The sequence below is a fragment of the Watersipora subatra genome, chromosome 8 (genome assembly GCF_963576615.1).
Source record: "Watersipora subatra chromosome 8, tzWatSuba1.1, whole genome shotgun sequence".
NCBI lineage: Eukaryota > Metazoa > Bryozoa > Gymnolaemata > Cheilostomatida > Watersiporidae > Watersipora > Watersipora subatra.
The window spans coordinates 46188146-46260234 of record NC_088715.1 but is presented as its reverse complement, the minus strand read 5'-3'; the positions used below and the strand labels follow the sequence as shown (position 1 = coordinate 46260234).

At 35.7% G+C, this 72089-nt stretch overlaps 3 protein-coding genes and 1 long non-coding RNA gene across 5 annotated transcripts; 1 reads left to right on the top strand and 3 right to left on the bottom strand.

Annotated features, from left to right (window-relative positions):
- Positions 1 to 30034: 30034 nt before the first annotated feature.
- Positions 30035 to 62979, bottom strand: LOC137401877 (zinc finger protein 25-like). The gene is made up of 4 exons (XM_068088351.1): positions 62887 to 62979; positions 38296 to 38352; positions 37965 to 38021; positions 30035 to 31042 (listed from the first exon to the last, which is right to left on the bottom strand). Exons 1-4 carry the CDS (start codon positions 62960 to 62962, stop codon positions 30351 to 30353), a joined length of 882 nt encoding a protein of 293 aa, XP_067944452.1. The 5' UTR covers positions 62963 to 62979; the 3' UTR covers positions 30035 to 30350.
- On the bottom strand, positions 39167 to 41010 carry LOC137401868 (uncharacterized). The gene is made up of 2 exons (XM_068088342.1): positions 40389 to 41010; positions 39167 to 39669 (listed from the first exon to the last, which is right to left on the bottom strand). Exons 1-2 carry the CDS (start codon positions 41008 to 41010, stop codon positions 39167 to 39169), a joined length of 1125 nt encoding a protein of 374 aa, XP_067944443.1.
- Positions 54332 to 62184, top strand: LOC137401702 (uncharacterized). 2 transcript variants are annotated; one of them, XR_010979381.1, is made up of 4 exons: positions 54332 to 54691; positions 56793 to 56918; positions 58732 to 58873; positions 61524 to 62184. It is a non-coding gene; the product is annotated as an uncharacterized lncRNA (long non-coding RNA). The 2 variants fall into 2 exon arrangements; XR_010979382.1 differs by having other exon boundaries at positions 54332 to 54739.
- LOC137401867 (uncharacterized) lies at positions 54781 to 56643 on the bottom strand. The gene has a single exon (XM_068088341.1). It carries the CDS (start codon positions 56641 to 56643, stop codon positions 54781 to 54783), a length of 1863 nt encoding a protein of 620 aa, XP_067944442.1.
- Positions 62980 to 72089: the final 9110 nt, after the last annotated feature.

Below are 72089 nucleotides of genomic sequence, written 5' to 3'. Positions count from 1 at the left end.
CTAGGATGAGACAAATGAACTGTTGATATTCGTTTAACTTAAACAAGCATAGGTTTGGCAGCTAGGATTATTCACAAGTGACATTTAAATCTGATATGCTGAATGGCCCTTGCCTCAAGTTATTGCAACATAAAAGGAAATAAATTGATATTTAATGCTGCGGTGAACATATCAACAAATTGAGTAATGACTCTTCAAGGCGTTTTAGCGACTTCGGCAAATTAAACAAGTTGACTCTGCCGGTAAACGCACCATTGATTTTTTAAATCAATGGTGATTAGGCATTGATCATCTAGGCGCTTCCTATTGACTTGTCAGTAGCTGCCATATCAATGGAACTATGTGACCTTCAACCTTCAGAGATATCTTGACTTCAAAGTTTCAGACCAAAGCTGCAACAACGGCATTGTATTTTCACAGGACTCAACTAACACCGTGGATGCGGAAATGTCTGCACTTCGCAAACTGAACCTTTTCTAATCCCAACAGTTCTTTGTTCTCATGAAATACCACATTTACTAATCAAAAAGATTAGCATTTGACCCAAAAAAACAAACTATACAAACTCTTTGAGTATTTAAACCCAACCAAGTTCTAGTCAATATAATTTCAGGGTCGGTTTGTGCTTTTGGGTTTACTACCGTGGTGTACATACATGTATAGTTACTCATTTTGAATGTAATTTAATGTATGTCTATAATTTATTATAATTTATATTCCTATGAAAACTAGAATGACTATTGTTCATTGCCTGTGTTCATAACCTGTATTTATTTGGAAATATACAAGTACTGTAAATATCGTAGCAAAAACCTTTCCCCGCTTGAATGATTACCTTATAAAATTTACTCTGCTAGTGAGAAGGTTTGGTCAAGCCAGCTGAAAACTATTGGACTTGCACAGCTTCTAAAAAAATCAAAAAGAAAATCTATAAAGCGCACTTCAATGTCCATTGTTCTTATTTTATTTTAGCTGCTGGAGATTATGGAAAACTCATTTTGCAAACAGGAAATAACAAGACTTAATCAGTTCCAAAAGGAGGTGTCACCATAGTTCGGACATTGAATATTATTTTAGTAGCTGTAAATTTGATCAAAAAATGAGCAAAGCAATAATGAAAAATCTTTATAATATTAACAGCCTGATTTTTAAAATACCATAATAAAATTGGGCTAGACATTATGCGATGATGAAGGTGCTCATGATGAAGGTTCAGTGTGAAGGTATATCTACCAATTATATACTCTTACGATAACTGTGGCTTAAAACATTTCTTAAATGAAAGATTATTGATAACATAAATAAAAACAATCCAATGATGATACTAATAATATAATGAGAAGCAATAGAATTGTTATTTTCTTAATGATCATTAATTTGAAGACCAATGCAAGAACTAAAATGTGAATAGTTACTAAAAAATAAATAATAGTATACAAGTTATTCATTCAAGGAGTAATAAAAAGTTTTATGAGCATATGATCAACAGCATCACAAACCATATCACAAAATTATCGGCATAATGGATGGTAATCTAAATAATGATACAAATATTAAAGTATATTTATGAACAAGGGAAAATGATAATGGAAAGATCATTTACATGATTAATGATAAATATATGAAGATCAAACTAATATAATATAAATAGTGATAAAGTAAAATTAATATTTAATTATTTATTAAAATAACGAGCACTATTACAATAAGTTATTACTGACAAAGGAAACATATGATCTTGATATAGTGCACTGGATCTGATGGGTAGATATGAATATATATGAATAGACATGTATAGATGTGTATATATACAAATATAAATATATATGTATATGTAAAAATTAATTAACCGGTTAACCCTTATGGGTGGTAATTTCTGCTCTAACTTGGGTTTCCTACTACAGACCTGGGAGTTTGAGCACTCGCCTCAAGATCTTAGCTGTTCCCAATAGCGCACTTTTCTGCAAATCACCTGAGTTGATTGCTGTCGGTATCTGAGCAAGCCACATTTTATGCGCCGGTGTTATTGCGCTCAGTGCCCAAATGACTACTGGAATTACAGTTGTTGTTACATCCCAGCATTTTTCAATCTGTTTTCCAAAAGAGAGAAATTTCTCTACCTTTTTTTTCTTTGCTGGCTATATTGTAGTCATTGGGTACTGCTATATCTATTATAGCAACCATTTTGTTCTCCTTTGCCACCACCACTATATCCGGTTGATTTGCTAGCGCATGCTTGACAGTCCGGATGTAGAAGTCCCAGAGGATCTTAGCATGGTCATTTTCATTGACCGTACCAGGAGCCTCCCACCAGTGGTGTTGTTTATTAATGCCATACTCATCACATAGACTTATATACACAACATATGCGACATGATTATGCTGCTCAGTGAATGCGTTTTCTGTTAGCTGCTTGCATCCACTGATGATGTGTTGGATGGTCTCAGGTGCAACTTTGCGCAACTGATATATACCAATTATATATTTATATATATATAAATATATATATATAAACATATATATATATACTTATATATATAAATAACTCTATATATAAATATATATATGTGTATGTATATATATACATATATATATACATTTATATATATACATGTACTGTATATATACATTTATATATATATATATATACATGTATATATACATATATATGTAGCTTGAAAATGTTGTTCATTGTTTTGCTTATCAATAGCCTATATATAAAATGTATATATTAGTGTGAAGTAAATGCATATATTCTAATAATATGTACCTGTATAATAAATAAATAAATAAATGTCAGTCAATAATAATGCAGTAAGTAAAACAAAAGGTTAAATATTAAACACACAACATACCTTAATGCATATTGTTTCATCTGGCACAAACAAAAAAACTTTTTAAAACTAAGCTTATCACTGCAATTTTTAGATATTTGCATTTACAAAAGAAATTTATTGGTGGCTATTAGATGTTGAGGATGCACTATTTCTTTAGCTAATAAGGAAACAAAAAAGAGACATCTTGCCTTTAATTCACGTTTTTTTTTTCATTTTTGCCAGAGTGTCTACCAGCAGTTACTATCTCGCTATGTCAGTAGAAAAATGTTGCTATGTACTGTAACTTTACAATGCATGATTTTCCTTGGGCTAGTGGGTAATTGCCAAACTATTGGAAATTGACACTAGTATACAGTTAGACTTTGTAACTATAGATAAGCATAGGTACATATTATTTTGACGAAAGAAACAGTAACAGTAGCAACAGCCAACAAGTTTGACAAGAAAACCGATCAGCTATGCACATTTGTCACTGACATAGACTTTAATGCCTAAATTGATGATCATAAATAGAAAGTGAGATAAAAAGATAAAAGGAACAATCTAAGATGACAATAAAAGTGAGTATATAATATTGCAGACTATCTACTGTAAAAATATCACAGCCAGGTTATGAAATAGACTGAAAATGGCTGGTTGCAGCTACATGTATACGAGAAAAAGTTTTTGTGGACCAGTAACGTGACTTATTCCATTGTTAACAGCAGCTCTATCTAATAAACTGACTAAAGTGAGGCCTGTTATAAATTTTAGTATTCAGCTCAATAGATACTTAAGGAGACATTCTCATTTAGATACTTTAGTGCACTTTAGTCATGATAATATTTTTGCCACAAAATTCTCTACCATTATTGAATAACACTTACTATGGGTGCAGTAAACTGTTTGTTTATTAACATGTAAGTGAGTGGTTACGTGTTGCATAGAGCTATGCGAAAAAAGCGGTAGCATGGGATACTTTAATGCTCAGCAATATGAGAATACTGTTAATGAAGACAGGTATTACATCATGACTCTGTGCAGGGTAGTCATACGTAAAGATATAAATTACTTGTAAAGTTTGACTTGATGCTAGAGGTATATACAATATGGTTAGTGTAAAAATTGATGGTAACATTTTGAATGATGCATCATGGCTGTGGAAGGCTGATGGCAGTGTGCACATCAATGTAGCTAGGGGGAGGTTGATGACAGTGTGCACATCAATGTAGTTAAGCTTAAAGATGTTGTGAAACAACTGACTTTTGCCATAACATTTGAAAGAAGCAAATCATATATTATGAAAGGCTCATGAATTGCTACTAAAAACTTTATGAAATGTCTATGACATTTCTAAAGGTTTTGAGAAAAGGCGGTTAGTGGCGATTTCTCAGTTACTAGAGAAATATGGCATCACTGGGCATATATCTCTAGTCAACTTCATACATAATCAGGCCTTTGCTTGATCTAAACTGGACAACTTGAGACATGCCTAAATATATCAGTTTGTACATCCATAGCCATCGAGAACTAAATAAATAAAGCACCAACATCATTTGTTGAACTTGAAAAAATGTAGCATCTTACAAAGTGCAGATTCTGAAGTAAGATAACAAAGGATTTTATCAAAACAGCTAAAAAAAGATGCGAGGCTTGCAAGCATATATATCCATTGTTGGCAACCTACAAAACACTTTTTTTCAAGTAGATAAGGCATAGGATAAGATGGCCACAGTTATAACACACATTTGTCTGATAGCTTACTTGACCAATAAAAATTGTGACCTTAGTGTATCTGCTAAAAATACATTTGCTATAAGGTAGTAAAGAAGCGATACAACAACAAAGTCGGTTATAACCTACCTAGCAAAAGTCTTAAGTTGATGTGGACACTGGTAATGCTACTATTAGAAAATGAGTCACGTTTTATGCTCATCCAAAATTTGAGATGTGCAGCATGTTTTAGGATGTACAGATATAAATATAAATATTTAGCACAATCATAGAACTATAAAACACATGACAACATGATCTAGTAAAGTATGTTACAATGTTACAGTAGAAAGCATGCAACATGTAATGAAGAGGGGCAGATAAGCTATGCTCTCTTCTGTGAACGTTAGTGCTTATATAGCAGAGAGCCCCTCCTCTCTTTCCACTTGGTTAGACCTAGATGTCTTGGTTTGTCTTGACTTGGCTCAGGTTGGATTGGCTTAGCTAGGCTATGTTCATCTCGGCTTGTCTTGGCTCTGACTAGCTTAATTCTCTTCATCTCGTTATTAAGCATGAATGAGCACAGCCCGGCTCGGCTTAGCTCTGTCCAGCTCCTAGTGGATCACATTCTACAAGACACTCCCCTCCTTTGATGACCACGATCTCCAATCTATACTTTCGGAGTGAGCTTATGGAAGCCTCCTGGCAGACCTCCTTCTCTCCTGTCGAGATTCTGTTCAGGTCTTCATCATCAACATTGGAGGCACTTGCCCTGGGGCAGCTCATGCCAGCCTCGACAGTTGGCTTCTCCCATTCCTGATCTCTCTTGTAAGCTAAGCTTGTAAGCTAAAACTAATTGTGACCAAAGCCAGTTGATTCTGGAGAGAAGTATTACACACACTGTCCATGATTTGAACATACTGACGTCGTTCGGAATAAATTAATGCTTTAAAAAGAAAGCTTTGGTAGCGGCAAAGAGAGTTATTTTACTGCTTTCTCTTTCGACCTCTGAACCGTTTTCTGGCGGTCCCATTGAGTAGCAACTGCTGTTCCTGTACTGTTCTGGCCTCCTAGTAGTCCGGGCCAGCCTCGGGTTGTGCCAGACAGGTTCTGATAAGATCTTTGGCGCCGAAGCCGGTCCGGTTTCCTCCGGGTTTGCTTCCAGTTCTCCCGAAACTTCTCCAAGTGTGAACGGATCAGTTATTACCGAGGTTGGTCTTTGATTATCCCTTTCCTCTGGTTCGGCCAAGTTTCTTACTGGAGTTGCCTCCTGCCCTTGAATTTTTTGTTGCCTCCTGCCCCTGATTTTTTTGCTCCCTCCATCAGCAGTTTTTCCTAGCTGGGGTGCGGCATTACTAGTAAGGGTTGGTATCTGACTTCCTTCGGGTTTTTTCCAGCCTGCTTCGTCATGCTCTCTTCGTGTTAGGCCCCCCCCTTTTAGCTCCGGGGTGGCTGGGGCTTGCCCCAGCTTTTTTGGACCAGCGTGGTAAGGCTTCAGTCTATCTTCACTCTAAATTGAGGATTGGTCCTGCCTCTCTACCAAACAGGTGTGGTTGCCTCAGGCCTTTAGGACCTGGTACGATCTCATAAACCTTGCCTGTAGCTTGGGGTTTTCCTTTGTTTCCGGCAATTATTCGCAAGCCATACCCGGTCGCCTAGGGTGTACAGTGACGGCTCCTCTCGATCTTCTTGGCTCACCTCTATGTGGTACTGTCATAGTGTTTCATGCACGGTTTGCAACTTTTGCTGCATTCTGAGGGCATATTCGTGGGTAAGGAAGAACTCGGTCGGTAGAGGGTAACTCCAGCTGGTTCGGTAACCTCAGCTCCCGTTCCAACATGGAGAATGGGGGGTTCCGAATGGGGGGTGCCTCGGTATGCTCTCATTAGCTGGGAAAGTAACAGGTCTAACTAGTCTTGTCCTTGGGCTAGCAGTAACGCCCTCAAGAAATGCCAAAGTCCACGGTTGTTACGCTCCACGATTCCGTTGGCCTGTGGGTGGTAAGGAGTAATGTGCGTCTTCTCCACGTTCACGAGTTGGCACAGTTCGGCCATTAGTTGGCTCCCAAACATGGCCCCCTGGTTTGTGTGGATCTGCTCTGGTAGCTCCAGGTAACAGAACACTCGCTTGTCCAGAGTCTTTCACTCACTTGCCTGACACACCTCACAACTCCTTACGAGCCGTCTGATGATTGATGTCAGTCCAGACCAGTACCAGGTCAACTGGAGAAGGCATGTTGTTTTTCTACCACAGAATGGGCCAGGGTGTGTGTCTGCCACGCCGTGGTTTCCTGCATGGTCTGCCGACAAATAGTACACCTCCAAATGCGGCCCTGCGGAGCCATGTGTGCCTTACGCAAGCCATCCTGCCAGATGCGCAAAGACCCCAAAATGTGGCTCAACATGTACAGCTGCATGCTAACAACTTGCAGGTGCTTTGCCGGCACCTCCTCTTCTGTAGCAATTGCACGGTACATGGTGGCCACTGATCCTTCTCCTGTCGCCTGTAGCTCTGCCAGCTTGCCTTTTGGTCCTTGCTCCCAGGGTTGGGCTGGTTGCCCCTCAGAGGTGCCACCGGAACTCAGGTTCAATCCAACCACAGTTGGCGCGGGAGTCCTATGTGAGCGGCTGGCTGGTGACCTGAGGTACGCAATATCCCAGGGTAAATCCCACCCTGTCGAACAACCCTAGACAACTGGTCCGTACCCATGCGGCAAATGGCCCCGTTCCCAAACAAGCTCCTGCCGTGAAGGGCCTTCGTCTCTCTGCTCAATGGTCACGCATTGTCAGCAGTCCACGCATGTTTGCCTACTCAGCCCCTCTGCATTCCCATGGTGGGTTATGGACCTGTGCTCTAGGGTATATCAGAACTCTGCCAGGCTTTCGAGCCGCCAGGCCAGCTGGTTCGAAGGTTCAATTCTCTTACACAACCACCAGAGAGATGCGGGATCAGTCATTAAATGTAACTCTTGCCCATAAAAATAGGGCAGAAAGTGCTTTACTGTTTTGACTACCGCGAGCAATTTTCATCAAGTGAAGCATTAATTGCGCTCCGAGGGAATGAGGGTTTTGCTGTAATAGACAATGACTTCGTTCATCTTCAGGGCTTTACCTTTGCCATCAATCGATGCAAGGAATACGCTATCCTGGAAAACTCTGGAATGTATTGTTGGTAGTAGCTAAATGTCTCAAAGAATCATTGGAGTTCTTTAATTCCACGTGGGTTTGCCCATTCTGCGACTGCCTGGACTTTATCTGGGTCCGAGAAAACTCTGTCCTTGCTCACTATATGACCCAGGTAGTGTATCTAGAGCTGCAATAACTCACATTTGGATGGCTTCAACTTCAACCCAGCCCTGTGGAGTCTCTAGAAACCCTCATCCAGTCGGTGCAGGTGTGTGTTGAAATCCGAGGCTATGACAATGACGTCATCGAGGTATAACAACAACGTTCTCTAGTGGAGGCCGTGTAAGACGCGTTTCATGATCCTTTAGAAGGTGTTTGAGACGAAAGTCAGCCTTTACTGCTCCACGAGTTGCTCACTGCTACACTCATTGCGCAAGTTTATACATATATTTGTCTGCTTCGTTCATAAAGGGTTACAATAGAAAGCATGCAACATGTTGTGGCACGTATGCAACATGCAACAGGCGTAAAACAGCTCTGCTTTCTTCTGTGAACGCTTGCGCTTGCATAGAAGAGAGTCTTGCCTTTGGTTCCATTTAGTTGGACTCTGCTGGCTCAGCTCGGCTCGGCTCGGCTCAGCACGGCTCGACTTGGCTCTTCTCAGCTCGGCTCGGCTTGGTTTGGCTCCGACTGGCTTAACTCTCTTCATCTTGTTATTCTGCATGACTGAGCACAGCTCGACTCAGCTTAGCTCAGCTCTAGGCTCAGTGCTTAGTAAAACATATTCCTCAACAATATTATCTGTTACTAATACAAACATGCAGATCTGTCATATGATCAGGCTTCACGGTAAATATGGTGTGCTACAATACGGCCAGCAGTCAGCAAACACCTGGTGTTCTATCAAATGGTATAGTGATATATATATATATATATATATATAGAACTATATTTCCCAACTAGGAGGCTTCTATCAATATATAATCCATGTTAGGAGGCTCTGAAAAATTAGGAGGCGTCCAGGGAGCCTCCTAATTCTAGCAGTGTTTATAGTGCTTAACAACCCTATAGAAGTATTTTAAACATGATTCCCATAATCGCCTTATATATCTATATTCATATATATGGAAAAGAGGAGACAACTCCAACAAAAATGTGTAATTTTCTATCAATAAATTATAAACCCTAGGAGGCTCTTATATATGGAACTAGGAGGCATATATCAATTTTAAAACATTCTTACTTTTAACTGTTTTGGTATCGTTTCAGTTAATAGCACAATCTATTTAAAAACATATTGCAATAAGTTTATGACTAAGCATCAGCAAATACAAAGAACTAGCAGCTATGTCGGATACAGTCAGTTTTGCTAATATTCATGATAGCTTTATTAGATTTGAGAAATAAAGTTGTATATTAACAAACTACAATACATTACAATTTATTTGCCGACCCTCCTTATAGTTTTCAAGACTGCCATTTAAGCACTCCCTTTTTTGCAAGGTTTCTCATTGATCTGCTCTTTTTTGTGAAAATTCACAATAATTGCACATTATGGTTTCAACTAATGTTTAAGCATGGCTGTAGTAAAAGTTTAAATAAGTCTATAATCAGTACAATTCATATTTTCGATGCCGTTGCATCCAGCCACAAAATAAATCTTTTTTTGAAACTTTGCATCCAAACGCAATACCTGAGAGATGGTTTTTTAGTCGAAGAATTGATTTTTTAAATTTATTGAAGTAAAGTGGCAAAAGTATAACCACAGTATATAACAGCTAGAGAGATGTGGCTGTTATAATGTTGCTGTGGCTGTTAGGACTATATTAGTTCTTCACCCATGTAGTCTACTAGAGCTTGGTAGCAGCAGAATGACTACATGTAAGGGAGCAAGTCACATTCGGTAAGTTGTTCATGCTATTTTAGTCAATTTACAGTTTATTTACTTGAAACATACAGTTGTAGAAAAGCAGTATAAATTTTATTTGATATTGAAATAGGACTAGCATGAAAAAAATTTGTTTCAATTATTATAATTTTTAAGGAATGTAGCACAGAACACGTTTGATATATTTTTTACATCCGTTTATGTCATCCAACTGCTGATATTGTTCTGCATAGAAAAGTCAAGAAAGGTCAGCATTATATTACCAAAAAGGAAAAAATCAAAACTTTTTGTAAAGTCCTAATTTTTGACTTTATTATTGTTACACGAATGTTCAGTTTTGTAACATCAACACAGACACGCCAGCTGACAATTAATAGTTATTTTAGTGAATCAGTTAATTCTCCAACTTTAATCTATTTTCAGTTATTATTATTATAATTTTTGATGTTTTTTATAATGATAAGTAACGTTATTAATGTGGTTCTACCAACAGTCAAAACTGTTATTAGAATAACATGATCATAAAGTAATTGTATTATTGTTATCATGAATAGTGAGAGTTTGCGTATTTCAGTTATGATTTTGTAAGTAATAGTAGTACATGCATGGGCATAAGCAAGTAAGTGGGTATATGCAGCCTTTGAATTTTGAAACTTTTAGTATTTAGTTTGAATCTTGTGTAGTAATTGTGTAGTAATTAAGAGCTTAGCTGTTTTATAGAGCTTCAGTAGTAGGAGGCAGACATTCAAGTTTGCCAAAAAAAACCTAACCAGTGAACTAAAATGTGTATTTTGCATTCATTTTGGTTTGTATATCTGTTTATGCTATTTGAATTATCTTTTCATTTTTGTAGAAACTTGGTAAGCATTGTTGCCAAGATGGCATATTTATCAGATGGCAGAGAGTATTAGACAAAGTTGGATGTTCTTTTCTAGAAAAGGTATGTTGCTAATTACACAGTGGTTTGCATAAAAAATATGTCAAAATAATCAAAGTTTCATCTACCGAAATTTATAATATTTTTTAACATATACATAATTATAGATTACAAACTATAAAACATTATACCGGTAAGGTTGTATTTTGAAATGTAGTAAAGTTTGACGTTTTGGCAAAGTCACTATGATAAGCAAAACTTTAAATTCACCAACACAAAATATACTGTACAAAGTTTTACTGTAACTAGCAAATGTATACCTGACGTAAGAATGTAACAGCATGCCCAAAAGTAGTTTTTCTTTGTACAGTTGCAAATAATCAATGACGCTTTAGTTATAGATAACTGCTGGATGAGAAGCATTGATGGCCCACACCAAAGACTGATTTGCAGACATCAAATTAAAGGTATGCGATATTGCAATAAGTTGCTGTAAAATAGCACATTATACATGCGAGCCAAAAATTAGTGTAATAATTTGATATAGCCATAGCTTCAGAAAAAAAAGTTGATAATTTTTACAGGCATTGTATTATTTAAACGCTTACATAAACCATTATGCCAGTTTTGTGTTCTATTCATCTATTATTGGCAGATGAGATAATATAAATAGCGCACACCAATCAAAGGAATGTAGCATAGCAAAGATATTTAGTATTGCTCTTCTTAGTCTTCATGAGTCATGGTTGCAATTGCTGAGCAATTGCATAATTATATAAAATGAATAGTTTTCCATGGTTACTCATTACCACTTTTAGTTACTCAGTCAACACTGAGAGTAATTATCAGATTTGAGATATCATGTTTAGAGGCAGGAGATTGACAAATGTTTTGTTGGTTTTTACTCTTACCCTGCCGTATGCGAATTTATGCTAAATCTATCAGCAACTGCCGTATGCACATTTTTGCGAATTTTCCAACAATTGCGTGGTCACCTAATTTTATTATCCATTAAAAACATAACGGATGATTTTAAAACTTTGATGGTATTGTCAGTGTGGTTCGAATATTTCTCTAATAGATTAGTCTAAGATAACCAAGCAGTTTCAAATTTTTTTTTGAGAATTTTCAAAATAAAAATGGACATTTTTTGTGTAAGTTTTGTTAAGTATCGCGCAAGTCAGAAAACATATAATTACTTACATGTATGTTGATGACACTATAGTCAATTCAAATTCAGATTTTTGTGATTACACAGATAATTAAATTAGCAGCAGTGACTCTGATGATAGTGAAAATAATAGTTTTGTAAGTGTAAGGGACATTGTAGAGCATCGTTTTAGCTTCGTAGCGATTGTAGCTTCACATAGCTTTAGCAATGCACAAAGTGAAGGTACATTGATTTTTGCATAGCACTGTATGTTAACATTTTAGCAAAATAAAATATATTACAAAAAGTTTCTAGATAAACTTTGAAGTTGAAACAAAATAGTATACATGCTTCATGTACATATCATGAAGCTAAATTGGCAATTTTCGGTGAAATGGCTGGCGGTAGGCCGATAGCTTAGTTTGTACATGGGTGGCAGTAAAAGGGTAAAGCTATAAAAGAATTAGAGATACAAGTGTATGTATTTCCTTTTGAATGATTTAGTGAACTTTGATGATTCAAGACAATGAGTTTGGCGAATGATATATATATATAAGATGCTGCTGAAGTTGCGCAATTCAACTCATGGCTTTTAATTATTACCTCAAAATGTTGAAAACACGCGATAGGAAGGGCCAGAACACTACTAAAACTCATAGTTACTCAAACCTGAAATACAGTAGGTTTTATACAAATTGCTGTACAATAACAAAACTGCAAAACTATTGGTTAAAATATAAATAGCAATATATATTATTATTTTTGGCCTTCGGTATCGGGCAGCAAGTATGCAGTTTGTTTGCTAATGTTAACAAAAGTTTTACTAATAAGCTACATAATTTGCTAAATTATTTGTGTCAACTTTAAAATTTAAAACAAATGTAGTGTTAGCATTTTTAGAATATACTACAAACAACGCAGAGGAACTTTTTGTGGCATATGACTTGAATTTAAAAGTTCTCTGAAAATGCAACTTGTATTTGGCCATTTTAATACTTTAAAATGTCAAAGGGAGCTCATAATGAAAGCAACTTTAATATAATTTCAAGATGCTCAAAGCGGTATGGATGTTATGTTGACAAACATTAAAAGGTCACTCTGTACTATGGCTAGTAAGTATTTGCATGTATTTAGATTTTGCATTGATGCTTTCAATTAGGTAGTGTATGAAATCTATTTACATTAGCTAAATTACCAGCATGTGCAATACCCAGCTTTGTTTCCTATCCATCCCAAACATTGTGCCAATGCTTATAATAATTCATTGCTCTTTTCAAATCTCATTTCTGAACCAAAGGTAGTTTTAGCAGTATAAGAACATATACTTCTCTTCCTATGGGTCTACTCACTTTTCTGTAGCTGCAAAGGCCATTGTTTTTATAAGGTCTGTAAGAATTGTATTACTTATTTTGACTTCCATTGGTGCTCGTAGCAAATATAATTTCAGTACAATTTGCATCAATAAAGTTATTATTACTTGTTTGTAAAGTATTTGGAGCAAAACAATATTTTATGTGCACAGCAAACATTTTTGCTGCAAGCTTACCAAAACAAAATAAAACGTTTATTTTTATGTTACATTTTAATTAAACATCATGTTCTATTCAGTTATCGCTGTCAGTACTATGCAGTTATTGCTGTCAATGTTCTTTGTGCATTCTTGGCACACTTTTATGTTAAACTTCCAATGCATTAAACACTTTAGAAATAAAGTGTCCAAACAAGGATGCATAACATGAGATTTGTCACTGGCTTGTTTTGACCTATATCTAGCACTCTTTAGCCAAATGTGTCTAGCTTTACTAAAATATTTGGTAGTGAAATTGTACATAAATTCATTGCCTGCATACACATCAATCATGATGCCTATGCTCTTATTATGTGTGTTCTACTATTGCCTGCTTAGCTAATTCACTTTCTACTTCTCAATAGCCTCAGCCTCCGAATGAAAGCTATTGTTGTTATTCCTATTCTTTGTAACTTTATAATGAAGGAGGTTGTGGTTGGGCAGCTCATTTGCTTTTCACTCTATTAGAAATATTGCAGCACAAGTATAACTGCAGTAATAAAATCTTCACAGAATTGCATAATGTGGTCTTATTCTCCAAGGTCTTCTCACTAGCAGAAATGACCTATGTACTTATGCAATTGTGGTTTGTGCTTAAAGTGACTCATTCTCCTAATGTGGCATGGCTTGCTATCTTCTTGCATGCTAGTCAATTGATTAAATAGATTGTAAGAAACAAGCCAACCTCTCATTCCTACACAACCTAAAGACTTATCACATAAGTTCAACCTTCTAGCGAGATTGTAGCCGCTAAAAATTTTGCTTTTTTCACGCGTCTAGCCATTTAGGGTTTTGCAGCAGCAGAAGAACAGACTAATCATGTCACAATTGGTATATTTGTTTGTCACAATTGTTTTATATTACTTTTGCCAATTTTGTCATTGAATTAATTGTACCATATTATGGTGAAAAGGCATCATGAAAAAGTATTTTACTTCGCCTCAATACCAATGCGAAAGGTTAGACCGGTAGTGGCCATTTTTGACCTTTAGGGCGAGCCACTTTAAATACTATATCTAAGCAACTTACTCATGTCATCAAATTGCGACGGCAAAAAACAATGCATAGGTTTTCGCAGCTAATTTGGATTTGGATTTTACTGCCTTAATTGCAAGATCGTAATATTGTCAAGTTAAAAAGGTCAAGAAACCCCAACTTTATAATGCTAAAAGAATGAAATTATTACTAATTTTCATAAAATGATAACTTTGTAATTATACACAAGGGTAGCTTTGTGAGATTAACCGACACACATTAAAATAGTTATGGTAACATATAGCACAGTAGCCAGCAATTGATGAATATCTGTGACTCTGTCGATGCTCCTAACTTTTGTAACTTTTTAAAAAGCATTAAAATAATTATGGATGCTTTTTATTCTGATTAGTAGTGTTAGCTGATTGATAGCACCAAACAGGCAGAATTATTAGTAGACTATACTATAATGCCCTGAGCAAGCAAAACGCTGTATCTTGATATTTGTAAATTGTTCAGCACAAGCACAAACGCATTTTGGTCAAGCCTGGCATCAGTATTAGCAGTATTTTAGTTGTTTTTTTATTTATTATGGTAAGATATCCAACAATCTTTACTGAATTTTTTTTCGTGAAACTTTAAAATCAAAGGAGTTATTTCACTTAGGGCATTTTGTTTGGCACTAGGCAATCAAAACGCCCTATCACTGCAGATAGGGCCTTTTGATTGCTTAATTGGACTGGTTTCTCATTGTTAGTTTGCCACAAGACCATTTGCCATGACTGGATTATCAAAGGATTACAAGTTTAAATTCTGATATTAACCCGCAATTAGTCAACAAAATGATATATGTTGCAATTCCTATTACTCATCCAGTCAACACATGGATTAAAACCCTGTAATAGCCATATTTAGCTCAAAAGTTAAGAGATGATCAAAGATCTAGGTATCCTTCAAACCAGATGTCATGAAATGAAAAGAGTAAGTAAAATAGTAGTTTAAAAAAGATCAAACGCTTTTATTAAAAATAATTTAAAGCAAACAACTGAGTGCAATAATGTCAGTATTTTAAAAAAGCAAAACCTTCCAATGGACATGTAATTAAAACAAATTTTTCATCAAATCTCTGAGTCGGATCTTTAAATCGAGACTTTTGTCACTTAGATATCGTCTTGTCATAATAAATATATTATGATAAAAAATATAGCAATAAGATTGAGCACTTAGAAGTGCACTAGCTTGTATGAGCTGCCTTGAAACAACCAAATATATATGCTTCAGTTTCGCTTCCCTTTGTTTATATACTCTTTGATTACATAATGCTGCTCATAATGTCCAACTTTGTGTATGTTCAGGCCAATCAAAACGCTGTATCTGCAGATAGAGCGCTTTGATTGCCACTTTATGTGTGGTAAATGTGGATAGGGCGTTTTGCACATTGTGAAAAGTGCTATTTCTGGTGGTCTCAGATATATGAAATTTCGAGACATGTTAGATCTCAACCTAAATTACATATAAGCACAAAAAAGTGAATTTTGAAAAACTTTTCAGATAGGGCGTTTTGCTTGCTTAGGGCAGTATAAAGTTATGATAATGTATTATTTTCATTGTAATTAACAAGTTGATGCATTTTAGTCGTAATTTGATACGGATTTAAACTAGAGGCTGAGTCATAAGTAAGTGACTGGAGTAAATGAAATCCTTTAAATTGTTGAAGCTTTAAAACCTATGTTTCAATTTCGTAGAAGAATATCGCATGAGATAAAATATTACAGCTTCATAGAATTTTAGTAATGGGAGGTAGGGACACGGGTTTGCTGAAAAACCTGAAAACAACAGGCATCTTTTGCATCACTTTTTAATCTGCATAACATCTGTTTGGGCTATTAAAATTGTTTTGCTTATTTTGGTAGAAACCTGGTCACCGCATCCAAGCACTATATCCACCAGATGGAAAATGGTACGAAGCACAGCTGGACGCTTTCTTGAAGGGGGTATGTTGCTGATTAACGGTTAGTTTCCACAAGAGCGTGCCACATTAATAAAAGTTTTATTTCAAAAAATTTATAAGAAATAATATTACTATAAAATCTATGTTTGAATGCCATGGCACTGCATTTTTTAACCCTTCCAATTATAGTGGCAAAAATTGTCGATTGTGCTTCATAATATATTTTCAATCTTTATTAGCTTCAACCCTATCTAAAACCTTTTTGTTATAGATTTTATTTTTCCAACCCGTTAAAAAATAGTACTATTCAAAAAACTTAATGCATTCCTAATTTGTGCATTGCTAATGCTATGTGAAGCTACGATCCCTTCGAATCTCAAAAAACAATGCTCTACCATGTTCCTTACTCTTACAAAAACTATTACTTTGACCACCATTGGAGTCACTATTGGAGCTGCTACTTTAATTATATGTGTAATCACTAAAATCTTAATCCGTCAGTCATCAACAATCATCAATAATGTTATCAACACAAGTAATTATCTGTTTTCAATTCTGGATGTACTTGCGAAAGCTATAATAGCACTAAATATTTCGAAAATCAGAAAGAACAAATGTTTCTTTTTATGTTGAAAAGTCCTAAACAAAAATTTAAAATTGTTTCGTGAGTTTAGGGTAATTTCACAGGGAAACTTTTGGACAACACTGTCAATACCATAAAAAGTCTTAAAGACTGTTAGTTATGTTGTCAACGAATAATAAAATTAAGTTACTACGCAATTGCCAGGAAATTCGCAACATGCACATATGCCGGTCGTCCATTGATTTCGCCTAAATGCGCATGCAGCGGTGAAAGGGTTAATAAAATATTATGTAATCTCTAATTGAATCCCCATTCATTTAAACGCCCGTCTACTAGACCTGTACTATAATAGATGACGGTTAAAGATAGAACGCCGCCGTTCAAGTGAACGTTACTTCTTTTGAAAAAAACACATAAAAAACTATATAACACACAAACTAAGCTGTGATTCAGTGATAACATATACACTGGGCGTTGAGCTTGCAAAATGCCATCGTTAACTGCTTATTCTAATGCTGTAGCATTTGCAAGAAATTTTAGCCTCAAATAGTAGAACAGATTTCATCATATTTGCTAAACAGTTTTTTCATATATGCCGAACTATCAAGGCTGCTTAAACAATAAAATTATTATCAGCCTGATAGAGTTATTAATTATTTCCACGGTGCTGCTTTCAAAGCTTTAACGAAAACACTGTAAAGCTTAGAAGTTAGAAAACTCGCTTCAATATGCATTGACAAAAGTATTAATTGCTATTGTTGTAACTGAGTCATTGTTAGTAAAAATTTGTCAACATTTTTCTATCCATCCTGTCCAAAATCGGATCCAAAGATCAAAGAATGTTGAAGTCGCAGTCAGCTGGATGTGGTTGTCAATTAAAGGGTGACACTCTAGTTTTCAACACTTCTAGAATAGCACTCAAATGAACATGGCCTTCAAATTAAGATTCTACCTTATGTCAATTTAGCTGTATTTCAGAATGTTATAATATTGGAGTTTTGGGTCAAGGTTAAAATAGCAAGCATAAATTTGCAAATATTGACGCAACAAGATTTTAGTTTTAAATAAGGCTCTGCTTTCATATATTTGCAAATCTTTAATGCATGAATTTAAAAAAAGAACCCAAGAGTATATTTCTCTTTGTGTAGTAGCATCTAATCAAAAATGCATTGATTTTAAATAAGTGCAGAGTGACATACATGGATTATCAACACCGAAGAGTGATTTTCAGACATCAGATTAAATTTGGGTGATGCTATGATAAGTTGCTTTAAACTAACACAATGTACTAGGGAACCAAGCGTGATTATTTTGCTGTAGCTCAAATGCAGTAGAAAAAATAAAGGTGTCTAACTTTTCAAGTATTTCAGTCAAATTCGTTGCCTACATAAATTCTGACACTAGTCTTTGTGTTCTGCTGCTGTCAGGTTACAAAACATAGCTCTCCTAGTCAGAGGCATTTAGGTATCTAGAGCAATCTAGGCATTAGTGGTTTCAATGAACACCTGAACAATGGTGTTTAACCACATTGCTTGACCCCATAGGTCAAGTATTAGCCTAATTAATGACTCAATAAATAGCTACCCAGTCAGGTCACACTAAGCTTAGCAGCAATCGTTCTGAACACTGGCCATTGAGACTGCTCAATAAATGTTAATCCTGATCATTTCTCTAATAATTTGAAACAAATAGAAATCCAAACTGCTCTATCGCATGCATGCAAGTGGCACACCATTTAGTTTCATAATTAGCTACTAAAGTAGTATATAGAAGTGGTCATCAAAGAACCTTCTACAGTATATGTGTGTTTTGAATAACAATACATTGGTTAAGTATTATATTACTAAATGAGAAATGACACTAACGAGCATTAATGTCCTCATTGTTCACTTGTATCTTAGAAACCATCAATTCTGTTTTGACTTGCAGCACGTAAACCAGCTTATTTAACTTTTGAATGGAGCTGAGCAATGATATGTGATTAATCAAAGCCATAGCTTATCAGATTTTTATAAATGATAAATCACATTATTTACTATTTCAGTCAGCAGAAAACGGTAAAGTGCAGAGGAAATAGCAGAATTTGAAAAGTACTGGACTGAAAAATCAGGCAAACTGCCAACAAGATCAGTGTCGGATGCTAAACACTCAACGCTGCCTAACAGAAGTGTTACAGTGATTCGGGCTCGAGCCAACAACTTGCTAAAGAAGGCTGCGAGAAAAAATGCCAGCTGACTTTTTTATGTCGTTGAACCTTCTTATTATCATTGCGTTGTATTTGTCAATAAATGTGCTCTTTTTGAAGACTAAAAGAGACCAACTCCGCAGTAATGCACTTGTATAGTTATTTTGTATCAAGCAGTCTTAGCTATTATTTTATGTACAGAAAATGTGCATAAAACAATGCCTATGATAGATAATACAATACCGACAATAGATATTATCTGTTGTACTGCACTGTACACTATGATGTATTATTCAAGAAACAAGCTCTAAGATAAATTATAATAATTCTTTTAAAGAAAAACTAAATATAAGGAAATATGCCGCAGCAGCCAGTCTACTGACAACTTACTGTCAAACCGACAAGCCCAAAAAATTACTTAGAACGCTGTGCTTGACTAAAAACAATCAGAAATTCACTACACAATGAGAAATATATCTTTTTGGGTCATTTTCCAAATTTAAGTGAATGTGTCTGAGTAGAATGTTCTATCAATTTCTTGACATTTCAGGGCATTATTATTACTGGTAAAATGTGAATAATAGCACTCAGTATTACTATTGATCAATAAAACCACCCAAAGTCAAGAGATCTAAAGTTAGAAAAAAATTGGTACTGTGCTGGGTCCAGCCCGACTGATCATTGCTAACAATAAATTGCAGTAAGAAAGAAGTTTTGAAAAGCGAAAATGCCCTCAAGATAGAATGTATTTTTATTGGCTCTCTATGTGACATTAAGTTTTTCCCTGGGTTCTACATAGGCACAATGGGCTTGTTTGGAATCTACCCAATTTATGGTGCTGTGGTATTGCGCAGGTTTTGCAACCTGACACTCCATTCCCGAGTGGGGAAATGTTTTTACTTAACGTTCTAAGAGTGGCTTAAGATAAATAGAAAGACATTGCTGTTATTGTATGTTAGATTGAGTAACTAAGTATGTTGAGCAAGTAATTCATATTATTACTGTAGATAATATGCACAGCAAGCAAAAAGGTGTGTGTTTCATTTTAGCAATCACAGTAACTGAGTTGCGTCCATGCATCGTTACCAACTAATTTTTTTTAAGTTTTTGTATGCAGTGCAGCAGCGATATGTGACTGAATAAGAAACTATAACATAGACCATATTTACAAATATTGAGTTACATTATTCGTTTATATTAGTGAGCAGAAAGTTATGCAGCCTAAAAGAAAATTGAGAGTTCAAAAAGCCATGATCGGAAGATTGAGGCAAACTACCAAAAATGCCAGAGCTGTATACTGTGAAAAGAATATGGTGTTTGAAAATTATAATGATGACTTATGCCCGAGCCCACAACTTACTCAAGAAGCTGCAAAATTAAACTGGCAGCAGGGTCTTCTTGTTGTTGAGGCGTTTGTAATATCGCATTAAACTTGACGTCTGAATAAATTTACTCCGTTTGGTGACTAAGCAACGCCCATTCTATGGTACTTGACTAGTTGAATTTTTTAGCATCAAGCATGGTGGCTGTTGTTGTTTTAAATACAAATTTATTGATTCCTACGTTAAAGTTTAACATACTATACAATATGTAGGTTCTAACAACAATTATTTTTGTTTTATACAGATTGTTGTTTTATTGTACAGATTATAGCAGACTTTTAGTTGATCTATAAGTGATAGCAACATCCCAAATTATATGTAAGCCATGGTACCTCTGCATTGATATGTAAGTTATAGCAACCTCCTAAATGATATATAAATATCAGCAGCCTCCTAATTAATATATAATCCATAGCAGCCTCCTAACTGATATATAAATAATAGCTATCAACTATGGAAAACTCAAATTATAGCAAGGTCTTAGGTGATCTATAAGTGACAGCATCATCCTAAATCATATGTAACTCATACCAGCCTCTGCAATGATATGTAAGTTATAGCAACCTCCTAAATGATATATAAATAGCAGCAGGCTCCTAATTAAAATATAATTCATAGCAGCCTACTAACTGATATATAAATAACTGCTATCAACTATGGAAAATTCAAATTATAGCAAGGTCTTAGGTGATCTATAAGTCATAGCAACATCCTAAATTCTATGTAACCCATAGCAACCTCTGCAATAATATGTAAGTTATAGCAACCTCCTAAATGATATATAAATAGCAGCAGCCTCCTAATTAATATATAATTCATAACAGCCTACTAACTGATATATAAATAATTGCTATCAACTATGGAAAATTCAAATTATAGCAAGGTCTTAGGTGATCTATGAGTGATAGCAACATCCTAAATTATATGTAACTCATAGCAGCATCTGCAATGATATGTAAGTTCTAGCAACCTCCTAAACAATATATAAATATCAGCAGCCTCCTAATTAATATATAATCCATAGCAGCCTCCTAACTGATATACAAATAATAGCTATCAACTATGGAAAATTCAAAATATAGCAAGGTCTTATGTGATCTATAAGTGATAGCATCATCCTAAATTATATGTAACTTATAGCAGCCTCTGCAATGATATGTAAGTTATAACAACCTCCTAAATGATATATAAATATCAGCAGCCTCCTAATTAATATATAATCCATAGCAGCCTCCTAACTGATATATAAATAATAGCTATCAACTATGGAAAATTCAAATTATAGCAAGGTCTTAGGTGTTCTACAAGTGATAGCAACATCCTAAATTATATGTAACTCATAGCAGCCTCTGCAATGATATGTAAGTTATAGCAACCTCCTAAATGATATATAAATATCAGCAGCCTCCTAATTAATATATAATCCATAGCAGCCTCCTAACTGATATATAAATAATAGCTATCAACTATGGAAAATTCAAATTATAGCAAGGTCTTAGGTGATCTATAAGTGATAGCAACATCCTAAATTATATGTAACTCATAGCAGCCTCTGCAATGATATGTAAGTTATAGCAACCTCCTAAATGATATATAAATATCAGCTGCCTCCTAATTAATATATAATCCATAGCAGCCTCCTAACTGATATATAGATAATTGCTACCAACTATGTGAAATTCAAATTATATCAATTTCTCAAATGATCTATAAGTTATAGCAGCATACTTTATTACATGTAAATCAGAGCAGCTTCTAAAAGAAACAAGTTATAGCAAACTCCTAAATGATATAAGTTACGGCATCTTACTAAAGGGTATGTAAGCTATGCCAAGCTATGTAATGTTTCCATTGTAACTATTACATAAGTTACAATGGTAACATTCTAATTTATGTGTAATTTGTAGCAATATGCTAACTGGTAATCATTATTTTTGCTTACTCATTGAGGTATGAATTATTTTACCTTCAAATTGATATGTAATTTACAACAACCATCTAGACATTCTCCAAGTTTTGACAGTTTTTCTAGTATGCATATATACAAAGTATGATAAGGCGATGAATATATATTGTATGATACCATATTCTCCTAAAATTTCCATAAAAATATATAATAATTAGGAGGTGAATAAATATATATATATCTACAATGTAGATAAATTAGACCATATAGGAGGCTTACCCATATATATTTGCGTTAACTCCTAATCCCTTATATTCCGCAACCTCCTAACTGGTATATATTTATTCAACTCCTAACTCGGAAATATGGGTATATATATATATATATATATATATATATATATATATATGTAAATATATATATTGAAATGTATAATACTTAGAACTAAAATCAGAGTGCTCAACATAAGTTGGAGCAGTATAACTTGGAAAATTAAATAGTTCACGTATCTTTTTTTCAGCTACTGACAGTTTCCTGCTAGTGCATTATTCACACTGTAGACTTCAACTGAAACAAGATGGTGACTTTTCAAACATCCCACTCTTTCACGTGATTGGTGGATTTTGTTGCGCTCTGATTAACTTGTTACTAAAATTGCAGAGAAGATAACTCTTAGAATGAGGACAAGATGAGGCAACTTCTGTTCTTTTATTACGGGTTGACATGTCAGGTTTTTTAATAATGTGATATTTTTCAGAAATACACAAATTGCACCTTTTCCTTAAGTTACTGTAGGATTTAGCATGTTTTAGTATAGTCCAGTGAAGTTTGAAGTTAATGTCTCGGTCCTTTTGTGCCCATATGTGTTTGCTCAGTTCTGTAGCATTTCTTTTTGAGCTATTATTTATACTGCTTTTATGGTTCCGGTATCTAGTTTTAAAGTCAGCTTCACAAAGTCCGACGTAGGTCTCAGCATTGTTGCTGTCTATTATTGTTACTTGTGCTTGTTATACTATGCTCTTCTGAAGGCAGTTTTGGTTAAACGGACAGTCTGATTTTGTTCTGCAGTTGCATTTTTTGGTGTCGATAGTTGGCGGATTTGAAAGTAGCTTTTTGTTATGGTATTATATTTTGTTTTAGATGTTAGGCATAGTAGAGTATCTTAACTTCAGGGTATTTTTGTTAAATATTTTATGTAGAGGATTTGTCTTTCAGAAGCACTTGTTAATCAAAGTCAGGAACTTTTTTTCTATGTTAGTATTTACATTTCAGTTAAATGGTGGGTTATACAAAGTTATGGTTGTCTAGTTTGTCTTTTTCTTTTGTTAGTTGAAGTTGTAATTTCAAAAGTAAGTATATGGTTGTATCCACTGTTTGTCAGATATGTCTGGTATAGTTGTACCGCCTTGTCAAAAATCTGTTTGCTAGAAGAAAGTCTGTTCAGTCTTTTATTAATGCTAAGTGGTAAGTTTTTAATTGTGCAAGGGGGTTGGTTGCTTTGTCTATGTACATATAAAATAGTGTTGTTAAGTTTGTTGTATGGGCTGTTTGAGCCTTTGGCTAAGTCAAGAGTCACTTTTAAAAAGTTGAAAATTTTCATGTTAGCTTTGATTGTTATTTTCAAATCGCTTGCTTTAAATATATTGCAAATCGTTTTTTTCATGTTTTCGACATACATATTTAGGTGTGTCGTTGCACATTGCCAGTCCGTCATCATGGTAGAGTCCAGTATTACTTTTTAGTTTATTTGGTAGTAGAGATAAAATGTAAGTTTTTACGAGTTCACAGGTCTCAGCCCCGTCAAAACTATCCATTGTCACGTCAAACATGTTGGCAGAGTCTTTTTTATCAAGGTTTCGTTGCTATGGCTGAGATAAGAATTTTTTGTGTGCATTATTATATGTCATTCATCATTGCCGATTTTGGCGTATTTTGAGGCAAAAGTTGGTGCTTTTTGTAAAAGATTTGGTGTTATAGATGGGAAGAAGTCACAGACGTCAAAAGTAATAAAGGAGTGTTTGTTTTTATTTTTAATTTTTTTAAGCCAGCTGGTAACTTCTGTCATGTTCGCCATAAGATTGCTTTTGTTTTAGATCGCACAGAAAGGGTTATATTAGCTAGTATTTGTTTACTTAGTTTCCCAGTTTTGGTCTTCGTTGGGTTTATAAGTCCGTAAGTGGGGTTGTGGGAAAAGTTGGGTTTATGGTCTTTCACTGTTATGAATGCCTCTTTTGTTGCAGTCTGTTCAATTCTGTCATCAAGGTGTAGTTTGCGTGACATCTGTTGGTCAGTAAATCCTATTGATTCAATTTTGTCAGTAGTAGTTTTTTTGTAATTTTGGTAATATTGTCTAGTACAATTTTTTTGTAAGAGTCAGGTGTTAGTTTGTAGTAATTAGTGGTTTTGTCGGCTTTGACGAGTATGTTGCTGTCTATTTTTATTACTTTTAAATCGTTCTTCAGTTTCTCCTGAAAATGGTTCGTAGTGCTTTGAAATTCTATATTTTGTATAACTTTAGTAAGTTCTAATTCAAACTGTGTCATTTATTTCACGGTTGGTGGCGGTTAATTTTCCAATATAAATATATATATATATAAATATATATATATATATGTATATATATAATATATATATATCCATTTTCGTTTCGGATAACTTCCGAAAGAAGATATACAGTTCAAAGAAGCAGCAAGCAGTACCTGAACCCGGATACATCAGTTACTGACGACGAACAGTTGATTAGTCAAGAATTTACCCGCCTTGAAAACTATGTTAAGTAGCTTGAGAGGTGGGCTCCGCTGGTTACTCCAACCTAGCTGTTTAATTAGACCCAGTATCTAATAAAGGCGAGTGTATGGTGAACCCTGGGCCATGACTTTGTAATTCCTGCAAATAATTTATATGCGTATGTTATATGGTTAATTTTTATTTCATCATTGTTGTTTGTTTGTTTTACTATATCTCTATGCCTTTGTTATGATGTATCGCTGTTGTAACACATTGTATTAAAGCCATGCCAACGCGTTAGTGACTCCATTTATATTGATTGTGATACAATTTCTACTCGGTTTCATTATCCGGAACAGGTGACATGAATGTATATAAAAGAGCGTGCTCACTTAGTTGAGCAGAGCAAAAGCAGTATTTTCCTTGCCTAGTAATGTAGAATTTCCTTCCTTATGAACGAAACCGTACTCATTCTCTACTGTTTATGTAGTAGTCTTGATCGTGCCAAAGTAATGGGCCGGTAAATTCCTTTACACGAGATCAAATCCAATGCGAAAGTTAATGTTCATGTTTTTTTTTTGCTGAGACCTTATCACTATAACTGGACAGACAAATAGCAGACCGATGAAATACATACATTGATATGTATATACAATGTATATAGATCGAATACTATTAATAGTTTATGGAGGTGAGGGTAAGTAATCGCATTGAGAAATGAAACACCTCATACAGTATGAAGATGGCAGTTAAGGCATATGTGTGTTGTTACAATGTCTTATTGCATGACAATGTGACATCCCTGACAGATGCTCAATAGTCTATGCATAAAAACGTTTAGCTTCAAAAGGTGACAACTGTTTTTTGTCAATTATCCCAGAGAAAGAAAGGGAAAGCACTATTCATCCTTTTCCTTTGCATGTTTGCTCACTCACTCTCATTCAGTGATGTTAATTAGTATAGACTAAGAGGTTAAAGGTTAAACTTTTATACTCTTTATAAATTTTGTGAGTGAGTGCCTGTATGTCTATAAAGTCAATCTGCGCATATTTAGTGCTTCATTGCAATAAATCAGGCAAAACCATGAACCTGCTGAATATGAATTAGAACAACTTTGAAGGCAGTATCCAGTAAATTTCACATTTATTTTTCTACCTAAATGACATTCAAAGATTTGTGAGGCCATTACTTGCTATTTATCAGTGTATTTGTAGACTGATTTCATATCTGGTGATAACTATTATGTGCATAAAGTACGGCTAGTGTCGTGCTTTACTAATGTTAAAATCAATTTATGTAGTGCATCTAATACTTACGTGACTGGTGTTGGCTGGTAGCTAAGGTGGCTAGTTTTAAAGAGTTTCTTTAACTTTAGATAGCCAAAAATTCTTTGATTCATAGTACCAATGGTTGAACAACCCTGAATTTGTCGTTTAGTCGTTTGAATTAGGTTAAATGAAGATAATAGTTTCAATTTCTACCTTATATATGTATTTGTTTTACTACCCTGTAGTATGACTGTAATGAGAAGCTTTACCTGGGGACTATCAATGTATAGTTGATTCAATGGTGGACACAACATCTCGCGATAAACAAGGAATTCGAAAAGCTAAAATTGCCTGCAAGCTTTGGCCACTGTAAACATGTTCTAACCTTGAACTTGATAAATCAGTTATAAGATTTTTGAACAGGGATCCTTGCTTGAACAAATATCCTTTTTCAAACAGACAAACCTTCATGCTTTTGACCAAAAAAACTAAAGACAAATTTGTTTTTTTTTTAAATGTTGTCGCAAAATAGATGATGGTTTTAGAATCAAAATGCACTGTAAGTCATGCAAAATAAGTATTTTATCTTTCACCAGTCAGAAAAAAACAGCCAAACATTTATTTGTAGTAAATTTTAACATATGATTCAACATAGTCACACATTGACTATTATAGTTTATGGTTGTGGAGTAACTCTACCCTTAATTTGCTAGCAAGTAAACAGTGATACTTGGTTCTTTATCTTTTCATGTGCGAGTTTGTGTTGGTCAATGTTTGGTTACAAACTAGAATAATGGCTACTTCTTAGCGATTTTAAATAAAACATAGGCAACAGAAACTGACATGGTAGCAACTTTCTGTCTATGAGAAAACACCAACTAAGCTGCTAATAGAAGTGAACATGTGGAAATTTGTAGAAAAATTATGTGGATCAACAGCAAAACATAAGTTTGAAATCAGAAAATTATTTATGAAAGGAGAGCGTAAAACTAAAAAACTGCAAGAAGCAGAGGCTAGAAAAGGCAACTACGAATAATTTTGGACTGTTTTTATTTTGTGCAGTTAATAATACTCTTTTTAAAAAGTTCAACTATTGATTTGCTGTATTTATAATATGAATAACAATAACAAATATTATTTGTTCCGTGTGGTTGTTCCAGATTTACTACAAGCAGTGCTGTTGTCGGTCATGAAGCTAACAAGCTTCGCTTTTTGTTACAGGCTTTCCTATTATCTATCATCAAAATGGGTTTAGCTTATATAAACACCTCAGCTTTTAACACTGGTTATTAGACTGTTGGCAAGGCCATCTCAAAAGATTACTTGAAAGTGTGCAAGTTATATCTTCTCATCATGAAAAACATTTGATTTTACAGGCACAATCCAACAAATTAAACGGATTAAGCAAATAAATCAAATCATCTAACAAGAAAATATAATTGTTTGTGGTCGTCCATATATCCCAACCAGATACTACAACAGTAGTAGTGTCTAAAAGCATTGAGGATTGTTGAGGTAACAAATTATTCCAAGTAGTAATAAAGCTTATCATGTTTATCTCTACAGCGATACATCAACACTGCTGACATCATTTACCAAGGAACACGATGGTTTGTATATATTTCTAAAACGACAAGCGTAACAACCATCTAGTCTCCAAAAGCAGGCCGCAAGTAAAGTGTCAAATAAACAGAGACTTGCACACAGTATCAATAGCTTAAAAATGCGTAATCTCCGCATTAGTCTGACCTCCATGCTACTGCACTTCAATTCTTCTTTAAGTTCAACTCAGGCTTAATTTTCTGGTCAGAGAAAGTATTTCGTGTGATTTGATGCTTTCTCCATTCATTAACACTATGATTTTGTGTCTGTCAAAATTTTGTCAAAAGTTAAGATTATGGCTACTTCTAAGTTTTTCAAAAGCCTAGGCAACAGAAGCCGATGTGGTGGCAACCCAAGAAAAATTAATAAAATGAGAGTTTTAAACTAAAAACTACAAGAAACATGTGCTAAAATAGTAACCATTAATGGCTTTGTATTATTTTTATTTCATATAATTTATAATATTGCATTATAAAGGTTTACCTATTAATTTTCTGCATGTATTTTTGTTTATTGCTGTCGTGACTGACAGCAAAGATTATTGGTCAATTCCAGTAGTTATAAAGCTTACCATGGTTATTTCTACAATGATAGACCAATACTGTTGTTATCATCCATTAAGTAACACAAAAGTTTTTACATATTTTTTGAACAACAAGCGTTGCAACTCTGTAGTGTTCCAAAACAAAGCCTCAGGTAAACTATCAAATACATTTGTCAATCAAAAATTACACACACATAATCAAGAGTATGAGGATGAGGTGTGCGTAATTTTAGCATCTATCTGACCTCTACGCTACTACACTTTAATCCTGCTTTAAGGTCAACTCAAGCCCAATTTTGTGTCACCTTTCAAATCCTCAAAATATTGCTGTTTTTCAGAAGACTAATTGCAGAAAACTTCAACACTAACTAGTACTATTAACTATTTTCAAAATTAAAGCCTTTCAGGATAAGTGAATTTATGAACAATTTTTACTTTCTCTTAAATGGCTACAGTTTCTAATTTATATAAAACTCAATAATGGTCGGATTGTCTGTCTGCATATGTAGCTAAAGAAAATAAATTTTAGAATGGTGAATGTTGCAAATGTTAGTTAAAAATAGATTAATTGTGCAAAAATATTTTTGTTAACCCTGTAATGCCGGGAATTGAACTAGTATGTTCATGACAAAAACTTTATAGGTAGACGTCTTTTGCAACTATCAAAGTAGTTGGTTACACACTGCAGCAAAGATTTGTTCTTTTCCTGCTATGCATTGCAAGACATTTTTGTGCTGTCGCATAAAACTGTAGTTTATTTATGAGCATGAGTCATAACCTGTGACCTGAATCTGTTAGCCACGGGCTTGACAACAAAAGCGCAAACAACAGAGTAGGTAATGGGTCTTGGGCTCTTGGCTGACAAGGGCCCAAATAAGCATCATTATCCCTTTTCAGCCTATCAGTACAAGTACGGTCAATGAAAAAAATGAGCGAGACGAGGTACAAGAACATGCCATTAAGGCCAACTGATAGCGTTTTAAAATTATATTTACTTGTACCATCATATGCAAGATATTTCATTTCTCAGCGCAAGTTGACAATTAAAAGAGGGAAAACTAGATTGGAAAAGAAAAACATTCCTGACGAGAGCTTCAAAATGTAACATGAAGTAGTCATTTTCTAACAACACAGCCTCATGAATTCAAATGTCTAGCCCAATGATTAGACAATGTGTGAAAGAAAAACAAGAACATTTTTATTGACCTACGTTTTAAAACTTTTTTTTTAATTGACTTGCATCGCTACGCTCTTAAGGTTACCTGAGATGGAAAATAATTGTAATAAAACACGAGAGCAGACACTTCAAAAACTACATCTTATAAGGTTATCAAATTTAACCTTTTTTAATAGATCTTTTAAATCTGTCAAACTATGTGCTGCTTTCATGAATAATAACTTTGAATTGACATCTTTTACACAACTTAATTAAAAAAGCAAAAAATATGCATAGGATTAAAATGCATTGCATTTTTTTTGTTAAACTTTGTAGAGGTCAGTCATCTTAATATTTTGCTCAGAGCTGCTTTTGCTATAAAGATTAACACTTTGCTAAACCCATTTGACTAGCGAAATAGCCGATTCGATGTTTCTCAAAGTCAGAAGCTTTTGTAAAATAATCAGTTAAAGTGCATATAACTATTCATAAGTCAAGTTCGATCTAATTTAATCAGACAGAACCAAAGCTTGCTATTTATTAGACAAATTATTCTTATCAAACACAACACTTATTTTTTGCTAAAAGGTAATTTAATCATCATTCAATATGCAACAGATTTAATCGCACAACAAAAAAGGCAAATCACTATATAACACTACAATGCCAAATCAAAGAATATGTATGTATTGAAATATAAAACCGCATGTAGGTCTCATGTTTTACAATCAAATGGTTTCTCTAAGACGTATAAAAAGAGTAAAGCTGCAACAAAAAATCTTATAAAGATATGGAAATTGTGTAGTATGGATCACCATGCGTCTAGTTAAATGACAGCGGTGGGTAAAGCTCCTAGAGCTAATCTTACACCGCTATGACTTTTGCTCATTTTGAGTACCTACTATTTGATATCACACGGAGTCCTATAACTTCTTTCAAGTATGCCTTTTCATGTGCCTTGTTAAATAATGGCGTTGAGCAAAGCTACGAGAACAAATCTTGCATTGGAATGGTTTTTCTCTAGAATGAGTATTCACGTGTCTTGTTAGATCTCTTTGTTGAGCAAAGCTACTGCAGCAAAGCTTACATCGGAATGGTTTTTCTTCAAAGTGAGCTTTCGTGTGTCCTGTTAGATCACTTTGTTGGGCAAAACTCCTGCTGCAAAGCTTGCAATGGAATGGTCTTTCTTTAGTGTGTGTCTTCATATGACTATTTAAATTACTGTTAGAAGCAAACATACTACAGCACAACTCGCATGGGAATGGCTTTTCTCCGGTGTGAGTTCTCATGTGTTTTTTCAGAACACTGCTTTGGGAAAACCTTCTACTGCACATCTTACATGGAAATGGCTTCTCTCCAGTATGGGTTCTCATATGTTCTGTTAGATGACTACGAAGGTAAAACTTCTTGCTGCATATCTGACATTGAAATGGCTTTTCTCTGGGATGAGTCCTCATGTGTATTATTAGTCCACCGCGCCCAGCAAAGCAGCCACTGCATATCTTACACTCAAAGGGTTTCTTTGCTGCGGGTAGTTTTCTCTTTGAGTTTACACTGGTCATAGATGAGGTCATTTTTGTTGTAACATTTTGGAGATCTTGAAGGAATGTCAGTCCGCGATATTTACCTATAACGTGAAAGATATGCTTATTGATTTGAGAGTGTAAAATCTTGTTTGCATACAAGAAGATCATGAGTTCTACTTTGATGCAGCAACTTCATAAATATGGCCTAAATGCCCTTTTCCGAAACACTTAAGTCTAACTATCTTTTTTTAATTAATTGATATAATCAGGACTCTTTCGTCAGAAATATACTTGCACCCAGCTACTATATGTTATTGGTTAGGTGAACTTTGAAGGTTTATAAGTATGTAACCAGTGATATATAACACAATCATAATGGTAATAAATATAATATATTGATATATATATATTACCACGACCAAACGAGCGGAGCGAAGTGTGAGAGGTTTTATGATAAATGCGTGTGCACACAACTTACGAAAATTATTCATCAACAATGAAACGAACCCTTGTCTAGAAATTTCATCAACAAATTTAAACATCGTTTTGTAAAGTCGTTAAAATATAATAACTATACAAAACACATTTAAACCTATTTAAATATGTTACCAAGTCTTTGTAAACCATTGGTATTATATTAAAACTTACCCATCGGATTGGATTATACACAAATAGACAGATTAATTTGGACGAAAATTGCCACAAAACGCTTGAAAAGCTCGCTTTAATAAAATTAAAGACCGAAAATTGAAATGCCAATAAAGCCGTTCGACAGATAGTAGAACTATTTAGCAGGGCGCATTTCACGAGAAAGCCGCGCTCATTTTACCAGTCTATGTTATTGTTTACTCGTAATTGAATTTGTTCGAAGTTGTCTGTGATAAACGTAGACCGTTTGAGGCGTAGACCGATTTACAGGTACGAAATTGTGGTACACAGTTTATTAGCCTATGTTTTTTTTTCCAATCACCGAAGGTTTCATTATTTAAAACATTAGCTGAAATTCTTTAAAACTTATGTACAAGCTAGGGCTGAACTACAACGCCCCTTTATGACGAGAACATTTTTTATTTTGCTGCAGTTTCAGGCGCGTGAATGCTCATACTCACTGTCTGTTAAAGATCGCTTATCAAAACCATCATACATTCAACGCAACCAACTTTCAAACTGTGTATAGTACGCAGTAGCTTGCCATTTTACTTCTAATTTTGCATTTCAGAGTTATAATAAACATGTTTCTTTATTGTTGTTGAATTACATACATTACAGTAGATTAGGCCTACAGCTTTATAACACTTTTATAACAGCTTTTATTTTGCTGCAGTTTGCAGAAATCTTCCAGACGCGTGAACGCTCATAGGTTTTCTATTATTGCTGTATTACTATATGAACACTAGAAATTCCACTGTCATACAGCCCACGACCAAAGTGATATTGGAAAAAAAGAAAGGGTACTGATGGTTGAGAAATGCAATATTAGCAGTCAAATGGCACTGCAGTGCAATAGGATAACTGCAATGATAGCTGTAATGTACTCGGTGTGGGTGTTATTATATACAACAAACAGCAATAATGAAAGGAAAACATTATATGTTAATATATCTCCCCCTGCAATAGGAGAAGTGCCATATTGGCCAAAAATAGAAGTAAAATGCACTGATATTATTAGAATAACCAATATTAAAAATATATTAATAATATAAAACCAATGCACAATTTTGTTTACATTTCAAAACGTCATAGCTAACAATATCAAGAAGTGATATTTATATAGATTTTTAGAAAATCTATTTAAAAAAGTGTTTGATCATGGCAAACAACAATAATGAAAGGAAAAGATTATATGTTTATATCTCTCCCCCTGCAATAAGAAAAATGCAATATTAGAAGTAAAATGCACTGATATTATTAAAATAACCAATATTATTAATATAGTAATACAGCAATAATAGAAAACCAATGAACAATTTTGTTTACATTTAAAAACGTCATAGCTAACAATATCAAGAAGTATCAGAAAGAATATCCAAACTTAGTAGTAGTAATACAGTAATAAAAGAAAACCAATGCACAATTTTGTTTACATTTTAAAACGCCATAGCTAACAATATCAAGAAGTATCAAGAAGAATATCCAAACTTATAATTAAATATCGTAATCTCATAAAAATCATTAGAAAAAAATATCATCATCATTTCCTTTATTTACACTGCGTTGGACATCAGTTAGAATACCAAAGTACTCAAATGTGTCTGAAATGTCAGTTAATTTGAAATCGGCAAAAATGAAATGATTTCAGTACTCCTACATTAATTACCAAAACCTTCGGCATTTCGACAATGCAATAGACTGGTGAAAAGTGCATGTTTTTTTCGTGAAATGCGCACGACTTAATCGTTCTATTCTTTGTCGCTCGGGGTTTCAATTTCCGGTCTTAACTTTTATAAAAGTGAGGCTTAGCAAATTTTAATTACGATTTTCATCATAATAAATCTGTCTATTTGTGTATAATCCGATCAGATGGGTAATTTTAAAATAATAACGGCGGTTTACAAAGACATGGTAACATATTTAAATAGGTTTGTATGTGTTTTGTATCGTTATTATATTTTAATGACTATACAAAACGATGGTTAAATTTGTTCATGAAATTTTGATACAAGGGTTCGTCTCATTGTTAATGAATAATTTTCGGGAGTTGTGTGCACATGTGTATTTATCATAAATCTCCCAACCAATCGCTTCGCTCTGTTTGGTCGTGTGAATATTGGTTATTCTAATAATATCAGTGCATTTTACTTCTAATATTGGCCAACATTGCATTTCTCCTATTGCAGGGGAGAGATATAAACATATAATATTTTCCTTTCATTATTGCTGTTTATCATGACCAAACACTTTTTAAATAAATTTTCTAAAAATCTATATAAATACCACAACTTCTCGATATTGCTAGCTATGACGTTTGGAAATGTAAACAAAATTGTGGATTGGTTTTCTATCATTACTATATTAATAATATTGATTATTCTAAGAATATCAGTGCATTTTACTTCTAATATTAGCCAATATTGCATTTATCCTATTGCAGGGGGAAAATATAAACATATTTTCCTTTCATTACTGCTGTTTGTTGTATATAATAACACCTACACTCAGTACATTACAGCTACCATTGCAGTTATCCTGTTGCGCTGCAGTGCCATTTGACTGCTAATATTGCATTTCTCAACCAACAGTACCCTTTATTTTTTCCAATATCATTTTGGTCGTGGGCTGTATGACAGTGGAATTTCTAGTATATATATGAATATATGTATATATATATATATATATATATATATATATATATATATATATATATATATATATATATATATATATATATATATATATATATTTGAATATATATATATAATACTGATGAGCAAACAAAAAAATCAGGTCTACAAAGTATTACAAAAAACCTGATTTGAAAATAGCCAAAAGCAGATCATTTCGAACTTAAAGAACGAGTTTCATCCCTTGAAAAGCTGACAGCACTGTTACCTTGTTGTTTGAAGGAAACTGTTAACCTTTAACTACAGCTATCTGCGGGTTATCCGTGTTAAAACATTAGATTAGTTAGGTCAAACTGCAGCCCTCTGACGATTTATTTTGAAAAGACATCTACGAGAAAGAGATTTCCACGAGATGTCAGGGAGAGACCCAAAATAACGTAAAACAGAGCTTACACTTTTATAACATTTTTTGTGTTAAAATGGTTACTAGCGATATTTTTGTGATGAAAAAAACATAGTTAGAGTCATCATCAGGTTCGTGCAATGGTAACAACAGCAAAACTATTAAATCTTCTCCAAACATGTCTGTGATTGATGATCCATTAATATTTTGTGATGGAATTATTGTTTAAAATGCACTTAACGGTTGTATGAACTGAAAACAGTGCTTCAAGGAAAACATATTTTTTGTGCAACATTTTGAAACCAGACAACATTATAACCAATGATATTTTTTTTGTTGTTGCAAAAATAGAAGTGTTAAGTACCACAATAAATCTCCTCAATTGTTTAGATGATAGGCAGAACTTTCTAGAACAATAAAAAATCACAAAACACTTAGATGGCAACATTGACTTTAGTATAGCTAACTTTCAACAAACTGAAGTTGGTTATGAAAGTTTCTGCCACAACATTGTGACAGTTCGAGCACAATGATTTTGTAGTCACAAAATTATTATCATACAGACTTATAACCTCAGACGATGAATTCTTTTAGACGCCCACATAAAGCGGGCATCATGGAACTTTGATTATCAAACAACTTACACACAATGTACTCCTAACAACTTCAATGTTTTTACACCAAATGCTCTACATACATGTAGATAGTGTAATGCCAACTATTTAGCATAGTATAGAGAACTGTTTCACTAAGGAGTCTATAAGAGAATAGCCTACTCGCCCCAGAACAATTCTGCTTATCCGATTTGACCAGGAATAATAAGCTAAATACTTTCCAATTTATATTTTTATTCCTAAAAAATAGTTCTTAACCACTGCTATTTAAGAAGAGTCGCTAACCGCAAGACATTTGTAATGCTAATATCAGAGAACTGTGGTGAAGCAGAGAGATCAGCGGTTCCACTTCTATAATCAACTGGTCTCTTAGATGCTGTGTAAGGTTCTCGTTAAGATAGATTAATGCTTACTAGAATACCTATTTACAAAGTAGTACAAACTGATTATTGTATATTTGAATGTTTGATGCAACCAGATACTATGACACAGCTATTAAAAAATGTGCACCTAGACAAGGAACCACCAGATGGAATAGACTGAAAGTTTCTATCAAATGTTGTATAAGTTCAGACACTCTAACCAAATAACCTCACAAACTTATCGTAGATCCCAAAGGTGTGGGATTGACTACTAGAACTGATAGCTACCTAACTAACAGTCTTATATTCCCAGAAGATTTCAGGGGTGTTCAGAAAATATCTCCAAGATTTTTTATTGTAGAGTTGTCACAAGGTTATTTATAGACACATTTTTAACATTCTAACAACATTATAAAAATAGTACATTGCTAGAAAATCTTTCCTACAATATTCCAGCGAGTTGTGAGAATTACGTCACTAGGACATTCAGAAAATGATCTCACACAACATTCCTATAGTATTAGGGGGATGCTAGTTATTATTCCACAAACATTATTTTAATGATTTTGTCTCGAATATATTAGCTTATGGACTAGGAACGTTACACACAGAACATCAATGTTAAGTATATGTGTTGAGTTTTTTAAACATTCTCATGAAGTTTCACTGAAAGTTCTTTGTAGTTGCTGTAAAGTACTAAGCATAATCTTTTAACCACATTTCTTCCTCGAACCATAATGCATTCCCCTTTATACCTTATATTTTAGGTAAAAACACACCATTCACAATAGATTTGAAGGAAGTATTTCTTTGTTCAATATTATTTGATTGTTAGAATATCATACATTGACATGTATGATATAAAATACTATTATATACAAAACCAAACTAAAACCAAACTAAAATTTAGCTGTAATAATTATTTGTGAAGTATCCATCACGACCATACCTATTGGCTGTTTCACTCTAAAGCAAAACTTGTTATAACAGAGCCTAGCAGCTTTTTGCGTTATTTGTAATAAAATGTGAACATTGAAATTTGTAATGATCATTATTTTCTTGACATAAGTAATTTATATTTCAGATAAGTTATGTTTTTATTTGGCTTGCTTTCATGTTTGTAATAAAAAATATATAAACCTCTTAAGTTGCTTCATTTTAATAGCTTCTGATTATCAAAAGGGAACATTTTCAAAAAACTAGTCATGTGTCACTGCAACATTCTAGCTAGAATGTTGCAGCAATGAACTTTGCTAATGTTATAATGTTGTTAAAAACATTGTTGTTGAATGCACCTCCGGTGTTACAGCAATGCTACTTTTGGAATATTTCAGCGCAAACATCCGTTTAATGTTGGCTTGTAATGTTCCCGGAACATAATGGTATGCCATAAATTTTGCCTTCACATGAGTGATCCAAGAAGGTTTCAGAAACACAAGACTTATTTTTTGAAGTTGTCACCTCGTGATAGTCAAGAATTGTTAAAAAAAGATAAAGCTAAAGAAAAAACATGGCATTACGCATGAGAGCGAGTAGACAAAAACACAGCCTTCCTTTGATAGAGTATCGGAGAGTACCTGCTTTCATACATTATGAAATGGCAGAATGATTGTTAACAGTGATAATGTTGGTATTTGAACATTCGACCAATGATTTAATGATCGAAATACAGGTACATGATTGATATTTATACGAAAGATATAAATGATATATAAATGGTGTCAAATAATATGAGTCAATCGATTAGCTCATCGAATAATTATAAAGATCATTCAATCATCATTTTGATCATAGTGGCTGTTTTTGTGATCATTAACAAAAAAGGGCCGTTCCTGTTAGTGTATTAAGTTGAAAATTTGTTGGTACATTTTAACGGCCATGCAGGTAAAATGGCGTGTTGAATAAAAAAGTATGTGGTGCTAAGGAAAGTGGCTTATCAAAGCTGTGAAGAGTTGGAACTGCGAAGTTCAAGTGTTGGAACTATAATACATGTCTGGTGTTTAAATTTATTATTTGTGAAGAAGCGGAAGGAGGTAACAGATTCAGCAGGGGAGAAAAAAGAGGATCCGCAGAGGAGGTTTTTTTTTGATAGTGCAAATATGGGAGTTCAGATAATTAAATCTAGTTTTGGCAATTTTTTGCCACAAACTTGGAAGATTTGTAGAGAGAATAATTTGGTGTATTTAGATTGCAGTTGAGGAAATAGGTTATAAAAGTGAAGGTGGTAATACATGACCTAATACAATGAGTACAGTTATGTGATGTTTTTTGCTACAATACATGTGAGCAGACACTTCAATTCAACATATTGAAGTCAAGAATTCAACTTTTTTATAATATTTTTCAACTGATGAAATCTTTACCTTTATGACTATGTGTGTTGATTGAATGAGTTTCTGGTTCAAGATTAACTTCGGTATCTACAATGTAAAACAGCATAGATACAATAAATAAATTTTCATCTTGAAACTTCCAAAAACTGTTATAAAAACTTTACTGGCCCAAAAACTCACTCTGGCTTTTATAGTCATTGGTCACCATTTTCAGAAAAAATAGCTCACTCTTTTATAGCTTTCATGAATCAGTGTTTAGTCAAGAGAATCCACACATTCATGAACCTCGATTTTTTAATAGGCTTTTGTCATATTTGACAAATTGTCATATTTACTAGAAAAAGTCCTTCAGCATAGTTACCTTCATCACAGTCTGTGTTGACTGAAGAACCATGAGGTTCTACTTTAACCTCTATATCTACAATATAATATATTAAAAATTTACAACAAGCACATTTATAGTTAGTTTAGGCATGAGGAGGAAATTCAAAAAGAATGTTTGTCCTAAGCTCGCTGATTAGAGCATTATAATATAATTGCATGTAGTTATGATATGTGATAGCAATAGAAAGAATGGTTAAGTAGTTATGTTACCGCCTCTACGCTTAGATAATTTTCACTTTTGCGCACTTCTTTCCGTATGCAGTTTTGCTAGTGCAAGGCTGTTTGTGCACCTCATTAGTTACGTTGCTCTACGCTTAGATAATTCTGTGAGCAAGCCTTGACCACAACTATGATTGATGCTCATGATTGCTCTTCTATTTGAAACTTTCACATGATCTGCATCAGTGATTATCGCACTGCGCTAGTCATGAAACCTAGCACTGCCATTACAGGCTGTATTCTATAGGTTATGTTTTTGCTCGCCTAACATTGCTACTTATGATGGAACTGTTTGTAAGACTCAACTCAATCTGCAGACAATTTTTGTTTCGACCTTTGAGGTCTCTTCAGTGCAGCTCAGAGTTTGATCATTTCTATTATGTGAGTATACTAATTCTTTTTAGCCTTTCTTTCGTTGAATAAGTTTTTACTATTCTTTTTGCTAGTTACATTTTTTTGTATGGTGCTTTGCTAGGCTATATGTATATTAGAATGCTATTTTTGTTCCTCGATGTGGCACAGCAGTAAAGCGAATAAAGAGTGTTTGATGTATCTCATATTTAGTAATACAGCAATTGCAACAGAATATAATAACATATTGTCTATGTTGTAAATAAGCATACCCATGGTTAGTATTGGGCATTGGCTACGCTTTGAATGATCAGAGGAATATCAATCACATTTAAACTGCTAGTGTTGATAACATTTCTGTACTTGTGTATTGTATAGCTATAGACGAAAGCATCATTTGCAAAAGTATCTCCATTATCGTCAAGAAGATTAATAATATGATCTAGAGTGAACCCCTTTGCCATATGCGCTAGAAAGAAGATACAATATTCTCCGCATACTGTAGAGAATGGAGTCTGAAGTGATTTGGCATTATATGTCCAGTCTATGCAATTAGCCAGTACATCTCCCACTTCGGGTAAATTGTAAGGTGGGTATCCATAGCTGTCAAAATATATACCAGTTCTGTCTCTGTTTTTGATAAAACACACCCAATGTTCGCCTCTGTCTGTATGTGGCTTTGTGTTGATCACGGCGCATGATGGAAAGGTGAACTCTTCGTTAGGAATCTTGTCGATAGGGAATACCCCCCTAAAGTTTAGCTTGTCCATATCTTTATCAGCTTTGAGTACTTTGTATATTTGCTCCGTATTCATCGTGAGAAATTTGTCAAAACTTGTCTGTTTTTATCAATCTTGATCGCTGCATCGCTTTCAGCAAACACGATAATGTTGACTGGTTCGGTAAGAGCGCTAGCAAACTTTAACTCCAGTCTAATGCTTCCTTTCTTAAGTACGTGGTAGCAACCGGATTCGTCTTGATCTGGAGTGAGGTCAAAGGCTAACAGCGTATAACCTTGGTTAAAATCTGATCTATCAAAATCAACGCCACCGTTGTTAAATATGTGTCCTGTACTTTGTAGGAGCATGAAATAATTTCTCAGTGTTTCTCCACTAGTGAAATTACTCACTAACGGTTTTTGTGGAACCATTTTTCCATCAATTAGTAGAGTGCAATAGCACAGGTTTTGATGAGTAAAATTGAACGGGTTTTTATCATACCCGCCTTCGAAAGCTTTAGAGGTTACAAAACCAATAACTATTCTTTTTGGAAGAATACCGCTAAATAGACTTTCTTCGTTCATAGACAGTGAGCCTGTGGATACATTATAGGTTTTCATATCAACCTTTCTAATAGGGTAAATAGCTGGTTGCATTTTTTTATCCATCAACTCGATGTGCTGCAACTGTATACCATTGTTTACCTTAACCTTTCTCACAAAAAACGATGCAGCAGTTATTTTTAATTTGTGAGTTGAGTTGTTTGCGCCCATCAAAATGAATTTATCAGAATTTCTGATGAGTTTTATTCGCATATCTACCCCGTTTAGTAGCAACCGCTTTTGGAGAAAAATATCCGAATGGAGTTTACATATGAGTGGTACCGTTTTGCTTTCATCGGTAAATCCTCTTCTCGCGACTAACCCTGTATTAGCGTCGGCGATATCATCCATTTGGCCTGGTGTATCTTTTGAGTATAGACTCATAGTCAGTTGTGATTTTTTAGACTCATCGCTAAATGACAGTAAAGTCTCGAGATAAGCTCTGTAGTGGTACAGGTTTGATGACGATGTGATCAATGTATCATTTAGCCATACGTCTACTTGCTGGAACAAGCTGTGAGCTAACAGATTAACTGGACCTATCTGAGTTCCAGCATCGATGTCGGTTCCATCTTGCTTGGTAATTTTTACTTCTAAATACAAGTAACTAGAGTAAGGGTCTATGTAGTGGTTTGAGTCTCCCGAAATCATGAATTTGATTGGACTCGTATCGTCTAAAGATGTGGTGGGTAAATACTCAGTGCTCCAACTATCTTCTAACGCAGCCATTGTTGGTGGAGTTGAAAATATATCTAGCTCTGGCTTAGCGGCTAAGCAGCTATGCTCGAATATAAGTGACATTTTTCTTTGTTATGCGTTAAAGATATCTCTAGGTTCTGCTTTTTGTTTGAGTCTTCTACGCTTAACGGGTAGTGAAGAAGTGATTGTTGTTTTGCTTTGTCGTTTTCTTTTATTCTTTCGTTTAACCGACTTACCGCCAACTATATAGCTCACATTGTTTAGACCTTTAGCCAGTATATCATTGCCAGCGGCTTTCAAATTTGTTTTTAACGATGTTTTCACATTTTTACCGGTCAAACCATCCTTGACAACATTTATACCGTGTTTTAGGGCAGTTTTTCCAATGCTAGAAGCTCCCTTTTTTATTATTGGTAGCGCGGCTTTTAGTAATCCGCCAAAGACTCCTCCGAGACCATAGCCAACTTGCGTTTTAGATCCACTAAATATAGGTATTGAGCCTGAGCCAGTTTGACTATAGAAATGTTTGTACGATTGTTCAGCGTGATTACAATCGAATGGTACGAGATGCATTCTGTAATTATTCATAAATAGGTAATACTCTTCTTATATCTAGTGTAACAATGACACGTCCGTCTTCGAATGGTACACGCTTTCCATAGTCTGTGTATATATAGATAGATATAGTGCTCACACTCTTTTTAGAAACAGGAACGTATTGGATCTTGTTGAAATTTGTAGATTGCATTTTCCAGTGACCTTCTTCTACGACGACTGATCGCAAAAGACGCGTTTCAACATCCCCGACAATGGTTTCAGATGCTATATCGCAATAAACTAACAGTTCAAATATTGTATGAAGACGAACTACACTCGTTCCTTTTATAGCCATGTAGTGATCATTTCCCTTTTTCATTAAAACTGGATTGTTGGTAATAGATGTTCCGAAACTTATAAAAGTTCTTTCCATCCCAATCAGATCAGCCAGACTTTTTGAGTAAGTTATTCCTATATTTCTTCTAGCCACAGCTTTTATTAATCCGCTACATTTTCTTGTTATGTCGTTGTATTCGAATGAAACTACTTCTTCTTTGACATTCTCTGTTATGCTATCATTTAGCTGTTTGATTAAATCTGATGCTGTCTCGTAATATCCATCGGGAATAGTTACTTTGTGATCAGTCCCATTTAATAAAATGATTACATAAGCGTTTTTAACATTATGCCATGACTTGTAAAATGATATCTCGTCTAGTCCAACTTCCCATCTTCCTTTTGCTAGATCAATAGTTTGAGGTAATTTAACTGTATACTCAGCTATCGTATTGCTTGGAAAGTGTTTTAGAGAGGCATTACTCGGTAGTACAACCCTCATCTTGCGAACAATGAGCGATTGACTCGAGAGCATTAGTTCTTATAGTCTTTAATCAAATCTGATTTGTTTATGTATGAGTTTGTATTGGAAGTAATTAATGGGTACAGTTTGAGTTGGCCAAACATAAGAAAACATAGTTAGTATACACGTAGGTAGCGTAGTGTGTATCATATATGTGTCATCGCTACTAATGCATTTTTTGTGTGACCACAAACAGCCAGTTTTTATTATGCCAAGTGGTTGTTTGTTTCTTCCTCAGTTTTTCAGCTGTAACTGAACCAATAAGTCAGCCATTTTTCTAATACCTATCTTAACTTGGATTGCAAAGAATCATATACAATTATGTAGCATCAAAAGCTGTAAGTACTGAAATAATGTCAAATTCTATCAGTAATTTGTCTTTTTCTTGATAAATGCTTTAGTATACTGTGTAATTGCTCTTTGTATACAATTCTGATAAGATTGCTGTGAAATGTTAGCTCAACTTTCATTACTTTTAATACTTTTATTTTAGAACCTCTTTATTCCAACTGTGTCAGTGGGCACTTGTTTTGTGTAAACACTCCAAAAGACCAGTAATTTTTTGTAAGTAAGATTAATGTTTTAATTTGTGAACTTTTAACTTGAGTCATAAAGTAAAACCATAATTCATTTATTTGCTGCAATCCATAATGTAAAAAGTTTGTTTCCGTTTGTATAACAATTCAATACTGCTTTCTTACAGCACGGTTCTCTTAATAATAAAAGAGGTAGCACACTTTATGAGAGGACCAGTTGATCTATTACTATATGGTTTTCTGGATGTACCAGTACAGTGAAAAAATTACTACCGCATAACCGGAGACCGACACACTTAGCACATCATGGAGAAACAGTTGCAGAAGCTCAGGGAGCAACGTGTCAACGGCATCACTCAGGTGAACTCTATTTCAAACAAGATTGCTTTGGCAATAAAGAGACACAAACCAGTTGATGTCCTGGACAGCTTCTTAGAAAGTCTGACCGAGATGATGGCTGATTTAACATCTGCAAACACTCTTTATGATGCATTGCTGAATCATGATGTAGAGGGAAATTTTTCTGCCTATAAACTGACTGCAGGGAAATCCGTTTCTGAATTTTTGCATAGTGCCCAGACAGTGTATGACAGTACTGTGACTTTAATAGTAGATTATGAGATGTCAATCAAATGTCAGTCGGCGACCAACTTGAAGCAAGAGATTGAGTCATTGCTTTATAGTAATGATTTTATGCTAGGGCAATTAGATGGCATCTCAAGTAATAGTGCTAGCCAATCACAGGCAGCTGTTGTTTTTGGGGAAGTGGATATTTTTCTAAACAAGCTACGCAATAGTGTACGAAGCCTAAAGGCTGCTGATGCAAGCGGAGATAATAGTGATTTATTTTCTAGTGTGGATAAGTGCATTACTAACTTAGAACACAAAGTAGTAGTATCTAAGCAGATGCCTCATCTTCTTGCAAGCCAAAAACAGGCAGTGACGCCACAGGCAAATCAGCATCAAACTAAAGCAGTAAACAAACTTGTAGAGAATATCATTACCAGCCCTCAAACCCATCAATCATCTGCCTTCAATCCTAGCACTTCTGGTCTCAGTGGAGACAACTCAAATACTCTCACCAGCCCTTCTGATTCTGTCAATGTTACCTCTGCTAACAGTATGCTATTGACAACTGACACCAGTGTGTCAGTAACTGACACAGGTGTGTCAGCGTCATTGAGCGACACTCAAACACAGATCGGTGCAAGTGCACCTAGTACAATTCAGGTAAGCAGTCTAAGTACGCCCGTGATGACTGACACAAGTGTGTCAGTGACTGACACAAGTGTGTCAGCATCATTGAGCAACACACAAATGCTACCAGGTGCATGTGCACCGAGTACTAGTCAGGTAAGACAAAATATGAAGGCAGATCGGGTAGTCTTTTCTTCGAGAACACCAAGCCCATTAGTAAATAGTGGATTAGCCACCATCCCAGAAGCCCAAGATGTTTCAAGTTTTAGGCTGACAAATCGTAACTCTCGTTACCTAACTAGCACTCCACTAAACAGTGAGTCACAGGTAAGACCTCTAAATCTCAGTATTACTGCCGCATATGATAGTAGTTTGAGGACAGGGACAGGGATTGTGTCGAACAATACCTCCACAAGGAGAGAAAATAGTCGATTCCAAAAAGCCCCCCTTCCAACGTTCGGGGGAAACAGAAGAGAGTGGGCAGAATTCAGGGCTGTGTGGTTATCTTATGCATACCATGAAATAGACTCTGAAGAAGAACGAGCTTGGGCACTGAAACAGTGTCTTAAAGGAGAAGCTCTATCGCATGTCAGAGCGATTTTGGCCAATCAGCCAAATGCACATGAGAGGATGTGGAAGCGCCTGGAAGATCTTTACTCTGATGCCAGTGTAGCGGTTAAAAGTACGTTCCTGGAGCTTGAAAGGCTTAAACAGCTCACTGAAGGAGATAACAAAGGTCTTGTGAGTTTTGTCAACACAATTGAGCTGTGTTACAGTCAATTGGGTGAGGTACGACAACTCCTAGCAGTCACACCAACACAGGTTGATGTGCTGAGGTCGAAGCTGCCACCGATAATCAGACGCGAATGGATGAGAGTTTACTCCACACTCCCCACAGAGGAGAAGATACATCCTTTTACAAGTTTCATGAAATTCTTGGAAAGTGAGCGAGACTTTTGCATACGAGAATTGTCAGAGGATGTTTTAAAATCAACCAAGCATCCAGAGAAAGACAAGAAAGCTTCAGCAGTGAGGACACATGCTGCCTCCACTGCAGATGCACCAAACAGACAAACTTCATCATGCTTGGTACATACTAATCCAAAAGTCATACACAATACAATGGAGTGTCGTCAATTCAGAAAGATGGGAAGGAAGGAGAGGGTAGGCTTGTTAATCAAGCACAAGGCCTGCTTCCGCTGTGCTGGATTGCACAAGAGGGAGAACTGTAAGAGTACTGACAAGTGCTCAATATGCCGCAAAGAGGACCACCACACTCTACTTTGCAAAGGCAATGGTGGAGACGGCCAAGGAGCAAAATGCCCCAAACCATCTTCTGATCACCAAGCCCCTCAAACCCAAGATGACAAAACAACGAACCATGCAAAGCGGGACATGACAGACTCAGTGTTCCCGATTCAACTTGTTCCTGTTGCAGGATCTACACACAAGGCTGTAGTGTTCTCTGATGGGGGTTCCAATGCTACATACGTCGCCACCAGTTCAGTGAGAAAGCTCAATGGGAAAAAGATGGGAACCACCCTACTCCGAATTACTCGGGTCGGCAATACCACATCAGAACAACGGGCTAATGTATACCGAATCAGATTAGTGACCACCACTGGTAAAGTAGTACCGGTTATCGCATATGGAATGGAGGAGATCACCACAGAAGTACCGGGTCTCGACATTGATGTCCTCAAGACACTCTTTCCACATAGGAATGACTTGTCTGACTTGGTGCGGCAAAGGTGTCGGGTAGATATCCTTTTGGGCAACGACTACTATGGATTTCATCCCAAAGTGGAAATAGACACTGCAGGAACCCACTTAAGTCTTATGAGTGGAGCCTTTGGAAGGTGCCTTCAAGGTAGTCATCCGTCCCTCAAGCAAGGTGTAATGAGTAATCTGATAGGGTCTTCTTGCACAGAAGAAGATGAAAAATCATCTGTTGACTCATTTCTGACAAAAGCTGACATAAAAAAGGTTGAAATGTTCATCGAGGCTGAGGAAATGGCCACAGAGGTGCACCCCCGTTGTGGTGGATGTAAATGTGGTAAATGCCCCATCAGGGGCCATGACTTTTCTTTTCGGGAACAGCAAGAGCTGGAACTGATACGAAACAATCTGTCCTATGACAGTCAACAGAAAGTGTGGGTAACGGCATACCCTTGGATCAAAGAACCGAGCACACTCCCGGACAACTACAATGCTGTCTTTGCCACAATGAGAAGCACGGAACAAAACCTACGTAAAAGGGGGGAACAATGGGTCAAAGTGTATCAAGAACAGATTGAAGATATGATATGCAGAGATGTGGCACGTAAGCTTACAGCGGATGAGATAGAGAAGTGGGCTGGACCAAAATTCTACATCAGCCACCTTGCAGTTGAGAATCAGAAATCTTTATCCACACCAGTGAGAATCGTCTTTAACAGCAGCCAGAAATTCCAGGGTCAGTCCTTGAATGATGCACTGGCGAAAGGTCCAGATTGTTATCTGACAAATCTCATGGGCATCTTACTACGCTGGCGAGAGAAGCCCGCTGTTATGATTGGTGATGTTAGAAAGATGTTCAACTCAATCAAAATCACTAAAGAAGAACAGCACTGCCACAGGTTTTTGTGGCGAGATATGGATGCCAACAGGGACCCAGAGATATATGTCATCACAAGGGTCAACATGGGGGATCGACCGGCCCCTGCCATAAGTGCGGAGGCTATTCTTAAAACAGGGGAACTTATGAAAGACAAATACCCTCGAGTCAATCAACTGTTTCAACAATCCATGTATGTGGATGATATTGTTGAGTCAGTAGACAGTGAGGCAGAAGCTAAATCACTCGCAGATGATGCTACCCAAGTGCTAAAGGAAGGAGGATTTAACATCAAAGGTTGGGTTTTCAAGGGAAATGGAGAAAATATGGAGACAACTCACGTCTTAGGTGTAGAATGGAGCCAGTCTCAAGATGAGATTCGGTTCACACCCCGCCTCAATTTCTCAACCAAGAGAAGAGGTAAACACTCTGGACCAGATATCCGACCTAAAGATATCCCAGTAACACTGGAGCCTCCGCTGACCAAGCGCATTGTTTTGTGCCAAATTATGAGGCTCTATGACCCACTCGGGATCTTATCCCCATTCATCATAGTTGGTAAAATCTATCTCAGGGAAACCTGGGATTTGGGATTGGGATGGGATGACCCCCTACCTCCTCGCATGAAACAAAAGTGGGTCGAGTTCCTGCTTCAGATGGGAGACCTGGAACAAATGAAATATGACAGGTGTCTCATGCCTCTTAAAGCAAAGGGAAAACCTACTCTGATCATCCTTTGTGATGCTAGCGATAAAGCATATGGCTTTGCAGCCTATGTCCGCTGGAAGTTGGAGGACAACAGCTACTTCTGTCGCCTGATCTTGGCAAAGTCTCGAATCGCTCCACTCAAGAAACTATCAACGCCTCAACTTGAGTTGAATGGTGCAGTCCTCGCCAAGAGAGGTCGTGAAACAATTCTGAAAGAGATGAGGTACAACTTTGATAAAGTTGTCCATCTCACAGATTCAGAGACTGTGCTGTGTATGCTGGCAAAGACTTCCACTCGATTCAAGCTTTATGAGGGTGTCCGAGTGGGTGAAGTACAAGCTGGCACCAACAGCGATGAGTGGAAGTGGGTAGATGGTAACAGCAATACAGCAGACTGGGTCTCGCGTGGTTGCAAACCTTGTGAGATCGGCCCCAAGACGGAGTGGTGGAGAGGTCCTTCATTTCTCTATCTAGCGGAGGGCGAGTGGCCCACGAAAACCGTAGCTGACGTTGGTCAAAAAGGGCCACTGCCTGGTGAAAAGTCTGTCTCAACCCACCACTCGAGGGCAACAAAAGCACCAACATTAGACCTGAATTATGGACGCTTCGGGTCAGCTAAGAAACTGATATGGACAGTTGCACGCCTAGTCGCCATGGCTGAAGCCAAATCATTCAAGGCAGGAAGAACCAGTAACATCACCCCAAGACACATCGAGCAAAGCAAAAAGCTACTCATAAAAGATGTGCAACTAACTATGACAGATGAACTTACTAAATCAAAACGTGGTAGGTATGCCCGGCTCAAACCGACTAAGGACAGTGAAGGGATATGGGTGATAGGTGAAAGAATGGTGGAGAGTAATCCTCTGAAACACACACCAACAGACCCTCCTCAAAGACTACTGCCTAGTATGCACCCACTATCCAGGCTTTTGATGGAAGAGTCTCATAGACAAGGAGGACACAGGGGCCGAGATGCAACGCTTGCACGGTTTCGTCATGACTACTGGGTACCACAAGGAACCAGCTTGGCCAAGTGGGTAAAGAACAGTTGCAGGATGTGTCGCATCCGGGAACCCAAACTGCTCAGCCAACAGATGGGATGTCTTCCACTGGGCAAGTTGCAGCAATCAGCCCCATTCACCAACACAGTTCTAGATTTGTTTGGACCTTTCCCCATCAGAGGAGAGGTTCAAAAGCGATCTACTGGCAAAGCATGGGGTGTGATCTTCATGGATCTTTACTCAAGGGCGGTACATATCGAACCTGTGTTTTCATATGATACCAGCTCATTCCTTATGGCCCTGCGACGTTTCACCAACATCAGAGGATGGCCTAAAGTGTTGTATTCAGACCCTGGGTCACAGTTGACACATGCAGACAAAGAACTCAAGTCTATTTGGCGTAACATTGACAGAGATGCTCTGTACAAGGCTGGCACCGATAGTGGCATGGAGTGGATCTTTGGACCCGCTGATGCTCCTTGGTATCAAGGTGGCGCAGAAGCGCTAATCAAATCAATCAAAAAGTGCCTCCGCTTTTGTATGAGCGGTCAGAGACTTTCAGCCGCAGAGTTTCTGACAGTCTGCACAGAAGCGGCGAACGTGATGAACGAGAGACCTCTTGGTCGAATCCCATCAGATGATGGAGAAATAAACATGCTCACACCCAACAGTCTTCTACTCGGAAGATGTTTTTCAAACAGTCTGGGTCATGCCACTCAACTGGCAGACTCCAGTTCTATGAGAGCAGATCTAGTAGAACAGGTAAGTGATAGATTCTGGAAGCACTGGCTACAACTTCTTGCACCAACAATGGCAGTTCATACCAAGTGGCTGAAAAACCAAAGGAACCTACAGGTAGGGGATATTGTATTAGTGAGCGACTCAAATGCCTTGCGATCCCAATATCATCTTGCAGAAGTAATCAAAACATACCCTGACAAAAAGGGGCTAGTACGCCGTGCAGACCTTCGGTACCGCAGTTATAGTACAGGTAAGTCTATGAAAACATATACAGGTGGTGCGTCGGTAGTTATCACAAGAAGTGTGCATAGGCTGGCTTTGGTTGTTCCAGTTGAGGAACAGTAAGTGACATATATACATCTTATTATATCTCATCACTATCATATATAGCCATCAGCTACTTACATTTAGTCTTCACATACTCACTTCTATCACTCAGCATACACCCTTTCTCTGACATATATATGCATTATATCTAACACTCTATCTACAAAACCATTTGTAGGCGAACTATTTTGTTACAACGTAAATCGAGCTTGTATATCGCTGAGGCATCTCTTAGATAGTACAATTAATCAAGTACTAGTATTGTGTAGCACCAAGTACATTTAGTCTTCAACCATTTTATCTCATTATACAATATATGTTAACCCGTGTTTGACCAACCCCTACCCCTCCGATGTATTGGAAGTAATTAATGGGTACAGTTTGAGTTGGCCAAACATAAGAAAACATAGTTAGTATACACGTAGGTAGCGTAGTGTGTATCATATATGTGTCATCGCTACTAATGCATTTTTTGTGTGACCACAAACAGCCAGTTTTTATTATGCCAAGTGGTTGTTTGTTTCTTCCTCAGTTTTTCAGCTGTAACTGAACCAATAAGTCAGCCATTTTTCTAATACCTATCTTAACTTGGATTGCAAAGAATCATATACAATTATGTAGCATCAAAAGCTGTAAGTACTGAAATAATGTCAAATTCTATCAGTAATTTGTCTTTTTCTTGATAAATGCTTTAGTATACTGTGTAATTGCTCTTTGTATACAATTCTGATAAGATTGCTGTGAAATGTTAGCTCAACTTTCATTACTTTTAATACTTTTATTTTAGAACCTCTTTATTCCAACTGTGTCAGTGGGCACTTGTTTTGTGTAAACACTCCAAAAGACCAGTAATTTTTTGTAAGTAAGATTAATGTTTTAATTTGTGAACTTTTAACTTGAGTCATAAAGTAAAACCATAATTCATTTATTTGCTGCAATCCATAATGTAAAAAGTTTGTTTCCGTTTGTATAACAATTCAATACTGCTTTCTTACAGCACGGTTCTCTTAATAATAAAAGAGGTAGCACACTTTATGAGAGGACCAGTTGATCTATTACTATATGGTTTTCTGGATGTACCAGTACAGAGTTGAAGCTAGAATCATATCCTAACCATTTGATGAGATACTGTTTTTTTCCATTTACTTTTCGCTGACCCACAATTGATTCTATCTTGTATGTGTTGTCTTTAACTCTTATTTTTTGCAGCTCTGGCTCATACCACGTTCCAATGAGTTCATTGTTGTGGTCATCACTGAGAGAATATACAGGTGGAATGGTTCTATGCCTTTTGGAAATGGTAAAGATTTCTTCAGTCCAATTTGGTAAGTATGATTTAGCGAAAGTAGTTGCGTATTTAGATATTCTCACTTTATCACCGAGTTGAAATTTAAACTTACATTGGATTTCTGTGATAGGCTTATCGGGATTATACATGCTTTGCCATACCTTTTCTTGGTTAGCGTAATTTATTTCATTAGGAGCTCTATTGTGTGCGCTGTGAACTGTAGAGTTGTATGACTCGATAAAATCTTGTAACACATCGATATACCTGTAGCTATTAGTATGAGTGAAATACCGATGTATCTTTTGCTTTAGCGTACGTATCAACCTCTCGACATAGCTAGCTTTGATTTCTTGGTTGGTGTAGGTGTAATGATGAATATTATATTTCTTGAATACATTTTGTGTGTAAGCGTTTAGAAACTCTGTGCCTTTATCCGTTTGACAATATAATACACCTTCGTTTTGACTTTGTAAAGATTTATCAATCGCTTTGCTAACTTCTAAACCAGACTTCGACTTTAGCGGAATACCATGTGCCTTTCTGCTAAAGACATCGATGATAAACAGTATGTATTTGTAGCCATCATTGTACTTTGCAAACTGAGAAAAAATGGCTAGATCCAGTTGTATTAAATGATTGACACCCGTAACGATATAGCTTCTTCTTTTGAACTTTTTTCTAGCCTGTTTATGTAGAGTGTACGAATCAGTTTGTTGCAGCCATTTATCGACGTTTGCTGATGATACTTTGTTTTTTATGGCAGCTTGTAGCTTTGTTCTTCCAGTAAATCCCGCTTTGTGCTTTGGGTTAAAGTATACATTTGCTATATTAGTTTGCCTTCCGCTTTTGTTTTTTCGCATATTTTTTGCGATCGTGTGACTCCCAATTGGCAAGCCCTGCTTTCTTCTGCGTATCTCGCTGATGGGAGTGAGACTTTATACTTTCATTTTCAGATACAACCAGATTTGATGGTAGTGGTATTTTGCTCTCACTCGTTAACAGAGATTTAGGGATATTGATTTCAGTCAGAAGTTGATGAAATCTATTCCATCCCGGTATGTCTTTCTTTAGCTGTCTTGGATTTACTGCCTTGTTTACCATATCTGAAATGTTACTGTTTGGAACCGGTTCGCCTTTGATGCTTACTTTACCATTATCAAAAACTTTCAGGCTAGTGGTTTTTTTCAATATAGACCACAAATTTTCAGCCTTGTTTTTATACGGTTTAGGTATTATTTCTATTGGGTTGTAAATACCCTCTTGGCTTTTATCGAGGTTATTTGTTTTTGAGACACCGAGTTCTTTAGAGGGTTGAGAACTTTGACTCGATACGGTTTGATACTGTAACAGTAAATTGTTGTACCTCTGAACTTTTTCATCAGTAGAGAGTGATGAATCATTAATTATTTCCATCATGTTTTTGTCTAAGCTCTCGATTTCTTTAGACAACAATGGCTTTGTTCTCTCCTTATAACCTTCTGTCGAATGTTTAATTTGGGAAGCGTCTACTAAATAAAATTTTTTGATACTTTTCACGCTCATTGCTTTCGTTTTCCAAAAATACCACTCAATAATGGTGTAATCACTGACCCTAGCAGAGGGGCTAAAAGTGAACTCAAGAAACCACCTTTTTGAATCAGAGCTTTTTTAGTTTTTTTAACAGTTGATTTGTCAGCGATCTTTCTTATATGTTTTTTGTATTTTACTAATCGTTTTCTCTCTGTAGGTGCGAGCTTAATATTTCCTCGCAACAAATTGTGACAAATATCTGAAAAACAATCAATAAGTTGCGGTGATCCCTTTTCAATAATAGACTTTGCTGTACGTTTATCACAGCTCGCTAAACAGTGCAAGGTAGGAGCGAATCTTCTAAGTCTCTGACTCATGTTCTTGCTCGTTCACCACATGTCGTGGTAATGACATAGCTTCATCTCTGCTAGTGTAAATATATGTTTTTTCATCAGGAAATATATTCGTTCTAACTCTCAATAGGTCAGGAGTTTCTTGCTTCAAATCTAAGAAGAGGTAGCCAAATGGTACCGATGTAGCATCATTAAAGGCTTCGATTAAGAAATTAGACTTTTTTCCATACATTTGCGTAGAAAGATACATGATTTGGTTTACATCTCTAGGATTTTTAAACATTACTAAATACGACGTGTTAAGTGACATAGTTCTCAAGTGTTTGCTGTTATGAAACATGTTTTGGGTTATAAAGATAACGCTAGCATTTTTGTGGTGACTGTATTTTGTAAACATCATTTCTATGTTTTTACCGCATTCCGTTAAAAGATCATCATAAATAACCAAATTATTTATATTTCCATCTAAAGTAGATGCATCAATGGCTCCTTCGTGAAACTCAACAGCTTTAAAGCACGCAGATTCATATAATGGTTGCCATTCACTATAACAATAATAAATTTTTTTGGGTGTTGGCTTTATCATTTCTTTATGAAATCTTATCAATTTGGCTATAAATGTAGACTTTCCCGCTCTACTAGGACCAGCGATTATAGCGGAAAAGCTGTGTTCCAATGGTAGTGTCATAATTGTGGTAAATTATCAACATACGATGTTAATCAGAAAATGTAATGGGTTTTGCAAATTTTGTACAACTGATCATTTCGAGTTGGTATATGCTTATATATACATGAAACAGGATTAGATAAATGTTGATAGGTTGCCTTCGTTCATGATGCTGCTTACTAGCGATACTCCCAGAGATTTTTGCAGTTCGTAGATTATATGCTTTACAGCGAAGGACTCCCCTCTATCGATGTACAGTTTTCCGTATTGAACTGCTATGTAGAGTATAATCAATATACGATTATGTTCTATGATAGGATTTTCCAACTCCGATGCTACCCTCTGAAAGTCTGCAAAGCCTTGATTGTCATACATGTCAAAAGCTATACTTCGTAGCTCTCGCCTCATGTCTCCATTCCACATTCTTTGTTGCTCATAAAGCGAATATACTGTAGAGTTGACTTCGTGACTAATGAAACATTTATTATAATAGCGTGACAATCGAAACCATACAAAGTTGTAGAGATTAGTGTATATTTGTCCGCGGGAAATCTTGACATCCATAACTGATAGTTAATAAGAGAATGACAGCTAATCACTAAGCATCATAGAATATGAAGTAAGCTTATATACATTCGGCAATACTCGTATCACAAGCAAATGATTTACAACTGCGTAGGCAACGTGGTTACATCATCGGCGCATACAACCCTCTTGCCATACATGTAGTTCAGCCCTTTCCTATGCTGGGTATACGTAAACATTGAATTGTTTTTAGAGCGAATGCCTTTGTTAGTTCCAGTGCTAATTTTACGAGTTAGCAAAACATTCATATAGTCCTCTTTATCGAGTTGAGTGTGTCTCTTACTGATACCCTTCGAGCTGTATTTTGGCTGTTTGCCAAAACAGTAGTAGCACTTGCTGCACAGGGCGATGACACCGTCAGATACATTTTCTACATGAAAAAGACCGGCTTGTCTAAGATAGTACTTAGCTGCTTGCGTACAACATTGTTGTGCTTTCCAACATTGACCCGCAAAGACCGTTCGAAAAAAGTCATCCTTGTGGTCGTTGCAATATTCTCGAGATAGCCATTTTTCATACTCGTTTACGAATTCACCTCGTTTGTCTTCTTTTACTGCCAAGTACAATGTTTCTTTGCTTAAGCTCATATAGAGCGAGTCTGTATCGCATTGTATGAGACAAAAGTCTTCGAACGGGACAAATTTAAGTAGAAAGTCATAGTAAAACTGTAGCAAAAGCAACTTTCCATATTCCAGTACGAAAAATCCTATTTGAACTGGTATGTTTAATCGCACCATGCGTTTCGCTTTCTCAACTTCTATAATCTTTCCGTCATCTATTTGTTGCAGGTCTCGAAATTGATGATTGTTTATTAGGCTACCCACAGTGATATCATCCGTCTCGTGAAAGGATACATCCGTGTGTGCCTCAACGTTGGTAAGGGTTCTCCCATAGGCGCTGTTGCCTACAAATGGAAATCATTAGGTTAGATCTATGCGTTCACTGTTACCATTCGTATCATATGGTCAGACAATTTTCTTACCTATTAGTTTGCAGTTGTCTGAGATAGCTTTCTTTGTAGGATCAATGTCTCCATCTCTGCGTGCACTCATGACTTCTTGGCCAAATCGAGTGAAGCACTTGGAGGGTTTATATTGAATCACTTGGTATACCTTTGTACACTTTACATTGTGGTTCATGTACCATCGTAACAGAGGTGTTGCCAATAAAATCTTTTCAGCGAAATAACTGTTTATCAGAGTCTTGGCTGGGCGTTTTAACAGATCATTCTTCTCGGCAAACTCTTTCATATGATCTCCAATATCATCTCTAGACAAATATGCGTGCTTAGTAATAGGCTGAAACTCAGAAAATATCTCCTTATATTGATCTGGGACATGAATGTCGACTTCAGCTATACCAAACATCTCTCCATTCTCTATCTCCTTCAGTATTTGCTCTTCTGTTAGTTTGTATCGATTGTCAACGGGTACACGTAAACCCTTACAAAACTTTACTATTTCTGTATGGTCTACTTTCATTCTGTCAAAAACGCATTCCCACACATGATAAACTTTGTATCCTAGATCCATGAAATATTGTAAATGTTTGTATGTTTTAGCTCTGTTTTCTTTGTCCTCACTCACATTGTTTCGAATACCAACAGGTGTACGTGAACACATGTGGCTGTGATACCAGCAACCGCTGTAGTTTATAACTATCTCTTTACCTTCATCCGTTACACCATACGCATCTACTGGGATATTTAATCCTCCAATTCTTTTTTCCGTACCATTAAATTGATGCCGTAATGGTATATTAAGCTGTTTGCTCATCCATTCTATCCACTCAGTAGCCTTTTCACCAGTTGCACGACTTTTCTCTATTTTATAGTTTGTTTCTCGTCGACGTCTAACAAAAGCACCCGTGGGCATGTCACATAACGAGAGATTGTGTAGGTACATTGCACTGCAGTCCCAACCCATACAAACTTGTGTATGTTTGCTTCTTTGGCCAAAGTATTCGGTTTTGATTTTAGTTTTTTCCTTCTCTTGATAGCGATGAAAAACGAGGCTGAGACCTCCTCTAATGTTTTTGCGTATTAAATGATATAAATCACTGAATTTGTTTCCAAACAAAAATATAGGTGACTCTGGATCTTTTAGCTGGAATAGATATCGAATTAAAAGTCCTGGAACTGAAATTGCTGACTTGAAGTCCAAGTTTCGACTTTTAAAGAATTCATTTTGTCTTTCGATAGCTGTGACTAGTGGAGCTACATCAGCTTCATTGTAATAAATTAGAAGGTCACGAAGTGTAGTCATTTTTTCTTTCGTCCAGACATTCTTACAATGCTCGTATTCTTCATCTGATATACCCTTTCTTTTTAGATCGCTGTAAAATTCTTCCTTCTTAGGAAAATCCGTTCGCTTTAGCACTTCCATCGATGTAAATTGTTCATAAATCCAGTAAAACTTTCCGCTTTCTACATCCATTGCCTCGAGATAATCGCTTAGCGATATGCCTTCTGGTAAGAAGTTCGCAATGTCCAGAAATCTGAGCTTTTCCGTTTGTATCATCATATACTTGCTGCCTTTTTTAATAACAACGTCAATTTTTGTACGGTTCTCCAGCAAATATCTAACGATGTGTTTCTTCATTAAAGGAATATCGAAGGATTTGCTTTGAAAACCAAAACACATCAAATCTTTTAAATAACTGTCTAAATCTTTTTCAAGAATTTCATATTTGCGTTCTATTTTACTCACACCAATTCCATCCATCGCTGAGGACTCTCTTTCTATAGCTGATGCTCTAGCTTTCTCAAGTTTGTCAAATATATCTTTGTATCGCAACTGCATTCTGTCATAGCAAACACCAGAAAGCATTTCTAAATACATCATCATTTTCTTGACTACAAGATACTCGTCATCTTCATCATTAAGAAATGTCTGCGGGGTTTTAAAACCAACGATGTTGGAGCACACAGACACTGACGCAAGCCTATGTTCCGCTACCCATTCTATGGTTTTTGTAGGGTTTGGTAGATTGCTTGTGTCAAGATAGCTTTCACAGTCGAAAACGGCTATGTATGGATAATGCTTACGACTTTCATCCACCACAATTCCAATGTCGTTTAGCTTCTCAAATATAGTCTTTGGAGGTGAGTACACGCCTGAAGGATATATAAGTTTGGTTTGTGCAGAACATCCGCGCGTATGACTATTTAGCAGTCGAAGAGAAGTTACAAGTTTTGTACAGAACATACATTTGTAGGACTTGGTGTATTGTCGTAAATTGGATATCCAACAGAAATGGTAATCTTGCAAATGCAAATTGAGCTTTTCTCTGCAATTGTTCTGTGAACAATAAACTAGCGTAGCCACAGCCGAGTCCTCATTTCCTTCCAACTTGAAGACGTTTATTGAGATGTTAAATATCTTCTCTACATTTGGTAGCTCCGTCAGTGAAATACCCTTGAAACTTTTTGCTTCATCGGTAGTGCTTTGAATATACTTCTTAAAATATTTGTTTGTGGTAGATTCTAAAGTTTTCTTTTCTTTTCGCATACACGCGATCGCGCGGAATAAGCAAAGGTTGTTTTGGTAAGGCTGGCCCGAACTATCCAAATCAGCCGATACTATTGCCTTGTTGCGTTTGATGTAGTCTGGTAAAGTCGTTGGACATCCGATAGCATGATTTGGTATTGGATACAGATAGAATGTGATGTTGGTTATCAAATGCAGAGACCAAACTGTTGATGGTCTCGCTCGAGTTGCTCTTTCTATAAACTGCTTCTGAGAAAGTTGTTCTAAAAAGTCTTTATAGTCAGCTTCGTTTTCTATTAACAATGGGGTATCAAAAAGTTTGTCATGTCCCGCACTGGCATGCCAGTATCGCAATCTGTTTGTTTCATTGTTCACTAGCACAAATCCAATGGAAGCCTGTAGCTTAAATTTTAAACTTTGTTCATAGAATATGTTCATTGCATTCAATTCAGATAGTGATTTCTGTATATCATTATTTTCCACTCGCAGATTGTAGAGTCTAGAATATTTGCGACGCATGCTGTAGTTACGAATCGCTGTCCAATTTCTCCTCAACACTTTGTTAGTTTGATGTTTGTAGATTCCTTTGTAACTTGAAGTGAATTCAGTTTCATCATGAAACTGAATGGGTAAACAATCAGAAGGTTCAACACGTCCGTTATTGTTGGCAGTTTCAGTCTAAAATAGTAACAGCATTTCATAATCTAGCGTGATTATTTACGGCTAACTCGCTGTACTTTCATAGTGTTTCAGTTGATTCAAAGCAATGAGTTCATTTTCATAAGAATATATCATAAATTAGAGTGAAGGAGTATCAATTTTATAGCAATTACCTTACACACGTGCTTAGCTCGCTTCCAGGGAGATATTAGTTGGTTGCAAGTTGAGCATCTTACTTTGTGCACATTTAGGTGTCTTGACAGCCCAGACTGATACTTGTACTTTTTTGTGCATAGGAAACAGTCATATTTGCTCACATCTGTAGCATAAATATTTGGCTATTTTTTTGATTAATGATGAATACATATTTGTATAGGAATGTGTACGTTTTAAAAAGTAAACCACCAGCATCAATATTCAATCAGCATTTTATTCAATCATAGATAAGCATAATATAGGGGAATATCCATATATATGAAAAAACTGTAACTCATTATGTATGTACAGCATAAAAAGGTGTTAGCTGTTATAATGGAATACAATCGCAAGTGAATTTGACAAAACTGATGTACTCGAATTCAACATTCGCATTGTCTAATAACCAATGAAAAGCATCTGTAAATAACTTTCTAGTAAAATACTGGGCTATAATAATCAGTTTTGAGATTATATCTAATTGTACTTTTTCTTTTGAAAGTTCTTTATAAACATTCTCTATAGTAGTGAATACTCTCCTCACAAAATGCTCAAAGTTTGGTTCTCTTTCAGGTATCAGTGGTATTACATCCCAAAGCAGCGCACCATCCACGTATAAAGGGTACCGGGTGATCATCAAAGAAACAAAGGAGAGCCTTTCCATTTCATCATGCGTTTGCGGCTGCGCCTGATACCTTTCATACAACTGCTCTAGGTACTGTTTATGGATTGACAAAATTGACTCATTAGTTATTGGGTTGTTTTTGATTTTACTGTCAATGAATAGTTTGTAGGTAGAATATGTGTTGCTGCAGGCTGCATCGAGTTTATACCACAAAGTACAATTTTCTACAAAACATCAACCAAACCATTATAAACATTTATTCAGCGGTTAAAACGGTTTGAGTTATAGTTGTACAATGTTCGTTTACGCTGTAAAGAATCTAAGTTTTGGCTGATCTACTACACGAAAATATCCTTCGTGTCCAGGAGGCAAGTCTTTCAAATTGGCCTCAAAGATTTGAACTTTCCACTCATACTCTCGTTTAGACTTTTTAAGAATTTTACCAGACTGTAATACAACTTCAAAGTACCCTGTTTTCGAACCAAGCTCGTCTAGAGGAATGAGTTTTTCCAAATCATTTTCAAGAACATTTAAGCACTTTTGCTTTTGCTCATTTTGGATGGTGATAGGAAAAACACTCATGCATACGGCTTCATTTTTACCATAAAACGATAATGTTTTGTTCTTTCCAAGCAATCTCTCGACACATTTACGAATGTGCTCCAAAACTTCTCCCTTTTTGATCAGAACAGAAGTTGAATACTTTGATTGAAACGTTTGCAGCCTGCCTGTGTATGTTCCAGATTTTATATACAATCTGGTATCGTTTTGGTATGACAGTGCAAAAGTAGTCGGGTCTACTTGACAAATTCCCAACTTGTTTGCAGAAAAGTTGTCATTCGAATCAATGTATACACCTTTTAGTGTAGCATCTTTTTCATCCTCGGAGCTTTCAGATGAACTGTCATTAAGTTCTTTCATTTCATAATTCTCATCTTCATCTGTAAGTCTGAAACAATTCAATTCAATGCATCAATTTATTTTTAGATACGAGAATACAAGCTTGACATGCAAATAAAATAATTGTTAGCATTTTATGTCACGTTTTCCATGGTATTTTGTGGAACTTTGACCACTTAATAATATCGTATGCAACTGTATGCACATAGTATCGCGCGTATCTTTGCATGGTTCATATTGTGTGAAATATCATCCACTTGGTGTTGTCACCAACTTGTACACATAATATTGTGTGCAACTTTTCTCACTGAATTTGGTGTGTAATCTTTTTACACTTGGAATTGTGATTAATAGCGGGTTTCAAGTTTGTAACTCACTCGCTTAGCTGCTTGGATGGTTCCCCAATTTCGTCTGGTATAGAACTTGTCTTCTGGGTTGAGCCCTCTGATGAGATAGATTCTTTGCTAAAAATTTACAATTATGCAATGATAAATGGTAACCAAACTTATTCTATGCATCCATATTTAACCTAAATTTGGTCTGCGAACAGTTTCAACAACAGATACTCTTGTTCAGATATTCTTAAATAGAAAGCATTTAACGATAATAATAAACTTACTTCTCATCTTTAGACTTTCTTTTCTTCGCCGATGGAGCTTCATCGCCCCTCTTTTGCCTCCTATATAAATAAAAAAAATTTGAACCCTTTAGTTTATAGCTTAGACTACATAATATTTATAAATTTGCTAACTTATCCTAAGATATAAATTATTTTAAATATACATTATATTTGAATGATACTTACATTCTTTCTTTAGTTAATTCTTTTCGAAACATCTTCCTCTTCTCCGTAAGCTCTTTCTGTAGCTTATCAATAGCGTCTCTTGATAGCTCTCCTTCCATGGTTAGCGACGAGGTACAAGACTAAAGGATCACTTTTCATTCTAGCTTTTATACAAAAAATAGTTGGCATTGGTCTTATCAATCACGCATAATCTAGGCCTTGTCGGCCAAAGTTGGCAGAGAAGGCTGTTATTTTTTTCTACGAGTTAACCCTTGCACCATAGACCAAGTTCCAAGTCGTTTTTGTTTTTTTAGCTGAGCAGCAACTAGTTCAACTATAAGACATCAGAGGGGTGAATTATATAATCATTGAACCAAAGGCTTTTTCGTAAACTCCAGCGCGTCTGGGTTACTCACTCAAAATGTTAATTTTGTGATACAATCTTCGGATGTTATCTTCAACCTAGCCGGTGTTCATCCTGTTTTATACGTAATTCATCCTGTTTTATACGTAATTTATCCTGTTTTGCAAGTTAATAATGTAAATGCTGTGAAGCCCCTTATACATAACGTGAGTTAATGTTACTGATGTTCTTGCATAGATCACGCTACTAATTGATAGCATTCATTTCGTTTTAGAATGCTATGCTTTGTTGGTGACGATATCCATTTAGCACTAACACTTTCACGGTCATATCAGATTATGTATTTATTGTTAAATATCATGCAGTAAGAATTTAGCCAAAAGCATCATTCGTGTATCTACACAATCTAGCCTACACAGGATACAATTTGACTATTCTTATAACAATCATTGACAATCTCTTCACTAAATAGTACGGTATCACTATACCTTTAATGGAGGCTTCATCATTTGAAAAATATCTCACATCTAAAATTTGTTGTTTTCTTTCATTGTTACAAAGTGATACTCTTATATTATCGCCAAGATCATATTGTACAAAACAATTATTATAGGAATGGTTAACTCTTGAATTGTTTACCGTCCAGCTTTCTTTGTTACATAATGTGTTATTGTAATAAGTATCACTTGCAGGTAACACGATTCTATGGTGAATATTCAAGCAAATTCCAAAACCTATGGCAAGACAAATACACAAGAGAAACAGACTAGCTCGGTATTTGGTAGCGTAAAATAGTTTAGCTTGGTCGGTAAGTTTTAGCTCCCGTTTCAACCTCACTGTGGTTAGCGTACGAGCTGCATCAGTAGGTTCATTCGATAGTGCTGAAGCATTGGAAGGAACACAAAGGCCTATGCCTGTAAACTCTATATTGTTGTGATTGGATGTAGGAGACATGGATGACAGTTCTACGTAAGCTGTAAATGTTACACGTGGGCTTGCTGTATTCAAATGATAGATACATAAACATTCTTTATAATTAATAGTATTATAACCATTTTTAAGGCGGTCGTATCATTTATATATCCTATTGTCAATTTATGCGCGGAGGGTGGTGTCTATTTGTGCATCGCATTATACATTGCTCCATAACCCTAGTTTCACTATTTTGTTTTGCAATACCATACTGAATATTGGACCATAATCTTGATCACTATAATATTTTACAGCTACCGCTGTTCAGCTGTTTGAGTCACTGCACTGATAAATGCGCAGGGCAACCACTGACTATCAACATCTAAAAAAAAAAATCATTGTTTTCCCTCAAGTAATTCAATATAGAGGATTTGTTCATGAGCACCGAGGGTAAGACCCTGTGTGAATATCTTCTGATAAAAAGTATGCCAAGGGGAAAATTATCTAAGCGTAGAAACAGCAAAGGTAATTTATCAGCAGCAGAACGGCTGATAATGACACGAAGCTAGGCTTCAAGAAAACCATTGAAGGGTATCTTGTGCACAAATATGCCGAATAAATGTGAGTCAATCATAGTTGTGGCTAAGATTTGCTAGCAGAATTATCTAAGCGTAGATCCTGTGCACGAATACTGAAAGACAGAGACTAATTAATCATAGTTGTGGTCAAGGTTTGCTCACAGAATTATCTAACCGTAGAGCAACGTAACTAATGATGTGCACAAACAGCCTTGCACTAGCAAAACTGCATACGGAAAGAAGTGCGCAAAAGTGAAAATTATCTAAGCGTAGAGGCGGTAACATAACTACTTGGTTATACCACACATAAAACATAAGACATGTCTAAAGGGAACGTAGTGTTAGCAAACTTGGCTATAAAGGAAGTATCTATATTATGCAAATTATAAAAAGATGGCCAACAAAGTGATATAACTAAAGAAAATTACTGAAATAAGCCAGACTACAGAGATCAATAAATAGGAAACTGGTACAGATCATTGATTATAGACAATGAATACATTTTGTAAAAATCCTTAAAGGCATTTATCTTTACCAAATGCATTGTTTGGAAGAATGAACTAACCAGTTAGATATAGACTGCCACTTGGACCATTTGTTTCCGGTTCTGCTTTTACTAGCAAAGCCTCCATGGCAAACATTAAATAGAGAGATTCGTTTATCTAAATCATAATAATGTCAAAGTAGATGAAGTAAAAGCTATGAGCTCACCAGATAGTAGTTGTGGGGGTTATTGATTCATGAGTCAAATCTACTTGAACCTAGAGATATAAGTTTAACCTGTATTCGGCAAGATAAAAATAAACTCCAAAATACAAGTGTATTATTACAAAATACCGTTGAGATAAATATATATTGATTTTGTAACATTGATAGTTATTGGTCAGACTCAACCTGTAGAAATGACCGTGCAACTTTATGGGCCTGAGCTTAAATTATCATGTCTTAAAAATACTCAAGTAGGCTCTGTGTTTGCTTAAGTATTATTATAGTTATTAGGCATTTTGGCAAGCTTTATGTATACATGTATATACTGGCAAAAATTATATGCTGACTTTTCGTACAATGACAAGCTCTTATGTAGCGCTGAATGATAATCTCTGACTCTGAAAGCACAATGTTAAGACTGTGATAAACAAGTCACAATGGTTATAAACCATATTCACATATTTACAATAAAGTAATTATTTCATGTACCTTCCATAAGGAGTCTAAAACCAGTTGGATTCATTGTTTTGAAAGTTTTAACACCGAATGGAACAGAGAAAAACATCTAGTTTAACCAACCGGGTAGCGAACAGGAAAAAGTATCAGAACAAAAGCATTGGCCTGTTCCAAAAACGGTTTTGACTGAAACACAAAATCTCAGATATGCGGGATGCATTTACGCTCATTAACATAAAAAACTACGCTCATTGTTATTCCTGTTGCTATCATGCTAGTAACAGAAATAACTATGATTACTTTAGGTGCTCCCTATCTACAGTACATCAATTTATATGGTCAGTTTACAGCAGAAAATGGTTTTCTATGAATGTTATTTGTGTAGTAACTATGTGGTTCGACTTTGTTGATTAACTTTGGTAGAGTACTTCTTAGTTAATTAGGTAAGCATAATCGGAGCAGAAGTAGTAACTATTTTCACCACTTATCTCCTATAAAACTTTATTGACCACACCCTAGTGTAGCCCATAAAGTGTTATATAATGAAAAACAATTATTATGATGAGAAGAAACTTGAAACAGAGCAAGTAAGCCTGTTGTATTTACAGTTTCTTTTTAATTCCCTAGTTTTTATTTAGTTTGTACATAATGAACTTAAATCAATCATTGATAATTTTAATAAGCTACAAAATATTGCTTAGTTTTAAACTAAGTCTATTTTATTTCTACTTGGAATGCAAAAAAATCAGTCCTGTTTTTAAAAGTTCATTTTAAAATCATCAAAATTTACCATCATCTTACTTTTTAGACTTGATGAACACAAGAGATCTTTAGGGAGTAGCTTTCAAATAAAGAAAGGTCAGTCAACTTACGACCAGTTATGACTGATAGCAACAAGTCAGTATTTTACGGTCAAGTTAATAGAGTTACTCTTTTCAATTCCATAAAAACTACAAAAGCTGAAATTTTCGAATGTTTAAATACTGCTAACAGTAATTTTAACACCTTCAGAAGTTTGGCCTATTTTCTCAAAATTGAAAACCTCGCATTCCCTGACAAACCCAATAGTACAACATGAAAATCACTGAAATTAACGTAATTTTAAAGCTTAGAAAAGAAAATAAAGGTGACACAATTTAAAAAAATTATGCAGATAAAATAAGTTCTCATAAAAAAATTTAAGATACAGTTTAGCATCTCCTAGAAAATGACAAACAGCCAAACGGTTATTTAAAACTTTGAAATCATGCCCATTTATTTTCTAATTAAATTTAAGTAACAAAGTACATAAGTTTATGTATCATTGTATGAAGCTTGGAGAACAGCAAATGACCAAAACGTAATGTAAGCTAAAAGTAATATAGCCTACCCATTCATTATTAAAACCTAGTCATACATGACGGCACTGCTTACAACTATAAAATAGTTAGTCAAACATTTAAAACAGTTTGTGTGTGAATGGAAAGTGAAATAGAATCGAGAGAATCATCGCAGCTGTATTGAAATGTAAAGACCCTAAACTAAACTAAAACTAACTAACTACTCATACATTTACAATAATGATTGATTAGCAGAGAGCAGAGTATGCTAGAGCGCTTACCTTCTTGTCTAGAAGAGTGAGTGTGTTGAAGGCTTGGAGCAAGTACTATATCCACGCATGAGTGGGCTTAAAGTTTTGTCTCTTCATGCAAGTGATTGTGTGGAAGAGTGATGAGTAGCCCACGCCTCGTTGGTATGCCTAGCCACTTTAGACCTAAAGCTGTTCACTGTGGTTTTATCAATCATGCTTTACGCATAATTTCAACTAAGTCAATTTAGTTGTGTGCCCTGAGAGCGTATGGCTATAAAACAGTGATTAATCACAATTGCGTTACAGTTTACTGGACGTAACGCTCCTATTTCCTGCTGTTTCAACTAGCCATAGATGTGGATAGATCTTCTTTATGCGTGCTATTTGATTTGAATTACGTAACAAACTTTCTTTTCATTACCGAGTATATGCTTGAAGTTTAGAGAGTTAAATGATTCTAATACTTACTTTCCATGTTTTACTTTATTATTTATTTCTCTACAAGTTAAAGTTTCACTTTTAGTAACTAGTAACTAAAAATGAAATAATTTGCCACAGTTGCTGAAGCCTTACTTTATGATTGCATGCTTGTGAAAACCTGAAAATAACTTGTCACTTACAAAATGAATGGATCCATTGCTAATTTATACTTGTATTTAAAAAAAGAAGACAGTTTGATAATCAGAGTACTTCTCTACTCGCTTGAAATAGAGAAATAAAAATTTTGATTACAATAAATTTTGTATGAATGTATAACTTTTTGGGCATAAATAATAGCTACAAAATGATGATTTTTGCTAATGGCTTAATCAAAAGTATTTTTGTGAACAAATTGGCTTGTATGAAATGTAGGGTGACAGCCTTATGACATTTTCAAGTCAAAAAAGCCGATAGATTATAATTTATGGGTCAATAGGTTTTTGCTAGATAAATCCCTGGTTGCTATAACCTAATACTAACATACTTTAACCAGATATTGAATGATACCCTATACTTTCTGCATGTGTTTCATTAACTATTTACAAATAATATTATAACTTTCCCACCTTCAACACATATTGACATTCCTTAAAACATTCTAAACAAAATAATACAGAATGGAATTTGACACTTTTTCTGCAAAAAATAACTTTCCAAAATAATGTTGCAGCGGAATATTAGTTTTAAAAGCACCAAACTATAATGAAAAGTTTTTTTTGGGATTGCCATTCATATATGCTGTGTAAACAAGGAAAGATCATGTCTTCGACTTTGCAGAAATTTAATGTTCAGGAAACTTGCGTGCCTTTACATTTACAAGCAACATGTCAGATGGCTACTCCAGAGAGTAGACAGAAAGTTGGCAACCACTAATTAGCAATGTATCAACAAGCAGATTAAAAACTTCCCAGTAGAACTAACCCATTAGAGAAGATGTGTCAAGCAACCTGCCAGAAAACTGCCAAAAGGAATTAAATCTTATGATATGTATGTGACTTTGCCAACCCCTATCAGATACTGCAGAAATAATTAGTGTTAGACATCAATAATTTTAATCAGCAAGCTACCCGTTCACATCAATACTAACTTTTTACCACATACATAACAGAGCTTGAACATCTGAAAACCTTCTCACAGGCTACCCGAGAACAGGCTATCAGTAAAACAGCCGCCATTATTATGCCTCTTTTGGTTCAGTCTGCTGACGGCTTTTCTATCACGTTCAACATTCTATTTAAGCTGTTGATTATTTCTATATATGGACTGTTACGAGTCGCTTTTGGATGTAGAGATTCCCAGGCATATGGAGCTGAGCAGAAGCACTTGAAAAACTGTTGACTTAAGATTGTAACTTTCCTTGGCAATCTCTAATCTTCTATCACCCTTATTATAGTTATTGAATATTGTTAGTTGTGTATTTCGCAAAATACATTGTAAGTCCCTTTTATTAGTAAATATTGGTAATGCTTAAAATAACTTCACAACTAGACTTGTACCTGGGTCAGCAATAATAAAAATGGTCCACGCAACGCAAGTAAAATTTAACAAACTAAACTTGGCCAAAATAGGACAAGATGACCACACACTGCCACTGATGTATGCATTGATGTGGAATAATTGGATAATGAGGATGTGGAATAACCCCTGCACAATATGACAAGCATCACGTTTCATTGGGAATTATTGTGGAGGTCATCCCGCATCCTAGTGTCACTAAATGAGTGGTTTAGATGGCACCACTAATACCACTTATTAGCAGGTATTATTAGTACCACTCATGATGTGGTTTTATTAGCATCACTCATACAGAGATATTTATCTTGATGATTTATTATAAAATATCTAAAATGCAGCAACATAACTATAGCGTTGTTTAAAACCGCTCAATCAGTAGTATTAGTTTAGTACCAATTGTGGTGTGGTAAAAATTAAAACCCAAACCAAACCCCCATACTGGCTTGGCGGTCACCGTGGATTTTCTAGGGCTATAGCATTTTAATAGGCTTGTCATTTCATGGTAACACGTCGCATTTTACACAAATTGAGTGTGAGTGTTAGAAAATCTGCAGAACAGAAAGACTAATAATATTATAATGATGTATTATAATATTATATATTATGATTATACAGTATTTGTCTAAAAAGCAATTAGTTATTTCCTACCACTTTTACTGTGGTATAAGCTAATATCACACCACGAATGGTGTTAATTAATACCACTGCATGAGTGGTTTTAAAATAACCACTCTCATACCACTGGACAAGCCATATTATTTATATCGCTTTATAAGTGATATTAATGTGGGGATACACTGTTATTGTGCTTAAAATCAAGAAAAGTAAGCAATGTTATATATACATGTGTATTTCCTTCAAAATCCCGCACAGCATTTCAAAAAGACATCAACAAAAAATATCAATGAACTGGGAAGTAAAGATTTATAAGCTTTACTTCCCAGTTTAAAGAGTTAGATAAAGATTTATGTAAGCTTTTTGACTGTTTTAAACTAAGTGGTAATCTAGTTTTTCAAATTGAGAAGGAACGTTTCCTTACCTTTGATTTCTAAAAATCTTAAAAAAATCGTACAATGGTACTAAATAGTTACTCAACATTCTCAAGCAGATTTTGCCAGAAAGTAACAAATGTACTTGTTTGGCACTTTACAATTTTAAGGCGACGCACATTGTACACAAAGATCACAACTCTAAGTTAGACAAAGTCGAAAAGCCTTACAGTTTTCCTACTAAAATATTATTTAGATCTTTTGAGCTATTAGTTTGTCGCATGTTTATCAAATCTTTTCAAAAACATATTTTTGTTTAAAATATCAAGATGGTAACTTATGAAAAGAGCGATAAAATTAAATTTTTTGTGTAAAACTAGAAGAGTAGAGTCACAGCAAAACTAACAGTTTAATGTTTGCAGAAGATGAGAAAAAAGAACAACGACCTATCTTTTCAAGTGAGGGTCCTAACAAAGCCTCAAGAACAGACTTGAAATCCAGCTCAGGGTGAAATGTTTGGTACCGAGTCAGTTGAAGAGGAAAATGTTTAGTACCAGAAGTGTCATCAAAGTTCTGAACTTTGCGTATACAAAAATATCTTAAAACAGAGACAAATATTTCTATCCAAAAGTGTTATATGCTTTCATAGTTTTACTACTATTTACACATTTTGAGAGTTGTTATCACTGTTACATTAAATTAGTATACATAATCAAACATACTCTCTCCAAAGTATAATATTTAATTCATTGTCACGTATAATAAGTCATTTTTTGTTAAATCAAGACACCCAATATTTATATACATGTAAATATTGCCATTTTCTGCAAAAGGGCTAAGACTTTAAGTAAAGCTGACTGCAAAGAAACCAGTTAAATCATTGACTTGACCAGCTAATCAATCAACTACTCAATCAATTAATTAATCAATATGGCACTCTTCTACTACATTAGAACACACAAAGTTACATAATATCCACACATAAATACTGGACTTAGATGGAGAAAAACAGTCAAGTGCTCATCTGTTCATCGGCTTTACACAGCTCATACTGTCTTTGGATATTCATCAAGTTCAGTTAGAATATTGTGTACCATCTACCAATCTAAAATATAATACTTTATGTTTCTTGAGAATCCCTCCCCAGTGTTAAATCGAAGATTATCCATCTTTATCTTGAACTAAGTTTTAATACCATACTTTTACTATATTTAAATATTGTTTTAGTCTCTCTGTGTTGTAAATTGTCTAGAATTTATTTGTATCTATCATAAAAACTATGACCTAAATGAGTATATTTGCCTATATATAGAGATACCTTGACTTTCGGGCCGGTGAAACCATTAGAGCTATTTAAACCTTCAACATCAAAGTTATCTTCTCTCACCAATGAAGTCATGCTTTGCTACAGTATCCATGGATACATGCACATACTTATTATTCTGTATCACAAAATGACAAACCCAATATACTCCGGACTTCAAAATTGTATAATTTCAGTGAATCGAAGAGTAACTAAGCTTGTAGCATTTTAGGTTCTTTTTTATCATAAATAGTAATTGAATCTTTACATTATGAATGGTATTTGTTTGACGGGATTTACCTAAGCATGAATAGTTTAAACACTAATAGTTTTAAATGTTTGAAATAGACTATTATACTAGCTAGTGTAGGTAAAGGTTGTAGAGGTCAGAGCTGAGTGCCAGGCTGACACTGACGAGGCAACAAACGCTACCACTAGGGCGAGCTTAGCTTGGTAAGCGACACTGCTGCCGGTATTACTTCAGGTCGGTCAAAAGGTTGGCTGCTGAATCGACCACGCTAATAAGGAGCTGAGCTTAAAAAGACAAAAAATTATAAAATGAGCCAAAAAATGGGAAAACGACCAGAACAGAAGAAGGTTTTATACTATACAGTTATTTGCATGCACACTGCTACTGAAAGCATTTTACATTTGAGAAGTAATGTACATGTATATGCATTGATTACTTTGCGCTCAAGTTGTTTGTTCCCTTTGTGGAACTAATACAACAACACAGTCAGTTTCTTTACAATAGTGAAAGCAGAGGAATTGTGAACCTTGACTCCACAAGAAGCAACAATTATCTGGATGCTTTAAGAGAGGCTATCCTAGTGGTAATCAAGTAATAGCTCATAAAAAACGAGAATACCTGCTGATCACAAAATGTTTTACCTGCCAAAAGGTAGCCTGCCTCCAAGGGTCTGAGAAGTAATCTCATAAAGATTAGCATCCAAATAGCCATCAGAGATGCCTAGAGCACGGACCAAAATACAAATCATCTGGTCAAAGTAATAACGAGACTGATGATTGTATCCCGGGCCCTTGCCTTGGCACCACCTCACCAATTTAATCTACCTCAGTACTTCCGCTAGAGAGATGTGGAGTACATCATCAGTCAGTTCAAGGCAGTGGCGGACACAAATGGCTGGACGGAACCTGTGAGACTTTTTCGTCTGCAAAAAACTCTTTAAAAAGAGACAGAATACTGTCGTCAAGCCGACTGAGCAAAAGCCAGATTTGATGCAAGTTCTGATCAAACTGTTCCCCATAGTAGGCTCAGTGTGAACTGAGTACCCTAAAAGGAGTCATAGCCATTATATTATAAGAACACGCCGGTCAAGTAGAATGGCTAGTTCGAGTGGCTTACGAACAGCAGCCCCTTACATAGCGGAACTGGCCAAACAGCTGTTTTGCACCGCCATGAACATCTAAAGGTGGCGGTACGTTGGTAGTAGTAACACCCACGTTGATTGGCATGGTCAAAACTTATGAAAAGGTTTTGTAGATCAAACCTTAGAGGCCCTAGTCAATGACTGTTAGGTCTCTGAATGAGGTACAGACCAAAACGAATGCAATAGTGAAGGCCCCGACTGTTAGCCAGCTCGGCCTACTTGGACAGCAGCTGACAAAGCAGGATATGGTAGCCACAGCAAGAGAACAACCTACCTTGAGAGGCAGCAGAAAGTATACTTTAAAAATTCTTGGTGTACAGGGGCCAGGAACACATTTTGAAAGCTGTCTCAACCAGAAGCCACGGTGCTGAGGAAACGGCACATAGTCACATTCAGTAGTGCCAACTACTAGTTGCCCTGAAACCCTGAACTGTCCACAACTTGATACGAAACACCATGACCCGCTGGCCAGAGACGTCTTACCTAAAAATATTTTAGCCAAAAAGAGCACGAGGAGTAATGGAGAGCCAAGATGTAAAATGTCTTCCCCAACCACACTAGTTGAGATGGCAGTGAAGAAGAGTCAGTCGATAGGTCTTCAGATTACAGAGAGGCACCATTTTATGATTCATTTTTATTAACAATAGTACTAAAACAAAGAAATAGCTAGAAGAGTGATGAAGCCGATGATATGCATTAGTGTAGCTAGTCACGGCGTCAAACTGGTCATCATTGTGTGACAAGATCAATTTTCAAAAGTAATTAGGTTTCATTCACTTGTAAAAAGATGCAGTTTAAGTTTTGTTGTTAAACTGGCCACCTTCTCTATGTTGTTCATAGCATGGAAGATTTGGTTCTAAATTGTTACCTGTCGGTATCCCATCCTGCCATGGCCTGAACGGAAAGGTTGTGAGAAATTTAGACATAAACTTAAGAATCGAGCTTGAAATGTTATGCAAAGGATGTAACTGTGCTAGAGATGGGAAGGGACATGGAAAGACGGGGAGAGATGAGGAGAGATAGTGAGAGATGAAAAACGAAAATAATTTTGATGATCACACACTTTATTTTAAGGTACAACATTTTCCGACAATATTATTATAATTTGTTTTGGAATTTTTTGAATGTCAGAATTGCAATTGACGGATAATGTAGTAGCTCAAAATAGTCTAATGCGGAAAAGTTGCCTTGGAATGCACACTATTGCTTCTACACTGATGTGCACTGATATAAATGTATCTAGCCAATGATCACTGATTATGCCTGGCATCATACCTTTTTGATAGCATAAAAAATTGTTGTCAGGCATGTCAAATGAGAATATTTGTTTAAGTTTAGATAAATCAGTGCACACTG

Excerpts from the sequence above, each read along its gene's own strand:
- LOC137401868 (XM_068088342.1), bottom strand. The coding sequence starts at position 41,010 with ATGTCACTTATATTCGAGCATAGCTGCTTAGCCGCTAAGCCAGAGCTA. Across the intron at positions 39,670-40,388 it reads CATCAGAAATTCTGATAAAT|CTGATAAAGATATGGACAAG; the intron begins TCATTTTGATGG and ends AAGTACTCAAAG.
- LOC137401867 (XM_068088341.1), bottom strand. The coding sequence starts at position 56,643 with ATGCTTTCTGGTGTTTGCTATGACAGAATGCAGTTGCGATACAAAGAT.
- LOC137401877 (XM_068088351.1), bottom strand. The coding sequence starts at position 62,962 with ATGTTTGCCATGGAGGCTTTGCTAGTAAAAGCAGAACCGGAAACAAAT. Across the intron at positions 38,353-62,886 it reads TGGCAGTCTATATCTAACTG|ATATAGAGGTTAAAGTAGAA; the intron begins GTTAGTTCATTC and ends ATTATATTGTAG. Across the intron at positions 31,043-37,964 it reads CAACACACATAGTCATAAAG|GTAAATATCGCGGACTGACA; the intron begins GTAAAGATTTCA and ends TTCACGTTATAG.